Source organism: Nothobranchius furzeri, chromosome 6 (genome assembly GCF_043380555.1).
Source record: "Nothobranchius furzeri strain GRZ-AD chromosome 6, NfurGRZ-RIMD1, whole genome shotgun sequence".
NCBI classification, from domain to species: domain Eukaryota; kingdom Metazoa; phylum Chordata; class Actinopteri; order Cyprinodontiformes; family Nothobranchiidae; genus Nothobranchius; species Nothobranchius furzeri.
Genome location: NC_091746.1, coordinates 74,791,267 through 74,863,355, shown reverse-complemented (window position 1 = coordinate 74,863,355; position 72,089 = coordinate 74,791,267). Strand labels below are relative to the sequence as shown.

Sequence of the window (72,089 nt, the reverse complement as noted above, 5' to 3'; positions counted from 1 at the left end):
ATTTTCTCTCAGCAGCAGGTGATAGCTTGCGTTTTCTTCCTGATCTTGGCAGTGATGAAACAGTGCCATGCACCTTATACTTACAAACAATTGTTTGCACTGTTGCTCTTGGGACCTGCAGCTGCTTTGAAATGGCCCCAAGTGACTTTCCTGACTTGTTCAAGTCAATAATTCGCTTTTTCAGATCCATGCTGAGCTCCTTTGACTTTCCCATTGTAGCGTTTGTGGGCGTTTGTATCCAATGAGCCCTATTTACCTGGCCTAAGAGAAGTCACCAGCTGTAGTCACTCTTAATCACTCACAAGAAGTTAAGAGGCCATGCTATGAAGCTCAGTCCACTGACACATTTCTAAGTCACCAAAATTGCTACATCATGTTGCTGTATGTATATTTGTGACCCAGCAAATGTGATCACTTTTCTCTGTTAACCCATAATAAAGACATTAAAGAACCAAACTTCATGAATGTTTTTTGTGACAAAGAAGTATCTGTTCCAATCACTCTATCAGAGAAAAGTCCGAGTTTTAGAAATAACGGGACACTCAGTAGAGCCATTATATTATATTTTTTACAAGTGTATGTAAACTTCTGGCCAGAACTGTAGGTGAGGGTAGGAACGTAGATCCACCAGTAAATTGAGAGCTTCGCCTTCTGACTCAGCTCTCTCTTCACCACGACAGACCGGTACAACGCCTGCATCACTGCAGATGCAGCACCAATCCGCCTATCGATCTCACGCTCCAGTTTTCCCTCACTCGTGAACAAGACCCCGAGATACTTAAACTCCTCCACAAGATGAAATATTTTAGCTTAAAACTCTTGGTAGATTAGAAATTGTTTGATGGGTATGAGCAATGTTCTAAAGTGACCCTAGAGGCAGCATGTACAGAGACAACAAAAGACAGCCAAGAGTGGAACCCTGAGGGACGCCATAATGTAGAGGTACTTCTTAGGTGTGTTCTTGCTGTGTCTTTGTAAATCCATGCTTTCGTTCTTTTTTAAACACAGAAACAGTTTTGTTTACCTGTTTGTAGCTACGGTTTCGCGACAGCTGCCGGCTTCTTCAGGCTGACGCTGATGGTGGCGCGTCACTTCCTTCTCCGTTTATCTGCGGGCAGCAGAGGACGTTGTCGCCCTCTACTGCCCGCTCTCCCCTCTCCGACGATGCAGTCCCATGCGTGGTCCAGCGTGTAAACTCCGTCGTCCCTGTTCATGGTCCCACATCCACGTCTCCTTATCTCTATTGCTTCCTTGATCCATCTTTTGTATTTTTGTTGTTCAGTGGTTATGATCCGTGTGCTGTCCCAGTCCATTATATGGTTTTCTCTTAAGCAATGTTCTGTTACGGCTGACTTTTTTATTGTACTTTCTGCTTCTTCTTTTGCTGCTCTTGTGTGTTTACGATTTGCCTCTTTCTCACACTCCTTTCTGTGTTCTATTGTCCGTGTATTGAGTTGGCGTCCGGTTTCTCCTATGTATGTTTTATTGCATATTTTGCATGGGATTTCGTAGATGACTCCACATTTTTGTCCAGCTGATATTTTGTCTTTTGGGTGTGCTAATCTGTTTCTAACTGTTGTGTATGGCTTTGTTGGTGTGTTTATGTTGTGTTTTTTCATTGTTGCTCTTATTTTTTCCGTTATGCCTCTGATGTATGGTAGGGTTATCACTGGTTTTGCTTCTTGTCTTTCTGGGTTTCTGGTTCTTTTTTTGGGTTGTTCTTTGCTTTCTGTTTTTGTTTGTTGTTTTCCTTTGTTTATTGCCCATGTCGGGTATCTGCAGGTCTTTAAAGCGTGTTGTATGTGTTTGTCCTCTTGTTTACGGTCTCTCTCTTCTGTTATTATGTTTGCTCGGTGATATAATGTTCTGATTACTGACATTTTGTGTATGGTGGGGTGTTCTGATGTCCATAATAAATATTGGTCTGTGTGTGTTGGTTTCCTGTATGTGTTTATGTTTAGGGTCCCGTCGGTCTGCCTGGTGATTTTCATGTCCATAAATGCTATGCTGCCTTCTGTTTCTAACTCATAAGTGAATTTTATGTTGCCCGTGTCGTCAATATTGTTTAAGTGTTGTGTTAGTGTTTCTGTTTGACCTTTTGGTATGATTTCCAGTATGTCGTCTACGTAGCGTTTCCATAGTTTTATTTTGCAGTTTGGGGGGGCGGTGGCTATGGCTTTTTGTTCCAGGTCTTCCATGAAAAACTCGCACAGGGTGGCTGATAACGGGTTACCCATGGCGAAGCCTTCCAGTTGTTTGTATATTGTGTTGTCGTATGTGAAGTAAGTGGAGTTAGCTACCAGTCCTATCAGTTGTGCTATGTCATCTGCTGTGAGGTTTGTCCTTTTTTGTAAAGTTTTGTCTTGTCTGATTCTGTTAACTACTATGTCTATGGTTTTTTGGGTTGGTGTTTTTGTGAACAGAGATGTGACGTCATGTGAGATGAGTATGTCGTTGTCTTCTATTGTAATTTCCTTTAGTTCTTTTGCCAATTCTATACTATTTTTGCAGTGTTGGTCTGTATTTCCTAATAACGGGCTGATGATTCTGCTGATATCTTTTGCCATGTTGTATGTTGGTGTACCTATGCTGTCAACTATTGGTCTAAGTGGGGTGTTTTGTTTATGTATTTTTGGCGTTCCATATATTCTTGGTGTTATGTTTGCTGTGGGAATCCAGTGTTTGTACATTTTTTCTGTTATTTTGCCTTTTTCGTGCAGTGGCTTCAGTAATTTTTTCATGTTTTTCTTAATGTTTTCTGTTGGATCTTTTTTAAGTATTTCATATGTATTTTTGTCTTCTAGCATCTGTTTCATCTGTTGTTTATATTTTTCTCTGTCCATAACTACTGTGGTTCTTCCTTTATCTGCCGGTAGAATAATTATCTGTTCATTTTTGGATAAAGCTGTCATGGCTGATTGTTCTTCTTTTGTAATATTGCTGTGTTGAATTTGGCTGTTTTTTAATATCCCAACTACGTTATTTCTGAGTTCTGCTTTCTTTCCCTCATCTGTGATCTGTTGACATGCTAGTTCTGTTGCTACAATAAATTCATCATATGGTATTTCTTTTGGTGTGACTGCAAAGTTTAAACCTTTCTTTAATATGCTCTCTTCTGCTTCTGTTAGTTTGTATTGTGAAATGTTACATACCCATGAGTTTGGTGTGGAGTTGCCTTGTATTTCTCCCCTCTTTTTCTTGTTTATGAGTCTGTTTAACTTCTTTATGTGTCTTTCTTTCACTTTTATGAACTCTTGTTCCTGTTTTTCCATCATGTGTCCTTTAATTAGTTCCTCCATTTGTTTATCAAGTTTGTAATTCCTTTTCAAGTCCAGGTGTCCTCTTTCCAGTTCGTCCTCCACACGCCTCTGTTTGGTTATGACGTTCCTTATCCTCTCCTTGAGCAGTGCTCTCTGTGCTCTTTCTATTATATTTTGTGCTGTCTGGGTCCGGATCGATGTTTTCAGCTGTAGGCTTGTGGGTGTGATGTTTTCGTCCCGGCATCTTAAACAGAAGCGAAGGTGGTTTCTTAGACGTGCGCGTTTCTGGTGTAATCGTTCCAAACGGCGGAAGTCCTTCGTTCCTTGTTGTCCGTATTTCTCTTTGAACATCTTAGGTGTGTTCTTGCTGTGTCTTTGTAAATCCATGCTTTCGTTCTTTTTTAAACACAGAAACAGTTTTGTTTACCTGTTTGTAGCTACGGTTTCGCCGACAGCTGCCGGCTTCTTCAGCCGCCGGACAATAGAACACAGAAAGGAGTGCGAGAAAGAGGCAAATCGTAAACACACAAGAGCAGCAAAAGAAGAAGCAGAAAGTACAATAAAAAAGTCAGCCGTAACAGAACATTGCTTAAGAGAAAACCATATAATGGACTGGGACAGCACACGGATCATAACCACTGAACAACAAAAATACAAAAGATGGATCAAGGAAGCAATCGAGATAAGGAGACGTGGATGTGGGACCATGAACAGGGACGACGGAGTTTACACGCTGGACCACGCATGGGACTGCATCGTCGGAGAGGGGAGAGCGGGCAGTAGAGGGCGACAACGTCCTCTGCTGCCCGCAGATAAACGGAGAAGGAAGTGACGCGCCACCATCAGCGTCAGCCTGAAGAAGCCGGCAGCTGTCGGCGAAACCGTAGCTACAAACAGGTAAACAAAACTGTTTCTGTGTTTAAAAAAGAACGAAAGCATGGATTTAGAGGTACTGTTGACGAAGGGTTGACCGAGGTGGACAGAAAAGTTCTGCCACTAGATAAAGCAAGTTTTTATTTTTTTTGTATTGATGAAGAAAGCTTACACATAAATATGGATGCACTTTTCTTTAAATCCAGAATGTTAATGTTGATTAGCTTTCTCAAACTTTCTAAATATCTATTTTGTCCTTCCCCAGTCAAGTCTGCGCAGAGGGAAGAAGCTGGACAGGAAGGAGCGAGTCAGCGAGCAGACCTATCAGCTGTCCCGCTGGACACCGCTGATCAAGGACATTATGGAGGTCTGGCGGTTTTGTCAGCGTTCACTCTACTATCCAGCATTCCTGCAGCCATGCAGGAGACGTCCGTGTATTCTTTCCATTTAAAATAAACTGCTGTTCCACTAGCAGCCTCTTATTTAGCAAAGCTACATGGTTGCTAAGATACGTGACACAACAATGAAGCTTCTAACTAAACATGCACGTGTTTTGTTTCTCTGCAGGATGCGATCGATGACAAGCTGGACACCAAGCACTACCCTTACATCTCCACCCGCTCCTCCGCCTCCTTCAGCACCACTGCTGTCAGGTACACACACACACACACACGTACGCACACACACACACACACACACACACACACACACACACACACACACACACACACACACACACACACACACACACACACACACACACACACACACACACACACACACACACACACACACACACACACACACACACACACACACACACACACACAAACACACACTCGTTTAATACATCTGCAGTGGTCTCTGGTAGGAATGGATGCGTTGTAAGTCTGGGTACAAAAAGCTCTGGTGCGCCTGTTTCAGGATCTAGAATCCAGATCAAAGGAGAGTTTCAGACAGTATTTCCTGATATTTGGACAACTCATCTCTGATTGGCTAACAGCAACACAACTCTACCACTGACTCTGTTTGCGCCGCCACATTGATGTTTTATCTCCACAAATAACACAAGCCTGGAGGAGTTCTGCTGTATGGTGGAGTTGCTAATGCTAACAGTTAGCTTCTACTATCCGAGACGTTCTCTGCTGTTCTGGACGCTAAACCAATAACAACCTTCCTCGACGCAAGTCAAGATGGGTGAGTTCATGAATGTAAGTGACAGTGTGACGTAGATCTGTCAGGAGTTTCTAATCCTAGAGTTTCACCGTCTGTTCTCTATCAGAAGCTACTGCAGGAGACAGGTGTAGGAGACTATTTTCATGTTCAGATTGCATGAAACAGTCGAATTGACACATACGAATCAGAAATAATCATTAACAATGTTTTTTCAGTGTTCCACGCCTTTAACCAAGACAGTGACGGTTCTAACTTTTTTAGTCCAAATATTTGTAAAAAGTTCATGAAATATCTGCAAAAACAATCCTGCAATAATAAAGTAGCAATTGTCAATGCTCTGAATGCAGATTCTCATAATTTCAGCACCATAATTAGCTGAATGTGTCTTGGTTTCAAGCTTGATGTCAGCTTGCTCGATTTTCTTTTTTACACAAATTCAGAAAATCCATATTCTTGCATTTTTAGACGTAATACAGACTTAATGATTTATCTTAACACAGTTTTTTTATTATATCCCAATATTACGTGTCTTAATTTTAATCATGTAAAACACGTTTCTCCCAGAAAGAGCAGATGCTCCAGTTTCTAAAATCTCACCTCCTGCTTTGTTTTTCTGGCTGATAACACAAGAGCATCGAGCAACACCCAGTTTACCAAAAATTCTTGTCAACAGCACAAGATGGTAGACAATTTATCACCTGCTTGATAAAAACTGCGAAGCATCGGGATGTTTTGGAAAACTAGAGTGGCTTTAATTTGTATGCAGCCTGAAAATTTACTTCTCCTCCGTGGCAGTGCTCGTTACGGACACTGGCACAAGAATAAGACACCTGGAGAGTACCGCACCGGTCCACGGGTCATGGTCTTCATCATCGGCGGTGTGTCCTTCAGCGAGATGCGCTGCGCGTACGAAGTCACGCAGGCCAATGGGAAGTGGGAAGCTATCATTGGTGAGTAGCGCAGCATCGGTTCCTACAGTCGTTTGGAAATGTAAAAACGACACCAGCTGGGTGACGAGTTGTTATGAAAAATGTTCGATCAGGGGTCTCCGAACTCTGATCCTGGAGGGTCCCTATCCTGCATGTTTTAGTTGTTTCCCTGCTCCAACACACCTGATTCAAAAGTTGAATCACCTGGTCCTTCTCTGTGGCCTAGCTGCAGAGTCCACCCTGGGACTGTGAAATCGGGGTTCAAATCCCGGTCGGGTCATACCAAGACCTTAACAATGGGACCCAGTGCCTCCCTGATTGAAACTCAGCTATAAAGGGTTGGAATTGGGGCGTTAAACCACCAAATAGTTCCAGACCGCCATCGCAGTTGCTCACCGCTCCCCACGGGGATGGGTCAGAGGCGGAGATGAATTTCACCAGTGTGATGACTAGCGGGACTTAAACTTCAGCTGCTCATGCAGCAGTATGCTAATCACCTTCTGAATAAATTCAGGTGTGCTGAGGCAGATAAACCTCCATAACATGCTGGGAGGAGACATTCTGGACTGGACACCATTGTCTCTGAGAAGTTGTTTTTTATAAAACATCCACGTAAAATGTCTTATTTTCTGGAGAAACCAGTTTGAAAAGAAGTCAGTCTGGCCTGCAGGTTTTCTGAAACGTCTCAACATGAAGGAGGAGAAGTCTACAATAACAAGTGAGCCGAGTGCAAAGCTAGACGTCCAGATTAAGTGTCATACGTTTCTTTGCACACATGTAAGTAATTTAGGTAAAACCCAACTGGTGATTTCTCGTTAATATTCTGTGCTCTAAATGAAATTAGAGGTCAGAACTTAACGGTTTCAGAGTCATTAAACAGAGAACTCCAAATATTTCTACCCCTCAAACCCAACATGGCTGCTCTGCTCGATGTAGTTTCTGCTCTCTTGCAGTATGTTTTCCTACAGAGCCGGTTTTCAAGCATACATGGTTTTGGTTTCTTAACTCATTCACTGCCATTGACGACTTAGCATGTTATTACCATGTGGGCGTCGGACGAGCCCCCACACCGTGAGAACAAACATCTCAGCTCTAAAGCCGATCTTCATCCACATACGTCACTCGTCACGTGATCAGGAAGCAGAACATCCATGTGTTAGGAGATCGTTTTGGGCCGCTGCTGTAAAAAAAGTGAGTCGCGAACCAGAAAAGCTTCTGCCGATCACAATTCAACAACGGATTACGAAAGAACGGATAACGCTCCAAACGCGCGGATTCTTCCTGATGTAAGAGGTGAGTCCCCTCTTTGTTTTGGTTGTTTTGGCGTCAACATCATCCGAGCGCGCAATGTTCTGTCACTCTTAAAAAACAGTAAAAACGGTGAAAGCGAAGGGCTTTAGCGATCAGGAAACGGCTGGCAGTGAATGAGTTAATTACGTTGCTCATTCATTTGAATCACTAAAAAGTCCAACTCAGCCACCTGTTGGTTTAAATCAGAAACTTTAATCTCTTTAAAATGTGAACTCTGAATGTTGATTCCCAACTAATGAGTAAATGTTAAATAACTGGTTTCAAATTGACCAAAAGTCACCCGTTACCAGAGTCTTACTCCACCCGCATTTACTGTTTGAACAACCCACCCCCACCCGGTGCTTCTAATTCAATTCAATTCAGTTCAGTTTTATTTATAAAGCGCCAAATCACGACAAGAGTCGTCTCAAGGACCTTCACAAAGTAAACATTCCAATACAGGTCAGGTCATTAAGCCAATCAGAAAAAAGTTTCCTGTATAAGGAACCCAGCATGTTGCATCGAGTCACTGACTAGTGTCAGAGTCTTTACAGCAATCCTCATACTAAGCAAGCATTTAGCGACAGTGGAGAGGAAAACTCCCTTTTAACAGGAAGAAACCTCCAGCGAATCCTGGCTCAGTATAAGCAGCCATCCTCCACGACTCACTGGGGATGGAGAACTGTCAGGGAACCGAACCGCTAATAAACACGCATGCAAAGGACTAGAGAGAGAAGGGTTGTGTTTTGGAGGGGGTGAGCGGTCCTGAGCCGTATCGTTTCAAACCACTGGCTCGTGAGTTGCCTCGCTATTCCAGCTCCAGCTGTTGATGGGGGAGTAGCCCAGCCCGAGACTTGGCTGCTTTTATACCACACAGTGGCAGTGCAGGTGACATCATATGGCACCAGCAACTCCATAGGGTGCACCTTAGCCAATGGTGATGTCTGATTCAAATTCAATGTAGTGCCGAATTTGAACCTGAAGAGGGCGCCACACTGGCGTTTGTTGGCAGAATAATTAATTTTTAAATTACATTTGAACTAAAATGCTAAAATAATGACAGCACCATTTTACATTCATTTCTACAGTTCATCAGCAAAATAATTATTTTTGGGGTGCTTTGCTCTAATATCTGATTAATTCCAGTTTCAAATTGAAAGTCAACGATTTTATTACTTAAAATATCTCCAAAGATGTTTTCAATGTGGTTTTTAGAATTCATAAGAGACAAATCCGATCTTAAAATCATTTCTGTTGAACAGGGAATTTTTAAATTCTTACTTCTGTAGATTTTACTGACGATTGATCTATTAGTAGTTATTAGTAGCCCCCTATTGGAATTTGTAATGATTAACCCTTTTAAGTCTGAATCTAAATAATCGAGTTTAATATGTCATTATTTAACTAATCTAATGGTAACAGTTAAATAAAACCGGTAGCTCCTCCACTAGAGGACAGTAGACACATACAGGAGAGGCACTAATCCTGATGCTCCATCTGGATGCTGTGAGGTCAGAACTGGCTTGATGGGAGTTTGTTGTAAGGGTTAAAGCCAATAATTAAATTGCTATTACAAAAAAATAATAATGAAATATTTATTAAAAGTTTTTTTGACGAAGTTTCTTTAAATAAACAGTTTCACCCCTCTATCTTTGTAGTGCTTAGATTTATGAACCAGTTTATTTTAAACCACTTCCAATATTTCCTCTTTTTTTAATAGATTCCACAAAATGTCAATGGAAACCTTTAGGATGTAGACGGGCGTTAAGGGCGGAGTTTTACTTCGGGTTTACACTCAGACATCACGATGCAAACACACCAGTACAGACGATCATCCCATCACAGCAGCTGGAGTTGTTCTAACAGTGTGTGTGTGTGTGAACGCCCCTTCATGTCGTGGCCCTCTGTCCCGCTACAGCTTCACCGTTCAGTCTGTGTTATAATTATGACGTGTTTTGTTGATTTTGTTGTGCTCTGCTTCAGCTGTTGTCTTTAAACTGTGTCTGTGCCTTCCAGTTCGACTTTTGTGTGTTTGTGCAGCGAGGTGAGTGTGTGTTTGTGACCGTCTGTGGACGAGTGTGTGCTTGTGACCGTCCGTGGACGAGTGTGTGTTTGTGACTGTCCGTGGACGAGTGTGTGCTTGTGACTGTCCGTGGACGAGTGTGTGTTTGTGACTGTCCGTGGACGAGTGTGTGTTTGTGACTGTCCGTGGACGAGTGTGTGTTTGTGACTGTCCGTGGACGAGTGTGTGTTTGTGACCGTCTGTGGATGAGTGTGTGCTTATGACTGTCCGTGGACGAGTGTGTGTTTGTGACTGTCCGTGGACGAGTGTGTGTTTGTGACTGTCCGTGGACGAGTGTGTGTTTGTGACTGTCCGTGGACGAGTGTGTGTTTGTGACCGTCTGTGGAAGAGTGTGTGCTTGTGACTGTCCGTGGACGAGTGTGTGTTTGTGACTGTCCGTGGACGAGTGTGTGTTTGTGACTGTCCATGGACGAGTGTGTGCTTGTGACTGTCCGTGGAAGAGTGTGTGTTTGTGACTGTCCGTGGACGAGTGTGTGTTTGTGACTGTCCGTGGACGAGTGTGTGTTTGTGACTGTCCGTGGACGAGTGTGTGTTTGTGACTGTCCGTGGACGAGTGTGTGTTTGTGACTGTCCGTGGACGAGTGTGTGCTTGTGACTGTCCGTGGACGAGTGTGTGTTTGTGACTGTCCGTGGACGAGTGTGTGTTTGTGACTGTCCGTGGACGAGTGTGTGTTTGTGACTGTCCGTGGACGAGTGTGTGTTTGTGACTGTCCGTGGACGAGTGTGTGTTTGTGACTGTCCGTGGACGAGTGTGTGCTTGTGACTGTCCGTGGACGAGTGTGTGTTTGTGACTGTCCGTGGACGAGTGTGTGTTTGTGACTGTCCGTGGACGAGTGTGTGTTTGTGACTGTCCGTGGACGAGTGTGTGTTTGTGACTGTCCGTGGACGAGTGTGTGTTTGTGACTGTCCGTGGACGAGTGTGTGCTTGTGACTGTCTGTGGACGAGTGTGTGTTTGTGACTGTCCGTGGACGAGTGTGTGTTTGTGACTGTCCGTGGACGAGTGTGTGTTTGTGACTGTCCGTGGACGAGTGTGTGTTTGTGACTGTCCGTGGACGAGTGTGTGTTTGTGACTGTCCGTGGACGAGTGTGTGTTTGTGACGGTCCGTGGACGAGTGTGTGTTTGTGACTGTCCATGGACGAGTGTGTGCTTGTGACTGTCCGTGGACGAGTGTGTGTTTGTGACTGTCCGTGGACGAGTGTGTGCTTGTGACTGTCCGTGGACGAGTGTGTGTTTGTGACTGTCCGTGGACGAGTGTGTGTTTGTGACCGTCTGTGGACGAGTGTGTGTTTGTGACGGTCCGTGGACGAGTGTGTGTTTGTGACCGTCCGTGGACGAGTGTGTGTTTGTGACCGTCCGTGGACGAGTGTGTGTTTGTGACCGTCCGTGGACGAGTGTGTGTTTGTGACTGTCCGTGGACGAGTGTGTGCTTGTGACTGTCCGTGGACGAGTGTGTGTTTGTGACTGTCCGTGGACGAGTGTGTGCTTGTGACTGTCCGTGGACGAGTGTGTGTTTGTGACTGTCCGTGGACGAGTGTGTGTTTGTGACTGTCCGTGGACGAGTGTGTGTTTGTGACTGTCCGTGGACGAGTGTGTGTTTGTGACTGTCCGTGGACGAGTGTGTGTTTGTGACTGTCCGTGGACGAGTGTGTGTTTGTGACTGTCCGTGGACGAGTGTGTGTTTGTGACTGTCCGTGGACGAGTGTGTGTTTGTGACTGTCCGTGGACGAGTGTGTGCTTGTGACTGTCCGTGGACGAGTGTGTGTTTGTGACTGTCCGTGGACGAGTGTGTGTTTGTGACTGTCCGTGGACGAGTGTGTGTTTGTGACTGTCCGTGGACGAGTGTGTGTTTGTGACTGTCCGTGGACGAGTGTGTGTTTGTGACTGTCCGTGGACGAGTGTGTGCTTGTGACTGTCCGTGGACGAGTGTGTGTTTGTGACTGTCCGTGGACGAGTGTGTGTTTGTGACTGTCCGTGGACGAGTGTGTGTTTGTGACTGTCCGTGGACGAGTGTGTGTTTGTGACTGTCCGTGGACGAGTGTGTGCTTGTGACTGTCCGTGGACGAGTGTGTGTTTGTGACTGTCCGTGGACGAGTGTGTGTTTGTGACTGTCCGTGGACGAGTGTGTGTTTGTGACTGTCCATGGACGAGTGTGTGTTTGCGCGTTGCGTCAGGTTGTTTGACCGTTTGTTTCTTATTTATTTTGTGAACAACTGGGGGGGGGGGGGGGCGAGGGCATGTGCTGTGAGACGAGTGGTGAAGCCGCCTCTGTTCCTCCACAGGTTCCACCCACTTGCTCACTCCAACCAAATTCTTATCGGACCTGCAGCACCCCGACTTCCGAGAGTCTACTAGGGTGTCCTTTGAGGACCCAAATCCCTCGGACGAGTGAGGCAGAGACAGATTGGGAGGGAGGGAGAGAAATCTCACAGGAAAAAGTAAAGGCAGCTGCACGAAGAAGCCCTTTCTGAACATTGACAGGATAAGGGCTTCATCTTGGCTCCTCCCCGCTCTTCTTGAACACTCAGTTCTGTTTTATGTAACCTGACATTCCTCCTCCCTGTGTCCCTCAGGGATGGACACCCCCGATCCTTCCTCACTGCATGGACTGCTCCATCAGGCTCCTCACCTTAACAGTCACCAACTAAACGAAGCCAAAAGCTTAAATCCCTGATTGGTTTCATGCTTTGCAACAATTCGCTCGGTTATTTAGCAGGAAGATCTGGAAACTAAAAGCTGCCGGTGGGAACGTAGTTATTCTGACCATGCCTGAGGAAGTCGTGGCTCCATCCCTGCTGCCTCTTCTCGTCATCTCAACTGGGTGGATTAAATCACACCCACAGGTCCACTGAGACTGTCTCACACTCATTCCAGATTTAATCTACCACCCAACATCGTTCTGTTTTAGCATCTGATTCTTTAGTTCTCTGCTAAGACAATCACAATCATTTGTTGGTTGTTTCTTTCAGAGCAGCTCAGTAAGTTGGTGTTAGCCTTATTAAATACTTTTTTTTCTTGTCTATTACATATTAAGTATTTTGACTGTGTCCTCTCAGTCCGCCATCACATGCTCGCATCTCGTCTGCAGACAGTGGCAAACACTTAATTCCTGACGCGTAATTTGAAATTAAATATACACGAAACTGTCCAAAAATAAGGAATTTACTAAATATTTTGTCCAGATTAAAACCGTCTTCTTGCTGTTAGCAATTATTAAAGAGGCAGTCTATGTGGAACTAAGGCATTTTTCTTATTCATTTTCTCAGTTTTATTTATTTATTTATTTTCGCAGCTTTTATTGGAAATGGGAAAACTGAAAAAAACTACAAAATTTCGGTATCAGTATGCACCAATCAGCCACTTTATTAGGTACACCATAAACCTATTTTATACTTCTCCGTCTGCGTCGGGATGGTCAGGACGGACGCACGCAACGCCATTATCTGTCCTTGCGAGCCTGCTGGAGAGCCCTCGCAAGGACGGATGGAGTTGAGCTCTCTTTCAAGCATCCGTCCATCGAGATGGAGAATGCAAGCTGCTGATTGGTCAGTACGTCGCTGTCATCTACACCGCCGCCATTGCGCCCTCAAAAACAAAAAGAGAGCCGAGGATGACTAGCGGCAGGACCTTCTAGCTACAAGGCAACAGCTCTAACCACTGCGCCACTGCGCAGCCCCAAACTCTGACTCGACAGCTGAAATCCAGACTCATCAAACCAGGAAAGGTTTTCCAGTCTCATCTGGTCTAGTTCTGGTGATCCTGTGGGAATCATAGCCACAGTTTTTTTATTCTTAGCTGACAGGAGAGACACCTGGTGTGGTCTTCTGCTGCTGAAGTCCACCTGGAGCAGCTGGTGGGTCTGTAGACCTTGGTAGGAAGCAGTGCTCCCTTCTGATCCATTCTGGCACTCAGTTGGAATATCAGCAAGTTTCAAGTTGCTTCCATGTGATTGGCTGGTTTGAATTTGACATCGACAAGCAACTGAACACCTATTAAAGTGGCTGGGGAGTGTTCAATATTTACAGCCTTAACCCCACGAGGAAAGTTGACCATTGAGCAGGGATGATGGTTTATCCCTTGGGTCCACGTGGCAGGGGTGAGGAGTGAGCACCACCTCACCCCTGCCACATGGACCTAAAGGGATAAACCATCAATCCTGCTCAATGGTCAACTTTCCTCGTGGGGTCACCCATTAGGACAGTGGGAGGGTTAATACAAAGAGCCAGTAGGTATGAGACCTTAAGAGGTTGCAGAAGTACTCCTACCAAAACAAGGGTGTGTGTTTTACTTCCTGTTTCTGTTTTCTGTCTTGTGGTAGGTGGTCTGGCTGTGTGTGCATGTTAGTGCATGCAAGTCCTAGCAGCAAAATTACACCCAGGTTCTAATCCACTAAATAAGTCAGGAAAAAGTGTCCAGACTCCATTTTGCTTTGGCGTTTCAGAGAAAAACAGCCTACGATTTTTTAAAGTCATACATTAAATCCCTTTTAATATTAGCTCTTTAAAACATGACTCATTATTAACCTGCCGACTAACTTTTGATTTTACGACTCTGGGCTTCTGTTTTCTTTCAACATTACTCAAGGCTGCCATCATACTGTAGGCATTCATAAAAGCTAAAAACACATTTAATTTTAGGAAGTGTTGATTTCCTAACGTACAGATCTAATGCCCTGGTTGTGTGTATGTGTGTGTGTGTGTGTGTGTGTGCGTGCGAACGTGTATGTGTGTGTGTGCGTCTCCAGGATCGACTCACATCTTCACCCCCACCTGCCTGCTGGAGCAGCTCAAGGCCATGAACAAACCAGATGAAGAAGTGACGAGCTAAAATCCTCCAATCACATCATGTTTCTCATACCCACCCCTCCCATCCCAAATCATAATACCTCCACATCTTTCCAAACTAAACTAAATTCATCAACTGTGTATGCGTCTTGCTTGAGGAAAGAAAAAAATCACATCTTAGAGATGATGAAAAAATAAATGTTATATCAAAGAAAATAAAACTACGCTTATGATTTGAAACGGATGCAACTAAATAAACGTATTTAAAGAGAATTAAATAACAGAAGGCCACTTAAAATAGAAATGACCAAAATGTCATGTTATATGCTCTGATGATGAACCCTGCTGCTAGAATGTGTAAAGGTAGACATTTTTTTCCCATTATTGTGCCCTTGGGTTCCCTTCTCGTTGTGGGTTTTACTGTTAGCAGCAGAACGAGGTTGTGCACTCAAAAGAGGTTCAAATTGTAAAAATATATCATGCAATATATATGTAAGCATATATTTCATCAGAGGGCAGCACTATCCACCCATTTGAGATGTTTTGTATTCAGTAGCATGCTTGCACCTGTGTGTTCTGTGTTTTATTGAGTGTGGGTGAGAGGGGCGCAGCAGAGTTAGCTTATTTCTAGGTTGCTTTGGGTGAATGCTACACCAACGGCTTTGTTTTGAGTATTACATGGTTTAAATGCTTTTCTAATAATTATGTTTCCATCACATATTTGGTTTAATAGTTTGAATTAACTACTTTTTTCTAAGTGTAGCCTGACATTAGCAAAATCAGCTAACCAGCTGTTAGCTCAACTAGCCGACACGCTAGCTGTTTTTTAGCCGTATTGTGGTGAAAATGTTACCATTTTTATGATATTAAGCACAAAAAATGAACAAACAAGGAGGATAATGCTTATGAATATAATTTACAGAAATATTTAGAATGTTTTAGTAGTTTTTGTGTTGTTGCCTGATACTCAAAACAAGGTTTTGGTTTAAATATTCACTCAAAATGCTTGATTGAGAAAAGATGGAAAAATTAGAAGAAAAAGAAGAAAATATCATTTCTATAGCGCCTCTCAAGATAAAAATCAAGAGGCGCTTAAAAAGTTATGTTTAAGCTAAAACAATCCCTCCTTTGATTGCCCCTGTTGTAATTTCCTGCACCAACATTTTTCCATATTTAGAAAAGGTGCTTTGTTGTTGAAAAGGCCATTGCTTGCTGATATTTAACGACCATAAAGGTCCAGTTGTATTTCAGTATTGTACCCTGTCAGGTTACGGTCCAATCACTGGTTAGTGATGATGTTTATTGGGCCATGCATTGAGTTGTGTCGTGTAAACGCCATTTGTTGCCGTTTTAGTGTCTTACTGTTGAATGGTGATTTTATTTTTAAATTGTGCAGTAGTGAAACCTTTCCTTTAACATGCTAACGTGAAGCCAGTACGTTTGTGATGCTCTAGCTGTAGTTTTTAGTGGCGAGTTTGAAACAAAAAAAATGATTTCCCTTGTTTTCTTCTTTGGTGCAATTTAACCCCTCCAATGGTGAATGGCTTTGCAAGAAAAAACAAAACAACTACCACTTTCCTTCCCTCGCTGGACTCTTTCCTTGCCAAAAAGTTGTAATTGCACTATTATGCATTTTCTGTGATGCAAACACTTAAGTTTCTTATTTAAAATGATTATAATTTACTGTTGTACAGAGTTTATTCTGCCAAAAATCAACTGATTTACATCAATATTATTTATCAGAGGAAATTAACATCAGTCTGTCCTACAACCGTCTTACATATTGGGATTGTATGTTTGCGAGTGTTGAAGCACAACCAGTACTTCCGTGTGTACCTAATGTGTACTAAGGCCGTCTAATAAATTGGCTTCCATTAAACTGAGTGTTCTTTATTTATTTTTTGCTTAAAAAAGTTCCGTACATAAAAGATATAAGTGTAAAAATTAACAAATGTATTTGATTTAGTCAGCAGTACTGATTTAAACTTATTTCACTGTTGGTGTTGACAGGAAAAAGGTGTATGGTTTTTTTTTTGAGCAAAGAGTTATTAAAAATCATACAGGACAAGAAAAACATTTATACAAAAGCTAAATCTTGCAGTAAATTGGAAACCTCATTCACATCAGTCAGAATGGATGTGGTGCGGTGTCTGTACAGTTTCCACATTGACCAAACATAATTAAGTCCAGTCTGGATGCAAAAGCTCTGGAAAGTTTGCGCATGGAGCTGTTTTTTCTGGATGCTGCATGCAGATTGTCATGAAGTTAAAGAAATATGGAGCAAGTCTCCTCCCCTTCCACAACGGGGTTATAAAAGCTATTTCCGAATAAGCTTAGCTCATGTCCCGAGTCACACATATGTTGTATTTCAATTTAAATGATGAATAATTGTGTGTTTCGAATACGACTGCCGCTGACTAAAGTCGGGCGTAAGGACTCGTTCTACTGTGCTGTGCTCTGTCGTCCACCAGGTCCAAACAGTTTTTATCCTCCGCTGTGAAGCTGTCCAGACTGCTGATTTCTGGTTATTTTAACATCCATGATGGCTTTGATGTGACCTTCATCACCACCCTCTCCTTATTCTGCTCTTTCTACCTACCCAGCCCTATCCCAGGATCCACTGATTTCCCTCTTTCCCATTAATTTTATTTCCCTTTCCTTACATTTTTTTTTCTCTTTTTAACATAATTTTTTTAATAAATAAAATATATATACCGTAAATACTCTAATACAGGCCTGTATTCAATTAACGGCCGGGTCTCATATTTTGGCCGGTGTCTGAGTCGGCGGAGGTGAATAATGGCCGGTCTCTTATTGTGGCCGGGTGGAATGTGGTAACAAGCAAGTACGGGGGGCGGTTGTGTCATCGTCTCACTTTTGATTTGCCAGTGGTAGACCGCGAGGGTAACTTTAACCGTGCGGAGACGAAGAGGAGGCGAAAATTTGATGTCAAGTTCAAAGAGAACGTGCTGATTATGCTGCAGAACACTCTGGGGAGCAGTAGCAGGGGTTGTATGAACTAGTCACTAGTTGACTTCACTATAGTGACTTGTTATGCCTGTCATCGACTAGTCGCTGTCACGTGATAATGACCGGCAAGATGCAGCCCTCGGAAAAGACAGCAGCCTGCTGTCAGCAGGTGACAAGCTCCTGTGCTCGGGGGGGGGGGGGGGGGGGGGGGGGGGCAACGCGCTGTGCCAGAGCGTCAGTACTGACACGCGATCGTTCATGTCGGTTCATTTCCTTTAATGTTTTCTGTCTTTTATTTGCACCTGATGCGTTTCGCTGCTGTGGAGCGGGGCGCATCACCTTGTCCTCCGATGCACCGATCACTGATGCGGCCGCCAAGCAGGGAGCACTCCGCTGTTTTAGCGGTCGGTAGATCTTTTAGAACTGCAGTTCAAAGGTAACTCATAAGGTGAATATATATGAACCCAGGTAGCAGTTTCTCTTTAGGATTGAGAGGAGATGCAGGAAGATAATAAACAGGCAGGACAGAAAAATAGTCAAATAAAAACAAGTTAGTTATTGTACCTGCTGGTTGCAACAAACAGACACCACTGAAGGTAATCAGAAGTGAGGAACAGAAAATGAAATAATTATTTTAATGTTTAGAGCAGCAGGAACTCCGAGAGGCTGCAGGCGCATCAGTGAGTTTGCGGCCGCTGCGCAGGGGGAGGGGGGAGAGGGCTGAAGCAGGGGGAGGGGGGAGAGGGCTGAAGCAGGGGGAGGGGGGAGGGGGGAGAGGGCTGAAGCAGGGGGAGGGGGGAGGGCTGAAGCAGAAACTACCGTTGTTAAAAGAAATGTGTTTAACTTTGAAAATGTGGGCGCAATTTTAATTGTCAAAAACTCCAGCGAACCATTAGTTCATTTTGCTCAAATAGACATTGAGGCCTGCCTCTAATTCTGGTCCTCCTTCCAATAAAGGCCTGGAGCTTGATGAGCTTGAGTCAAATACAGGCCCGGGCCTCTATTAGAGGATTTACGGTATATTATATTTACATTTTTTAGTTCTTTTGAAGAGCCTCGTGATTTATATCTTGAGAGGCGCTATATGAAAGATCACTTTCTTTCTTATTCAGAATGCTGCTGTTGGAGTAAATGGCCTGTATTTGTACAGCACCTTCTAGGGTTCTACAATCCCCCAAGGTGCTTCACAACACAATCGTTCACCCATTCACACGCTGGTGATGATGATCTACACTGTAGCCACAGCCGCCCTGGGGCTCACTGACAGAGGCGAGGCTGCCAAACACAGGCGCCACTGGTCCCTCTGACCACCACCAGCAGGCAAGGTGGGTTAAATGTCTTGCTCAAGGACACAACAGCAGCATTCTGTCAGGAGCTGAACTCGATCCTACAACCCTCCAATTACAGGACAGTCTGCTCTACCTCCTGAACTACTGCTGAGAGTCTTAACAAGAGCCAAGAGAACCAATCACATCACTCCTGTTCGTAAGCCTTTACACTGGTTACCAGTAAACTACAGAATCCATTTCAAAGTACTTCTACTAGTTTATAAATCACTCAGTGGCATGGGGCCAAAATACATGTTGGATCTATATGCCTAGCAGGGCTCTGAGATCCGTAGGAAGTAGTCAGCTGGTGGCCGCAAAGCGAGCGTGTGTCGCGCGGCACCGGTTCTGCTGCACTCGCTGATCTATTCATTTACTTTTTTGTACTGTTGTTGATGTTGGGGACATCTTAAAACCCTCTACAATATTTCACCGCTTGTTTAATTATGAAACTAGTTAAGCTGTCCAGTCCTTGGAAGCAGAGTAACATCACAAACCAGAGGACAGACTGCTACTTCTCTTCGTTCCTCGACTCAATACCTCGGCTGTAATTTGAAACACCCTTCTGGAAGTGAACATTCTCCCAAACAGCTGACATTCTGGCGTCGAGTTCACGTTTTAAATCGTTGAAGGAACCAGCAGCAGGGATGGCTTTTCACCAGTGTTCCTACCCTGCATGCTTATGGAAACTCACTTTAAGAAACAAGACTGGTTTCTTCTTCATTTCTAAATCTTCCTTCAATTTAAACAGCTAATCGGATCATGTCTGCAGCAAAAACTTCTAACAAAGTTTCACGTTCCTCGTTTTCATACATTCACTCGTCCACAGCTGTGTAACCCCCCCCCAAAACAGCCCAAGGAAACAGAGCCCGTGAGCTCCTGAACCGTTGTTTTTATCATTACTGAAGCTGAGGGTCCTGGCTGGGTGTTTTAACAGGGTAAACTACAGAAAAGTTATTTTTTTATTGATATTGATAAAAAAAAAAAGAATCTCACAGTTTTGCTGCTACAAAAATCACAAGAAGGCTGATTATGACATTTCTTTCTGGGAAAGTCTTTCAGATTTAGTCTCAACACTTCCTTTCATTTTTTTGTTGTCTCCAAAAATATGTTCTGCTAAATTTTAAAACCAACCCCTCACTTCCTTTCCCAGGGAAGTTTATTCTAAAAAAAATCTGCTATAATTTTAAGCATCAAATAGAAAAATTAAACTTTTTTAAAACCTTAACCCAGAGTTTTTCTATTTTGACACGACTCCTTCAAAAGGTTGTAGCTTGGAAATGGTTGGAGATAACGGTAAACAGTATACGAGTCAAATCTTCAGTAGGACCCAAAGTTTATGTTGGGAGCAAATTCACTCATCTAATTTGCGCATTATAACATCATCATGCTGCCATATTGTAATGCATCATTTTCCAGATGATCCATCATATTTTTACATATTACTTTGAAATTTCCATTATATTTAGAATATTAAATTTATATGTACTTATAGAAAGCTCATTTTTATTATAACTTATTATTCCATTTTTATGATTATGTGGCACACTTTAACTTCCATATCTAATGCATCTGCTGCTTTTCATGGCCTTTTTTTTACCATCATTTCTACATCCATCATGTTCCAAAGACAGTGAAACAAACGTAAACTCAACGTTTGGAGCTTGGATGTTCCTGATGCTACGCGCTGCGTCAGCGTCAACCTTTCTGGCTGGATGGGTGAATTTCATCATCAGAGTCAATAATCTGCTTCATAATCGGAGTCGGTCATTACCAGACAAAGAGACCGGTCAACAAAGACCAGACCTGCTGGCGATTGTAAGTTTTATCCCTCTAATATTCGCCATCTTTGTGCTGCGCTCACCTCCTCCTCTCCCTGACCGGGGGACTCTCGGCGGGAGGTGGTTTTCAAACTCCAAAAACTCAGAAACGTTCAATATAAACACACCCATGAGTGTTGCTAGGCCTGAAGTGACACATCTCCTCTACCTTCTGGTGTTAAGTAGTAACTGCAGGAGGGATCATATTTGAAGCTGTGGCTTGAAGCGATGACCCTTGTCACAGTATTGTGACTTTGGTGCTTAAAGGGTTAAAATTCCCCAGTAACAATTCAAATACCAGGAGAACCCCACATCCTAAAACTGAACTCAGCAACATGTTATGAGTAACTTTATTGTACAAAATCATGTAAAAAAACTACAATAAGGAAAACTATTTAACCCACATTTTCACAGTGCTGAAACTGAGCGGTGTCCATTAGCTACGCTGCTGAAGGTTTGACCGCGTAAGCAGAAAGACACGGAGATCATCCAGAACAGAACAGAACAGAGAACAAAAGGAACACCAAGCTGAGAGTTTAGAAGTCTTACAGAAGGAACAACAGTAACATTTCTGGTGTCTAATTCAAACTCTGAATAAAACCTATAGGTCAAAGTAAAATAAGTTGTTAATCTTTAAAAAGCACAAAGTTTCCACATTTCATATGAAAAACGTAGAAAAGTTCTGACCCATTGGGACTTGTTGTTGCTGAAAAACACGTTAAAAATGCACCAAAGCAAAACCAACAGCATGAGAGAAACAAATACCTGAAGCTGTTTTCTCTACAGTACTGCTAGGGCTGGGCAATAAATCGGAAATTTATCGTTACCGAAATTTCTGACTCTTATCAAGATAATTTTTCCCATATCAATAAATTTGATAATAAAAAAAATGAAAGGATGTGTAGGTTGGCAGCATTCATGTCCCTTTAGGCCTTTTTCTTTGGGCCCTGGCGCCTCCGTTTGAAGTTTCGCGTCCCAAGTGTCAGTGATGGTTTGCGTTCCCCGAGCACACACGTAAACAAAGCAATGTTTGGTTTCGGATGCATTAAGATAAAATAATAGTTGAACTTTATTTTAGAAGAGCTGCCCTGTGTGAACGTGCTGACAGGATGGAGGTTGTGAGTTCAAATTCCATTTAGGAAATTTAGTCAGTTGTTTTATTTATTCTCAACTACATTTGTTCAAGGTTTTTTTTTCAGCAGACACCAGAGAAGGTCAGATGCTCTTCTAAAATAAAGTTCAAATATCGTTGTATCTTAATTTATTACTATTTAAAATTGCCTTGTTTCCCATCTGGGCTGTCTGGTTGTGGTTTTAGTTGTGTTTGGAGAATGTGGACAGTTGTACACTCCTTAACGAAAATTAACAACTGAGACAGTCCCGTGTGTGTGTGTGTGTGTGTGTGTGTGTGTGTGTGTGTGTGTGTGTGTGAGTGTGTGTGTGTGTGTGTGGCCTGGAGGACAGAGGACAGGAGAACATGCAGCTAATTAATTAAATAATGTGGTTCTGTAGCTTTCTCTTCAGCACAGCCGACAAAGGTTTATGATGGGTCAGTCCTCCTGCATGCTCAGATCATTCCCTTCCCTTGCTTGAAAAATTGTTCCACAATGAAAGTTGAACCCACATCTTTTTTATCTGTGAATTCAATGCCGTTCGGCGAGTCTCAAATAAAAATTTGGGCATCTTACTGTAAAAAAATATACCATTAATGTAAAAAAGAAACTCTAAATGAACTATGTTTACATCCAGAATCAAACCCAGGACTTCAGCATGAGAGTCAGACATCTTACTAGGTGAGCTACACTCTAGTAACATTCACAGTATCTGTAACATTTATATCCTTGATGACAGCTGAAACAACGTTCAAAGAACGGGTCGGAGTGAAAATGGCTATTTTGTTGCTAATTAGCAGGAAATATCTAGAAGAAAGTTCTACAGAAAGTAGCTAAGGGTCCTCAGAAATGTAGCTAGCTTTGTCACTAGGCGTTAGGAACAGCGACAAAGTGGCACTGCCTCTCTCTCTGCTGCTAAAGCTACGGATAGCAAATGCTACGGGCGATGCCTGAGCGTGAACGCGCATGAAGCAGCCTGCTCGACCCGAGCATCTCTCTTTTTCTGTGGTTTTACAGAAAAACAGGAAATCACAGTACAAATGCCAGGGCTCATTCTACAGGACCAGGGCATTGCAGGAGAACGTATGAAGAAGACATTTATTATTTCTATTCATGTTTTGGCTGTCACAATTCCATTATGTCCCTTTAATGTCACGTAAACATGTGACTCAACAACACACGTGACAGCTCCATCTAGTGGACAACTTTTGTTTCTGCGCACACCTGTGGTTATCGTCTACTCATCGAGGTGAAATCCTCAATATATTGTGATATTGATTTTAGGCCATATCGCCCAGCCCCAGCACCTGGTTATAAACCAGTACGGTCTACGGGATTTCACTGAGATGTCTGAACTCCTGGCAGAACTTCTGCTGTAAATATAAAATCTAGTAAAGGAACTAAGTCGCGTTAAATGCACAATAAATTAGAAATGAGCTTTTTATTCGCTGCATGGAAGCACAGGTTGTCTCGCAGCAGGAAGGTTGCAGGTTAGAATCCTGGCTTAGGCGTTTTTATATGGAGTTAGGGTGTGTGCTCCGGTTCCTCCCACAGCCCAGAAACATGCACGTCTGAGTCGCTGAGGCTAAACCAATAAACATCATTTAAAAAGCATTTATTAAAAATCCTTCAAAGTTTTTTCACCTAAATGTAAAAATAACCCTAAAATATTTACAAACATGTTTTTATTTACTTTGGTCTCCATCCCAGTTTATTTAAGCTGGTGCTGCTCCGGTTCTGGCTCTAGGACCAGTGGGCCTGAGCCAGCAGCTGGTGGTGCTGCAGGCCTGAAGCCAGAGAGCGAGCCATGTGTCTGGAGGTGTGTTTCATGTGCCGAGCTGCTCTGACGGCTCTGGCCAGAGAGCTGTCGACGGAGCGATCAACAGAAAGGGAGCGTCTCACCCTCCCCCTTTCCTCCTCCTCCTCCTCCTCCTCCCTGGGGCGTCTGACCCTTGACCTTACATGTGCAACGTTGTCAGGAGACGAGTGAAGAGCTGCTGAGCACAACCTGAGGATGGAGAAAGAGACAGCGCTAGATCTAAGTTAGACAGCATCACAACAGTTAGGCTGTAATCATGTGAATGTTTCCTGTTTAAACTCAGTCACACTGAAATCATCCACTCAGGCGGCCATGTTTGCTCAGAGGCTGAACTCGACGCTTTCAGGCTTCAAACCCAAACGCAACAACAATAAAATCACTCATAAATAAACCACAATGTTCTTCTGGACTAAATTATTGTTCTACTGATGTTAACGTTTAGCTAAACTTCTGATCTGAAGCTAAATGTGAACAGAACATCTGAACTCCGACCATCTATGTGTTTTTTTTTTTGCTGATGGCTAACAGACTTACACACATTTCCTAAAAGGCTCCAGAGTTTGAACAGGTGAGTGTGTTTCATCAGCCGTGAACCCTCATTTCTGTCTAAAACAGACCATAATAATTCAGGAAGAGGTTTCAAACTCACCGTTTCAACTCTGTTGATCAGGACCGACGGCCGGTAGCGTCTGACCCTCCCGGCGTTTTAACTCTGACTCAGTGAGACCACTAGAGGTCTTCGTCTGACTCATCCCACCAGGCAGGGTTAGATTTAGATAGCGGGTTATATCACCATGGCAACAGACTCTCCAGAACTAGAAACCCTGAGTTTGTACTGGTCCCGCCCACCTGAGGCAGCCATCTTTAAATAATCGTACTGAAGCAGAATTCTTTCATGATTTTCCTTCCTGGACGGGATCTGTTGTCATCCCAGAGCATCTTTGAGTTGGAGCATCACACATCAGAGTCCGACTCAACTCTGGGTTCATCAGTTCTTTTACAAATCGGTGACTCCAACAAGTAAAACCCACAGACGACAAGCTGGAGACGGAGCTCTGATCTGGGGAACTTACAGGAGCTGAGGTGGGCCGACTGGCAGCAGATGGAGGATCGGAGCAGACGCTGCAGCACAGAGCCTCCTGTCTGTGGTTCTGTCTGGAGACGGGGCTGGCTGGACGTTGTGGTGTGAGGATGGCTTTTGCGTGTGACGGTCTGTGAACAGAAACCATGTGAGGAGCCGATTAAAGCCATTCAGTATTAAAATGTTATTAATGCATAAATAATCTTGCAGAGCACCTGTTTCAGAGCATTTCTGTGGTTTAAGGCCTCCACAGCGCCAACAGCGGACAGCAGAGGATCTGTCGCCCCCTGGTGGTGCCAAGACAGACAGGGGAGAAGAAGCTGTTTCAGAAATCCAAACAAAAACGCGTTTAGAGTCGGGCTTCTCTTACGTTCAGCTCTGACATTCATCACACACTGGGGACAAAGACCTCTCTGATCGCTGCTGTGCTGTCCTGAGACACAAACACAGAAATATCACACAGAAGACTAAATACGTGGCGTTGTTTAGACGATGAGCTCTACCGGTCTGAGTTTTCCTGCTGTGTGACTCTGCAGATGTTTGAGTGCATCTGGAAACTCCAGGCGTGGAGGTGGACGGCTCCAGGTCTGAAAAATAAGAATAACACATCAGAAATAAACCAGTGAGTTTATTTAGATGACTGTATTTATATTTCATTATAAACAACTCCTAATGGGAGTGTGATCCCTGGTACAAAATCTACCGTATTTTCCGGAGTATAAGTCACACCAGCCATAAAATGTATGACGAAGAAGAAAAAAACATGTAAGTCGCATTTTGGGGAGAAATTTTATTATTTTTCTTACAAAATCGGAGACCAAGCGTTTCACATTGCAGGTAGGGATGCAACGATACTCCTTTTTCCAAACCGATACTTGGATCTGAGTACTCGCCGGTTACCGATACTTCTACCACACAAAAAAATGCAAAGATTTGGGATACAGATTTTATTTTCTTCTCTGCTTTCAACAGGAAAAGACTGAGGTAGATAAAAGTAAAATATATGAATAAAAATCATCACAAAACTAAAATATTAGGTGAACAGAAATGACAAGTTACAGTGAAGCCATTGTCAAGCAACTGCATTGGTATCGGTTCACGTTTACAGATACCGATACTGGTATCGGTATCGGTGCATCCCTAATTGCAAGACAAGTACCGGTAACAATAACAGGATAAACACTCAGGGCGCAGCAGCACGCCACGGTCTCCAGCAGAGGATGGCGGTGTCTCAAACCCTCCCAGCGGGACAGAAGAGCTCATTCCTGGGTCGGAGCTGCCTCGCCCGCAGCAGCTCGCCACAGGCTGCAGCAGGTAATGGTGGGGCAGAGGAGCTGAGACCTGGGTCGGAGCCGCCTGGCCCGCAGCAGCTCGCCACAGGCTGCAGCAGGTAATGGTGGGGCAGAGGAGCTGAGACCTGGGTCGGAGCCGCCTGGCCCGCAGCAGCTCGGTATAGCCTACATAACTTGGTATACAAGTCACAGGACCAGCCAGACTGAAAAAAGTGCGACTTACAGTCCGGAAAAGACGGTACTTGGTACCGAGGGTATTTCAGATGCTTTATGTAAAAACCCAACTTTAACAGCTGCTTTTATTTAAATCAACTCGGTAAAAACTTTTGAATCAGTCACAAGGAAAACCTAAATGAATCTGCTGATAAAATAAAGCAATTTTAGACGAGCCGAGTTTAGAGTTCAGCTTTAATAAACTCACAGACGTCCTGCTGAGGTTTCTGTGCAGAAGCAGAAGTCATCCATCTAAATGCAGCGTTTCCTTCCACCTCGTGTGTTTCCACCCTTCCCAAACTGTTGCTGTCGCTCCTAGGAGACCCAAGACCATGAAAGGTGAGATAAAACAGAAGCTGCGGCTTTTACGGAAGCTGAAGCGACAGGCTCACACCAACCTGATGTGACGAGAGCGGCTCCTCCGAGCCGAAGGAGCAGCTGAGCTGGGAGGCGTCACGCTTCTCAGAAAGCTTTCACGTTTCTTCGGTTTGTCGACTTCGGCCTGATGTGTCACTAAAGCGTCTCTGCAGAGAGAAACAAGCGTGCAGACGCTCAGAGAGCAACCCTCTCCACATCAGAGTGTCAGTTCCAGCGATGCGACTACAGACGTAAACAGATGCATTATGGGAACAGAAGCGTTTGTTAGGTCATGCTTTCGCTCCGAAACAGAACACGACACCACTCCGTGCAGCGACACAACACACGATACCTGCTGTAGGAAACCTCAGGCAAAAGCAGCCGTTTCTAGAACAACACAAACAAAACGTGACTTCAGGAGCTGGAACCGCTAACGGGTCTTCTCTAATAACTGACCCTCGCTAGAAATAAAACATTTAGATGCTTCTAATCAGAACTCACTCAGAAGTTCTTCTCTCTCCCCAGAAGAGAACAATCACACACATCAGGGCCACAAAAAGTTTCTCTGAGATTAACGTCAGATTATTTTCTCCTCTTCGGTAAATCTCTGATCTCTAGAGCAGGGATGTCAAACTCATTTTAGCTCAGGGGCCACATTGAGGGAAATCTAGTCCCAAGTGGGCCGGACCGGTAATTAAAAAATAACTTCAGATTGTTTTCTTTGTTTTAATACAATCAATATAAAACAAGGCTGGAGCCTGAGGACAGCGTAGTACAAGTACAACACCTGAAGTGTACTTGAAAATTTGAAAAAAAAAAAAATAAAAAATATTCCTTAGTGATTCAAAGAGTTTACAGATCACATGGCTAGATCAGTTTCATGCAGCACTTAAAGTATATTTGACTCATTTTACTTTACATCTTTTAGCTTTCACCAGCACATCAACATCAGAAGTCACATCCTGAGTGGCGGCCAACGTCAGGATGGGATTCAAGTTCTTGTGTGAGCCTTGAGCGCAGCTTTGTTTTATTTATACTCGTTACAGAGGAATCTTGCTCACAAAGACAAGTTTATTTTCACTCTACATTGTAAAGTATGAAAATAAAGTTCACACAACCATCTCGCGGGCCGGAATTAACTCGCTTGCGGGCCGGATTCGGCCCGCGGGCCGCATGTTTGACACCCCTGCTCTAGACAGAACCCTAACCCTATCACTTAGAGGGTCTGCTGTTCTTTTTATTGTGAGGATTCAGAATTTATTTTATTTTATTGGTGTTTTTACTTCTAAACGATAACTTCTAACAATCTGCTCAAAGACTTGCTGGGTGAGAAAAAGAGAACTCACAGCTGGAAACAGGAAGTTACAACTCTGTTCTGTCTGTGGACACACACACTCTGCCCTGTTTGCACACTCATCGCCATGGCAGCTGCTGCTACACACACTCACTTGTGAAGGGAGCCCAGCGCTCTCAGAGAGTCGCCATGGAGACAGCAGGCAGCTGGCGGGGAGTCGGAGTGAGCGCTGTAGGGAGCAGAGTCAACGGATCCAGAGTGCTGGTCACTCTGTCCTGATTCAGACCCAGAGAGGGCTGCAGGAATAAATAAATCAAATGAATAAAATAAACAAACACACAAACATAAATACAGCTTATTAAAGCTGGTGTTGTTTAGAAAGGAGACAGGCTCACTCTGGATCCAGCTCTCACCGGTTCTGCTACCAGCTCTGCTCTGGTGTCTGTGGCTGACGCAGACGTGAGATGAGAGGGAGAACGCGCGCCTTCTCTGACCCTGCTGGGTTCTCCTCGGCTGGTTTGGATCCAGCTGGGAATCACCGGTGGATTCCTGAGCTGTGTGACTGAGTGATGAAGAGGAAGGAGATGCTGGCTGGGAACCTCTGGAGTTCACACCCTGAGGAACTGAAGCGCTGATGAGGAAAAAAAAACACAAAACAGATAAAACACAAAAGGTCAGCGACTGAAAACAAATACGTGAAGAATAAGAAACATATGGATGTGTTTTAGAGGGCTGAGGATAAAGGTTACGGTGCAGTAAGTTAAAAACAGGTCATTCAGGACTCCTCACCTCTCTGCCACCCCCTGGTGGAGGGTAATAGGAGCTACAGCCGGAGCTAGATGGCTGCTGTCAGAACCAACAAAGCCACTATCAGTCTCTGGAGAGATGACCCCGTCCTGATGGGCACAGAAAACACACGCCAGCATGCCAGCTTAATGAAGGAAGAGAGATTTACAGCAGCGAATCACAAACAGCTAAGCATTGGGCTGCATGGTGGCGCAGCGGTTAGCACCGTTGCCTCGCAGCACGAAGGCTGCCGTCAGTAGGAACTAAAGTGCGGTGCCCGTTTCACACAGCCGTCGTCACACACCTGAACACTGAATTAGTAGAAAAGCAGCAGCGTTAGCTTCAGTTGTTTATTTGTAAACAGACATGCTGCTGGTCTCGTTTACTCAGGCTGTTTAAATCAGACAAACACCAGAGCGTTCCGTCTGCAGAGCCGGTGCTTATTGTATTTATCACCGCTGGGGCCTTTTTTAAAATCAGAATAGTTTATTTTTATTGTTGCATTGCATGTCGTATTTCATCTGTGGAGAAATTCTGAGATAGTTTTAATTCAACACGTCAGAGGGATTTGTTTCTGTTCAAGCGTGACCGTTACAGTTAAAATGTAAACACTGTCAATCAAACTTTATTATTAAATAATACAAATAAAATTAATCCAGAGAAGGGTTTGATTTGCTCTAAATCATGAATGCAGCACAACAACCAAGACAAAGATCTGCTTTTGTCCTGAACCAGTTTCCCATCAGCCAATCAAACGGAGGCAGCAGCTGACCTGAGACAGAACCCTCCTGGTTCCTGTTGGAGCCTTGAAGCTCCTCTTTTCTGGCGCGGTGTCTGGTAAGCTGCTCAGGCTGCTGCTGGGACTTCTGCTCATCACTAATCGTCTTCTACTGCGAACAGGAAGAGCAGGAGTCCCGGAGGAGGGGCTGGACCTGGAGCATCCGTGTCGTCTGCTGCCGACCCGAGAGTCCTGGTCTGACTCAAGTCTCCTGAGACAAAACGTTTAATGGACAGGTAAAAAAAAGAGCACTTCTGGTGCCTCCAAGGTCAGATCCAGCTGGATTTTTAGAGTTTTTCTGCATTTCTGTGAACAGAGGCTGATCAGGAAGCGTTGTAAGACGGTGACTAGTGCAACCTAAGTGTGATCTGAGCAGGTTTCAGCCCACAGACTGATCTCAGAGCAGATCATTGAGAAACACAATGACTTTTCTCTGAAGACTAACCTCGCCAGACCTTCACCGTTTCCAGCTCTGTGACTCTTCTGCTCCTCTTCCTCACTCCCAGTGTTTAAAGCAGAACAGGGAGGGGGCTGTCTGGGACGCTCCTCTGAGATTTGGTTACTGGGAAACATTCAGCATAAAAAAATAAATCATCTCACATTTATGAAGATGGATAAAGAAGCATCTGATTTCAAAATGAGTCCAAATCAAAGTTTTAGACCACAGAAAACTCACGGATCCACTGCTGGGGTCGAGTCCGGGTGAAGGCAGGTACGTTTACAGATCTGAGGCCTCTGGTAGGGAACCCGGAGAACATCCTCCTCCTCCTCATCACCCATCTCCACCCCTGCTGCATCACCTGGACCGGCCAGCAGAGGCTCAGGTGAACTCTGTACGGACGTGAAGTTTGAAAACAATTATTTAAGGGAAGAAAATGGCCATTGTTTATTTCTTTATTAAAACCTCCAACGTTTCTAAGACTAGAACTGATGTTCTGATGAGATCTGAGACATGAAACATGTAAACACAGAGCGGAGAGGTCTCAACCTGAGCATGAGTCAGTGTTTTCTCCTCCTCAGAAGATGGAGAACGATCACAGATCTGCTCCTTCAGCTCCTCTAGATGAAGCCCACACTGAAAGATCAGACCCTCCAGCTCCCTGGCAAACAAACACAATAAACACCCTAACTGCAACAAAACATGTTTTATCTGTAACGTCTCCTACCGCTGGGGGTCGAAGCTGCAGGTTTCTGCTCCTCCCTGCAGCAGGAGTTTGTGTTCATCTCTGATCAGAAGGTATCTCCTCTCTAAAGACGCCAGATTCTCACAAAGCTGAGCGAGACGCTGAAAAAAATCAGCTGGTGTAATAAAAGAAATCAGTTGTTAGGACGATGAAGCTCTGGTTCTTCTTACCTCCTTCTTCTGAAGAACTGAGAGATTTTCACTCTTAAGGAGATCCTCAAAACTCTGAAGCTGATAAAAAAAATCAAAAGCTTACTTTGCTCATTTTGCTCATAAACAACGACCAAAGTTTAAGATAAGATCAGTTTTTATTTCCTGTCACCTGCTGGAGGAGCGTCTCAGTCTGGCCGAGGAGAGCAGTGGCGGGCTGACGTCCCAGCGGGGGATTTGAAGGACAAGCGTCTAACTTTTCTAATCAACAGACATGGAGGTCAGAGGGAACCAATGTGACCGAGCAGCATGAAAACAGAGTAAAGCTCTACCCAGCTGGGCGCTGCATGCGTCTGAGCTAAGCTCCGCCCTCTGAGCCTGAGAGAAATCCAGCATCGGGAACTCTGAAGCTTTAAGGTTTAGTCCTGAACTTACGGAGAGTTTAGCCTTCGGAGGGTCAGAGTTCAGATTCACCTGAGGGAAACAGGAAATGTCAGAAAATATGATTAACCTTTAACACGCCATCTTACTTTCAGGTGTCGGATCAGCTGTTTTTATTACTCTAGAAAAGTGATCAGAACAAAACAACACAGCGATACCACAGCTCACTCACTCACTACTGACTCACTCACTCACTACTGACTCACTCACTACTGACCGACTCACTCACTCACTAGTTACTGACTCACTCACTCACTCACTCACTCACTCACTCACTACTGACCCACTCACTCACTCACTACTGACTGACTGACTCACTACTAGATCACTCACTCACTCACTCACTCACTCACTCACTCACTCACAAACTCACTCACTCACTACTGACTGACTGACTCACTACTAGATCACTCACTCGCTCACTACTGACTGACTCACTAACTACTAGATCACTCACTCACCACTGACTGACTCACTCACTACTAACTCGCTCACTCACTACTGACTGACTGACTTACTACGAGATCACTCACTACTCAATCGCTCACTACTAACTCACTCACTCACTACTAGATCACTCACTACTGACTGACTCACTCACTCCTGACTGACTGACTCACTCACTACTAACTCACTCACTCACTACTGACTGAATGACTTACTACTAGATCACTCACTACTCACTCGCTCACTACTAACTCACTCACTCACTACTAGATCACTCACTCACTACTGACTCACTCACTCACTCCTGACTGACTGACTCACTCACTACTGACTGACTCACACACTCACTACTGACTGACTCACTCACTACTAGATAACTCACTCACTCCTAGATCACTCACTCACTACTGACCGACTCACGCACTCACTACTGACTGACTCACTCTCACTACTGACTGACTCACACACTCACTACTGACTCACTCACTATTGACTGACTCACTCACTACTGACACTCACTCTCACTACTGACTGACTCACGCACTCACTACTGACACTCACTCTCACTACTGACCGACTCACGCACTCACTCCTGACTGACTGACTCACTCACTACTGACTGACTCACTCATTCACTACTGACTGACTCACTCACTACTAGATAACTCACTCACTCCTAGATCACTCACTCACTACTGACCGACTCACGCACTCACTACTGACTGACTCACTCTCACTACTGACTGACTCACACACTCACTACTGACTGACTGACTCACTCACTCACTACTAGATCACTCACTACTGACTGACTCACACACTCACTACTGACTCACTCACTATTGACTGACTCACTCACTACTGACACTCACTCTCACTACTGACTGACTCACGCACTCACTACTGACTTACTCACTCACTGCTAGATCACTCACTCACTCACTAACTGACTGACTCACTCACTCCTGACTGACTCACTACTGACTGACTCACGCACTCACTACTGACTCACTCACTCACTCACTACTGACTCACTCACTCACTCACTCACTCACTCACTCACTACTCACTCACTCTCACTACTGACTGACTGACTCACTACTAGATCACTCACTCACTCACTATTCACTCACTCACTACTGACTGACTCACGCGCTCACCACTGACTGACTGACTGACTGACTCACTCACTACTGACTCACTCACTACTGACTGGCCCACTCACTACTAGATCACTCACTCACTACTGACTGACTGACGCACTACTGACTGACTCACGCACTCACTACTAGATCACTCACTCACTACTGACTGACTCACGCACTCACTACTGACTCACTCACTCACTCACTACTGACTGACTGACTCACTCACTACTGACTGACTCACTCACTACTATATCACTCACTCACTACTGACTGACTCACTCATTCACTACTGACTGACTCACGCACTCACTACTGACTCACTCACTCACTACTGACTCACTCACTACTGACTGACTCACTCACTCACTACTGACTGACTCACACACTCACTACTGACTCACTCACTCACTACTAGATCACTCACTACTGAGTGACTCACTCACTCCTGACTAACTCACTACTGACTGACTCAAGCACTCACTACTGACTCACTCACTCACTACTCACTCACTCTCACTACTGACTGACTGACTCACTACTAGATCACTCACTATTCACTCGCTCACTACTGACTCACTCACTCACTACTCACTCACTCACTCTGTTTATGTTTATATCGCAGACACTTTTATCCAAAGTGACATACAATTGTTAACCTACAGGGCATGTTGTGATCTGTAGGGGAAACTGGAGTGCCCGGAGGAAACCCACGCATGCATGGGGAGAACGTGCAGCTCCACATAGAAAGACTGCAGCCGGGTTTCGTTGAACCTGCAACCTTCTTGCTGCGAGGCAACAGTGCTAACAACTGAGCCACCATGCAGCACTATACACTCACTCACTCACTACTCAGCCACTACTCCCAGGGTATTGAGTCCTGGGCCTGCAGGGCTGGTATTCAACACGTTTTGTTTCTAAAACCTCTCCAACACACCTGATTTCAATCAGCAGGTGATTAAAAGGCTTCTGCAGAGCCTGATGAGCTGCTGCAGGTGATTCAATCACTGAATCAAGTGTGTTGGAGCACAGAAACCACTAAAACGTGCTGGCTACCGGCCCTCCAGGCCTAGAATTAAATAGACCCTGCACTGCTCACTTTTCACTCAACCACACCTAGAGGATTTTTGTAAAATAATCATTCTTAAAACAGTTACATTTGTTTTATTATCCAGTTTACCAGAAAAACACATGGTAGCTAATAAACCTTGTGTTTTCCTAGAAAAACAAAACCAACAACATGGAACAGAAACCTGGGATGGGGGAACGTTGAGTTGAATTGATTTAATTTAGTAATCTGTAGCTTGGTTGGAGAGAAGAAAAAATAGAATGAATAAAATTCCTCATCCTGTAAAACCTACACCATTATCTAGGTTGAATAGAAATGGTGATTTTGAAGCTTTCAATTACCTGGGAAATGTTTTGGTAACTTAAAGTGAGATCAGTAATAAATCTGTTGGAAGTGTTTTTAGGTCCTGCCCCACAGAAGAACATTAGAAGGTGAAGAATTATGTTTAGATCTTTAGATGAACTACCCTGGCTTCCAGACGCAGACGATCAATGGTGTTCTCTGCCTCCGCATACTTAGTCAGCAGGTTGTTGTAGTCCTCCTGCAGTAAGGGGAAAATAAGAAAACAAGATGGAGTATGGGACACAAAGTGAGTTTACCACATACCCTTTTTGTTCCTGTGGGGTAAAACCTAACGCTATAGTTCATAATTTGAAAAGTAAAGAATGATTGTTGTTTGAAAACAACAATGTTCTGTAACAGTCTAAATAAGATCAATATCACTTCACTTGTCTAACCAAAGGAAATGTGTCAAATTCCAGCTCTCTCCATTGAAGGCAGATCTAACACACCCACAACCCAGAAGGTCATAAAACCTTGCTCGCTCAGTTTCCCTGGCAACCAACATTTTGCTATCTCACCCTACAGATCAAAGTTGGGAGTCAACCTTGGGTCCATCTGGTTCTGGTCTTATCTAGCCTAATGCCACTTAAGCCTCTTTTATTAGACAGACCATCGCGCCATTACAGAGTGATAAATCCCAATTTGCGGGTCTCGTAAATGCTGAAAGAGCAAAGGGGAATGGTGATAAAACTCGATTCTGATGCGCTTAGCCTCGTAGTGATATTGCCACATGAGCCCCTCGCCTCTGACGGCTAAATGCGTCTCAGCCCCGCTAATCCCTCTGGAGCGACTGTGGGAGCCCCCCCCACCCCACCCCCCCCGCAAAAGAGGGTGATCGCGTTAGTGATGTGTACTGCGCGCCGAGTGCCGGCTGGATGCGATATAAACACAGATAAACATGGCCTCTCACTAGTATCTTTCAACCACCTACAACATGGCAAACTGGACGGACGCGGAGACCATGGAGCTTTTGGCCGTGCGAGCGGACAAACAGATTAGTTGCCTTTTTACGAAGACGGTGAGAGACAGCCAGCTGTTCGACAGAGTGGTGAAAACACCGGCTGAGCGGGGCGTCAAGTGGGACAAAAAGCAGGTCACATCAAAGCTAAAGGTCCTGAAAAAGAAATTTCATCCGTCTGACGTGTCTTCCGTCGGACGCTGAATGCGCGACCCTGTACGTCACATGCGGGGGGGGGGGGGGGGCACCCAGCGACCTCCCTTTATCCTGTCTTGGTTGGAGAGGTGCCTGATGGCAGTTCATTCTAGCTTCAGCTTTGCTACTATAAACGCCAAAACCCTCCCCAGGGAGCCGCGGCAAATCCCGTTTTGCAAACGCTCTGGTCCTGTAAAAACAGCCTTACACTCCAGGCAGACTTGTGGGTGCACGCGGGAATATGAACACTCCCAACCTGGTACGGCGGGGCGGAGCCAATGCTAGTGTGAAAGTTCCTGCAGTGACACAGCCTCCCTCTTTGGACAACTCAAGTTTCAGCTTTTCTTATCTCCGGCCCTGGCCTTCACATGACATGTGACTCCTCATGAGCTTAGATGAAACTCAAACCAACACAAGGAGGCATAAATCCTATACAGGTGAAAATCAATATAAAAGTACACAGATCATAAATCCCTCTAAATGGATGTTAGGATTAGAATATAAGATTGACTAGATCTATGTTTTAGGATTACATGTGTGATTAAACAGATTACTTTCCCTTCAGCAGTCCCAAGCCAAGGTGGGCGGGGCCATGAATACCATTTTCCCTGTGGTGGCTTTTCTGTCTAAGCAGGTGATGGGGGTCGGAGAACATCTTCACACGCAGCATTCTCATGTTGCACGTTTTATCCGTGAACAAGACCTGTGATGTTTCCTGGAGTTTGACTTGTCCAGACTAAAACCTGACCACCTCCTCGGTCAGTAACGTTTACGTTTGCACTAAAGTCCACCCTTCTCAGGCTGCTCCTCTGGAGAGGAGATACTTTCACACAAGAGTTCATAAAAGTTTAAATGCATGGACTAAAAACTGAAATAGGATTTCCTGCCTCTGTTTTTGATGTAAAACCCACGTGTTTTCAGTGTGTGTGACCTTACTGGAGAGGATTGTGCATAATCTATAAACATAATAAATGTTAGAAATGTTTCTGGAGCTGAAGGGATTTTATAAAAGCTCTGTCAGCAGGTCGTTTCCAGAAGAAATCTACATTTTAAGCCAGAAAGTATCTTGGCACAGCAGCATGATGAAATCGATACTATCAAGCCCTTAAAACATTGGCTAAAACACACAAAGGTAGAATAACAAATGTTTATTCAACCCAAAGGACAGAAACCTGAGTCTGACTGTTTATTACCACGGCTGGTTACATCTTCCATTTCATTTTAGGGTTTTGTCAAAACACTTCTTAATATTTTAAATATTACTTTTAAAACTTTTGTTTTTGCTTCCAGAAGAGCGTCACAAGCATTAAAGGGACATTATGGAAGTTTGGCAGCCAAAACATGTATAGAAATAATAAATGTCTTCTTCATACGTTCTCCTGCAATGCCCTGGTCCTGTAGAATGAGCCCTGGCATTTTTACTGTGATTGCCTGTTTTTCTGTAAAATCACAGAAAAAGAGAGATGCTCGGGTCGAGCAGGCTGCTTCATGCGCGTTCACGCTCAGGCATCGCCCGTAGCATTTGCTATCCGTAGCTTTAGCAGCAGAGAGAGAGGCAGTGCCACTTTGTCGCTGTTCCTAACGCCTAGTGACAAAGCTAGCTACATTTCTGAGGACCCTTAGCTACTTTCTGTAGAACTTTCTTCTAGATATTTCCTGCAAATTAGCAACAAAATAGCCATTTTCACTCCGAACCGTTCTTTGGTTTGACGTTGTTTCAGCTGTCATCAAGGATATAAATGTTACAGATACTATGAATGCTACTAGAGTGTAGCTCACCTAGTAAGATGTCTGACTCTCATGCAGAAGACCTGGGTTTGATTCTGGATGTGAACATAGTTTATTTAAAGTTTCTTTTTTACATTAATGGTATATTTTTTACAGTAAGATGCCCAAATTTTTATTTGAGACTCGCCGAACGGCATTGAATTCACAGATAAAAAAGATGTGGGTTCAACTTTCATTTTGGAACAATTTTTCAAGCAAGGGAAGGGAATGATCTGAGCATGCAGGAGGACTGACCCATCATAAACCTTTGTCGGCTGTGCTGAAGAGAAAGCTACAGAACCACATTATTTAATTAGCTGTGCGTTCTCCTGTCCTCTGTCCCCCCCCCCCACACACACACGACTGTCTCAGCTGTTATTTTCATTAAGGAGTGTGCACGTACAGTATGTGTGCCTCGTGCACGAGCCTACTATTGAAGCTGCCATTACGCTTTTGGCCTGAGGGGGCGATCGCGAGCATAAAAATTCAAAAGTCCGTAAAGTCCCTTTAATCAGAGGATTTGGGAGTAGAGCTAATACCATGATACCATGACGAGTTAGAGAAGCAAACACACACAATTTGGGAAGGAAACACTTCAAATTAGTGCTCATGAGACACTTTTCCACGGTCACATAGGGCAGTAATAAGAAAACCGCAGCAGCCATGCAGAGTTACACACCACAGTTCAGTCACAAACTGTTTTATTTAAGACTACATTTGTTTGTAAATGTGTCCTTCCTCACTTGCTGCTGCCGGTCACATTTTCTGGTTCAGAGGAACTAAACTGAAGAGTGTTCCAGACGTGCAATCAAGCACTTGGAGTGCCCAGAGAAACGCTATACAAACACAATCCATTATTATTATTAATAATTCTGAGACCACTTTGAGAGGAAGTTAAATGTGGAAGTTAATTCTGAGCTTCAAAAAATTAAAGGGGTTCTAGAACAACCTTTATTTTTTTACAGTAGGAAACTGTTCTATATTAGTGATGCACCGATGTGAAATTTTTGGGCCAATACCGATATTCGATATTAAAATCCCTGTTATGGCTGATAACTGATATACTGACATCAAGGCTTCTAAAATCAGCAGATTTTGAACAGAATGAAAATTATTAAGGCTGAATTTACATTATTATGTACACACACCACACACACACACACACACACACACACACACACACACACACACACACACACACACACACACACACACATTTATGCTTCTGAGATGTTTATGTTTATTTATTTAGCAGACGCTTTTATCCAAAGCGACTTACAGTTTATAACCTATAGGGCATGTTGTGATCTGTGGGGGAAACCGGAGTACCCGGAGGAAACCCACGCGTGCACGGGGAGAACACGCAACTCCACGCAGAAAGGCTGCAGTCGAGTTTCGAACCTGCAACCTTCTTGCTGCGAGGCAACAGTGCTAACCGCTGCGCCACCATGCAGCCCATGATTTCATTCATTGTTCACATGACTAAACAATTACACATCAGAGTCGATTCCAAGAACTGAAATATGTGTTATGTTACAGGTCTGAGACGCACTTATTTGATCTTTGTTAGGAGAGTCTGTACTCCGTTTACTTTTGTGCTCCCATAAGTTGAGATGATTTATGTTTGAATCTGCTGATAAGAGGGCGCTTGAACGTAATTTTATACATACTCATTAATTTGAGATTCTCATATTTATTAAGTTGATAAATGAGTACTCAGGATTACTCATGTAACTTGTTTCTACACATACTTGAAAAGTATTTGACCGTATTACTTTCAAAGCTGCTGTTAGGTAAGTACAGATTTGTTATGTTTTACAAGGTAAGAAAAAATAAATGTTGCCTTTTGGTCAAAAGATTGTTTCTGTTTACAGTTTTAGAATCACTTTATTTTACCTTGTAAATTTGCATCTTTGGAGCATGACCAGTTTAAAGTCAAATAAAAATGTCCCGTAGCTTTAACTAACTTGTACAACAACGTAGTTCATCCTGGAGCTGACGCTCTTTGTTAATACTGATTGTGAATCGATCTAAATCGAGAATCGATTCTGAATCGAATCGGCACCCCGAGAATCGGAATCGAATCAAATTGTGAGTTGCTCCAAGATTCACATCCCTAGTATATATATATATATATATATATATATATATATATATATATATATATATATATATATATATATATATATATATATAAGCACGGCACCATAACGGTTACACCCCCCCACCCCCCCAACCCCACCCCTCTGCGCGCACCACAGCTGGAAAATGTTCTAGGGGAAAATCTGTACTACAGTAGCTTGGGCTAGCCAACATTTATATATGACTGACGCTGAAGTGGGCTGAGACATGCAGATTTAGGGTGGTGTGTCTAAGCTTATGATGACGAGTTAACACTCTGTCTCTGTGATCCTTACAACTTTACTAATTTAAATAAGAAAGCTGGTCAGAGATGACCCAAACGTTACGGGTCACACACGCCAACATATTCAACAACAAGGGTAATGTGGTTTTGAATTCTAGGACCTGAATGAAATACATTATCAATCAGGGAACCTGCAGGTTTAAGGGAGCCAAACTTAAGACTTTGTAAGGCCTTTTTTAAGGCCACTTTGAACAAATTTAAGGTATTTAAGCAGGGCAGCAGTAGCTCAACAGGTTGAGCCGGTTGTCCAGTAATCTGAAGGTTGCAGGTTCGATCTCAGCTCCTTGGGCAAGACACTTAACCCACGTTGCCTGCTGGTGGTGGTCGGAGGGACCGGTGGCGCCAGTGCTCGGCAGCCTCACCTCTGTCAGTGCGCCCCAGGGCAGCTGTGGCTACATCGTAGCTCATCCCCACCAGTGTGAGAATGTGTGTGTGTGTGTGTGTGTGTGTGTGTGTGTGTGAATGGATGAATGATACACTGTAGTGTAAAGCGCTCTGGAGTCCTTACTCTGACAGGTGCTGTACAAGTGCAGGTCATTTATCATTTAAAAATTTTTAATTTAAAGAGCAAGTCACTCCAAATCACCATTTTTTTTGCTGATAAACTACATAAATGAGTGTCCAATTGTGCTGTAGACAAATGTAGTCAATAATTCGGCCCTTTAGTGCATCTTAGTTCAAATTTAAATATTCTGCCTAAGACTGTCAGCAATGCACCATCAGGTAAAAACTCAGCACTGCATTTGAATTTAAATCTGCCATCGCTACTGGCTAAGAGGTACACTATGATGTTAGATGGTACATTATGATGTCACAATGTCGTGAGTGTGTGTATTTGTTAGTGGCTCCTCTCGGTTTGCTAGGCAACAGCATTTGTTGCATTTTTTAAACAGGAAGTGGGAGTTGAGTAAGAATCTGGCAGGGGGTGACTTGCTCTTTAAGCTATAATTTCCAGCTACTGCCTGGAACCGGTGCTAACCACGCCGCGAACGTGGGATTAGCCATCCAGTTACCATTAAACTTGCACTTCCCCATGGCGCAAGCTCCCACTAGCTTAACCAGCTAATGTGCTCATCTAAAAACAGCCCCCTTTCACAACCAACTGAACGTGTACGGTACCGCTTACGGCAACATCGTACACAAAAAACGCTGAACTAACTAGAAATTCACGAAAATTTTCATAGAAATATAAGAATCTTGTTTATTGGGTCTTTGGTCATTTAAGACCTCTGGAAACTGTATTTAAGGATTATTTGTAATTTTTAAGGATTTTTAAGGCCTTAAATTTGGAAAAGCTAATTTAAGACTGTTTAGGGACCCGCAGATACCCTGGTCAGTTGAATAAAGGAGCGGTTCAGAAAAGCTACAAAGATGTTTAAACAATCTGAATATGCTTCTGGAGACTTCTAATTTCTTTGTTCAAGTTTGTGAACATAAAAGTGTCAGAACCACAGTGCTCGTGTCTCTGGAGCTCTGAGGAGATACCTGAAGCTGTTGGAGCAGCGTGGAGGCCTGATGTCTGCATCTGAAGTCTGGAGGCACGGTGAACTTAGCAGCATTGGTCGGCGTGCTGCTAGAACCCGATGATGAATATCCATCCAGAGTTTTTAATAAAACTTCTTTCACAATATCAGCCGGGGATTTGAAGGCCATCGGGGGCTCGGGAGGCAGGCTTGTTCCTGTTGGTGACCGCTTGCTTTTGGGGGGTTTATACCCACTTTTAGGGAAATGAACTCTTGGTTCCACCTTCGAGAAGTCTGGTGTTTGATGACTCAAAGACCTTTTGATGAAAAATGGTAAAATTACAGAAGAAAAGAGAACAACACTGAATGCAAGCGGGTGCATGTTAATAACAGTCTCACCTGAACTCATCTACCTGAGCAGCATCTTCAGTCACTCTTCTGGGAATCTTTGAACTTTTCCTCTGTTGCTTGGATTCAAAGGGGTGTGTTTTGACTCTGGTAAGGAAACGAGTCCTTGAAGTTTCTGCCTTTTCTGGTGACGGATGAGGCTTATCGTGCTTTTCTGATGGTTCTGGATCATTACTGAACACGCTGTAAAGGTTTGATGAGAACAGTTCAGTGGATGAAGCTGCTGGTTGAGGAAAAGCCCCGAGACTGGACTCTGGACTGGACTTCATACTAGTGGGGCTGCAGCGTGACTCTGGGGGACTTTCTGAGACGTCTGGTAAGGTTTCTGCTTCTATGTCCGGAGCTGCAGCTAGTTCCTCTGCAGTGAGATGAAAAAGATGAGGCAGAAAGGAGGCTGTGATGTGTGGGGCAGGCTGGAATCCTAAACCAGGATAGGCAGAGATCTCATCCGGTCCAACATCCAGGACATCAACTCTACGAGTCAAACCAGCCGCAGCTCCACGTTCACCTTCCTCTACATCAGGATGGTTTCTGGTCCTCTGCTTGTCAGTTTTCTGTCTCAACATCTCATCCTCCATCAAAGTTTTGAACCAAGCTTCCATGTTAAAGACAAGAAGTTAGAAGCAGTTAGCAGCAGCCTGTGATGGACACAACACCGATGACTATTTTATACTGATCACCAGGGATAAGTGGCATAACATCAGGTGGGACAACTTGAACGTGTTCCTGCTTTTCTCTGGATTTTAATGCATTGCTGATGTATCGGATTAGGACTCGGGTGTCTGCAGATACTCCAACTCAAATGACTCAGATTAGGACATCCTTACATCTAACCAACACTCACGGCTTAGTGGAGCTCGCTGGTCTCTGCCTGAGGACTGAGGGTGGAGCCGACGCTCTCTCAGCTCTTCGGTCGGTGTTTCCTTCATGGATCTACTGGGTTCTTCTGGACTGGCAGGTTCAGGTGGCTTACGAGTCTCTTCCAGTTCCACTTCTTCCAGCGCCTCTGACAGCCCAATGACGCCGTTCTCATCCATCTGACTGAAAAAAACATCCTGGTGCTCCCAGGGATTCTCCGTGGGGGAGCTCTGAACTGGAGCAGGGGTCCATGTGAGAACCCCTGGTCTGGTCTTCCTTCTAGTTTCCATTCTCTTCTAAACCAAACCTTTGGATCTCAATCACCTTCTTATCCAGGAACGGTCACTTCCTGCATCTTCTTCATCTCCTCAGGCTTTGAAATAAGGCTCACTTTGAAAATATGGCGGGGGAGCGAAGTGGATTATCATCTAAATCTGAAATCACAAGAGAAGAAGGCGGTAGTCTATAGTTAATTTCACTTCCTGAGACGAGAACGAAGGCATCTCCTGTGTTATGCTAGATTCTTCATTTGTGACATCACAAATGTGGAGTTTTTGAAACGGTCTATTTTAGGCATAGTTCCTAAAACTGCAGCTGGACTGAATCAGTCAGCGCTGTCTAGACTCCAAATGGTCCAAAACGCTGCAGCAAGACTCATCTTTGGGCTGCAGAAGTGGGATCACATAACACCAGCTCAGCATGCACTGACACGGCTACCTGTGAAGCAGCGCGTCAAATTTTAAATTCTGGTTCTAGTTTTCCAGTCGCTCGCAGGTACAGCTCCTCCTTACCTCTGAGTGCTTCTTAGGAGACATGTTCCACCTAGATCGCTGCTATTTGCCGACGCTGAAGCCCAGAAACGGAGATTTTAGCCGCTCAGTAATGTGTTCACGACCGAAAGAGAAAGTTTTCCAGCTAACGTCCAGACAGAGCTGATATAACTCCAGCGAGCAGCGACACGCTCAAACTAGCACGACTCTGTGGTTGTGTTTCCTCCCCGACACACAACAACGCGGTCAAGCTGCTCAGACATGTTCATCAGCACAAACCTATGTGAGCACCTGTTGTCATCTAATGTTGTCATTATTATGATGAAGATGAACAAAACAACAGGAGTGTCCTCCTCAGCTCAGATCAACCCCATGATGCAGGTATCTGGCTGGAACAGGTGAGCATCACAGTAAACCAGTGGAGCAAACTGAGCTTTAAATATGTTGGTTTTATGCTCTTTTTCTGCTCCAAAACATGAAAGTTAACAGGTGAGATGTTGCATTTTCATTTAAGGTAAAATTATATTTTTATTTTGTTGTTGGCCCGTGAGAAAAGATTTAACCTACAGTAAACAGGAAGTGGAAAGGCTGCAGATAGATGAATAGAATAGAAAATCCCTTTATTGTTACTCAGTGGGGAAAGCTAGACGTCACAGCAGCGATGACACGTATTACAGGAGAAAAAAAGGAGAATAAAAAATAAGAAAAATGAATAAACAAGAAAACATAAATCCTGAATAGATTTTAAAAATAAATGAATGAATGATAAATGACCCGCACGTGTATAGTGCCTCTCAGAGTAAGGACTCCAAAGAGCTTTACACTACAGTGTATCATTCACCCATTCACAGGCGCCACTGGTCCCTCCAGCACCAGCACTTAACCCACCAGCAGGCAAGGGGGGTTAAGTGTCTTGCCCAAGGACACAACAGCAGAGTTCTCTGTCCGGAGCCGGGATCGAACCTGCAACCTTCCGATTACTGGCCAACCTGCTCAACCTGTTGAGCTACTGCTGCCCCATATACTGATTATACCACAAGTAATCAATACCACTGATGCGTTTATTTAAAACGGACTTGCTCGTGTGTCATTTGGTTATTCCACATTCAGTGTTAATGCAGAAATATGTTTGTTTCCACATTAAAAGGTTCAAATTTGCATATATGTTGATAAGAAAATGTGTAAATTTGCCGTCACTTTTAAAAAAATATTAAGTTTGGCCCTCGACTCCGTCCCAGAGTTTCATTTCGGCCCCGTGTGAGTTTGAGTTTGACACCTCTGGTCTAGAGGTTTACAAGTGTTGCTTGGCTTCAGAGACACGGGGATAGTTATATCCTGAGACACCAGCTCCCAGTTGCTCGGTGCACCGGTGAGCACCGTTATTATTACAATCTAGATGCAGAGAAAACACAACGGAGGAGTGGAGAAGGGTGAAAAGCTGCTGCAAAAGGAAGTTCTGGTAATGCACAAACGTGACGGAGAGTCTGTGAGAAGGAGGCGGTGTAGGAGGTCTGAGCTGTTCTACAACAGAATGGTTTGGATCACCACACCAAACATCACTTTATTTACACATCAAATCTGTTTGGGCCATTTTAACTAGGGATGCACCGATATGAATTTTTGGGCTGATACCTATATCCAATATTAATCACTGTTATGGCTGATAACCGATATTTGCCGATACCGACTTATGCTTCTAAAATCAACTAATTCTGTACAGACTGAAATGATGCTAGCTGAATGTTTTAATGTTTTGCTTTATGTCTATAAAGGGGAATTTGCAATATATTACTGTATTATATACACACACACCACACTTATTTATGCTTCTGAGATGATTACCATCACCGTCACCGTCTCATCTTCACCCCCCATACCCAATGGAACAGATAAACAAACCGAAATAAGACATATCGTACCCTAACCGATGCCGATATGTTCAAAAATAACTAAGATCGGCTGATACCGATCTTGATGCCGATATAACGGGCATCCCTAGTTTGGAGCTGAATTTCAGAGATTTTCTGTCAGCCTAATGAAGAGAAATGATTATTTTTATAGAACGCTGACAGAAAATCCAGAAGATTAAAGAGGTTCAGCAGAAAGAGTCGTTCCCGTCGTCAAAACCCTGATAATTCCTCTCTCTGGAGAGGAAAACAGAAAAGTGTCGTGTTCAGAGTCTACAAGAATCTAAACAATAAAACATGATTCAGAACAAATACATTAATAAACTCTAATCATTTAAGAAGACGATAAATCGTGCTTTAACAGAAACCTTCTGAGCCAGAAGCCTTGAAGCCTTTGGATAAATGAGTGATAGATGACCCGCTCTTGTGTAGCGCCTTTCAGAGTCAAAGGACTCCAAAGCGCTTTACACTACAGCGTATCATTCATCCATTCACACACACATTCACACACTGGTGGTGATGAGCTATGATGTAGCCACAGCTGCCCTGGGGCGCACTGACAGAGGCGAATCCTCATGTAAGCACACAAAAGCATATAATCTCATAAGGACTGCTCCACACATACTGATGCTAACCAATACATTAAATGTTTAAACGACATTTTTCATTTAAAAACGAATCATTTAAATAATCTCTGAACTGTACAAAACTGGAAAAACCCGATCCAGTCATTGTGAACGTCCCGTTCTTACTGACTGGATCCTGACCCATCCATCCAACCACCAAGGCTTCTTTTCAGAGAGCAAACCTGCCAGCCAAAACATAAACAACCTGTAAACAGCACATTATGTAAACTAACCATTTGTGCTGAATTTAAGGTATTAGTTAGCCTAACAAGCCCTCCTATATATGTGTGTGAATATATAGTCTGGACACGAACCAGTGGTGGGGCAGGATCTACGACTGTCATTTAATCTAACCGCACATGTTATTGGATAATGAACACCATGACGTACTCCCCGCCACAGATGTCAGCCAGCGAGGCAGTCCACCATACAGAAGACTCAGATGCATCCTCTTTCTACATAAACTTAAGTACGTCTAGCTGCTCTTGACTCAAATAAAAGCCCAAATCAAAATGGGCCAACGTTGAAGCCAAAGCCATTCCAAACAATCACCATCTTTGTTTTTACAGAAACATCCAGCCTACCGAGTGTCGTGATTGGCTAACCAAGCCAGTAGCGAGCACTGTTGGGGCAGCAGTAGCTCAACAGGTAGAGGTCCAGCAATCGGAAGGTTGCAGGTTCGATCCCGGCTCCAGACAGAGAATGCTGCTGTGTGTCCTTGAGCAAGACGCTTCACCTACCTTGCCTGCTGGTGGTGGTCGGAGGGACCGGTGGCGCCTGTGCTCGGCAGCCTCGCCTCTGTCAGTGCGCCCCAGGGCAGCTGTGGCTACGTCGTCCTGTGGTGTAAAGCGCTTTGGAGTCCTTACTCTGAGAGGTGCTGTACAAGTGCGGGTCATTTATCATTTAGAGCGCTATGATTAGACCGTTACAGTGCAGTGGCCATCTTGGATTGCAGAAACATCACGCCCACCTGGCTGATAGAGCGCTGTGATTGGACCGCTACGTATGTTAGTAAACGGGGCAGTCTGCCATTCCATAGCAGAACAGCTACATAAAACATAAAACAATACATAGTTTTTCTAAATAAACGCGATGTGATTGGTCAGCCACAATCCTGGCTGGGCTTGTGAAGGTTCTAATAGAGCGTGCCTAGACCCAAATGTAAAGCAAAACTATTTTGCTTCAGCTAATGACGGCCTGGGTTCCAGTCTAGCTACTACACGATGGGATGAAGCGTGACTTTTTAGTCAAATTTGAGACCCTAACTGGTATTTTTTCCTACTTAAAATAAAAACAATGCCGAGGTAATCTACACGTGATGCTGCAGCCCTGCCACCCTTTTGTTTCTACTTCCCACCATAAATCAGAGACTCACAAACACGTTGCTACTCGTTAGAAACAGGCCTAAAGCAGCAGCAGTAGCTTTCTTCTGAGTCCCAATTTCAACCGTTTCATTCAGCTGGGAGCACAAAAAACAACAACTCACCTGTTGACTTGTTTGCGCTCCCTGCTCATTCCTGGGAGAACGAAAGCTTTATCTCAGCTGGCAGATGGGGGGTAAGCTCTTCCAAATCTCTGATGAGGGGGGCTTCGTTGACTGAAAACAGGCAACAACCATCAGTATGCATCAGCCATTAGAGAGGAGCTCAGCTGACAAACACTCAGGTAAAAACCAGGATGAAAGTAAAGACGAGTCTGACTAAAACCATCAAAACGTTGAGAGTTTCAGGCAAACATCAGCTGTGATGTTGAGCAAACAAAGAGGTGGAAGGATCTGTTCAGGGTGACCCAGTGACTAAGATGTCTCTAATAATCTCCTTAAGAGTCACCAGGAGAGCCGAGGACACAGCAGACTTCCTACAGAGAGAAGAAGAACTATTCTCATCAATGCATTTCTACAAGTTTAGGCTGCACACAGCTTGGTGGAATAAAATAACCATATAAAGGTTCTTATTTGCTTTTTCTGCTGGCATGCACCATGAAAGGACACTCCAACCTTTCAAAAACAAAACAAACATTAACAGAAATAAAAGTAAAATCGCAGAGGAAATGGTTTGAATGTGAGATGCGTTCCTGACTGAGCAGCATCATCCAGAAAAGATGTTTTACATCTAAAAATCTGAGTGATTCGTGTGAATCCGGCTGCTTTATGACCGGTGCACGTCTCAGTTTTATCAGCAGAATGAGAATAAAACAAATTCAATTTATTCTATAAAGGCACACGGAAATAAAGAACATTAACTTACCTCATACTGCGTGCATCTGCTGAGAGATGAGTTCAAGGAGTGAGGTGAGACGCCTGGGTCGCACTTTCCAGCAGCAGGGTCCGTTACCTTGGAACCGCTATACTCAGACCCACCCCGGTCACCATGGCACCGACACCACAACAAACCACCCGCCGCCAAGAGTTTACTAATAACGCCTTTAAAACGGTTTAAAGGGGGAATAACCTTCACCACGTGCCGTGTGTCCACTGTTAACCACGTAAACTCGTTAGTAACTGTTAACTGTGACCTAGCTTAGTAGCAACAAGTTATTAGACCAGAACTCGTCCCTAACTTAGATTTTAAAAGCTACACATCACGTTGAGTCTAACTTCTGCCTGAAACACGCACTTACCTTGTTTTAAAAGCTGTAACTTGACATTTTCTCGCTAAATGATGACGGTATCGTTGATATTTGGGAGGCTAATTATCAGTCTTGAGGAGTGTGGAACTGATTTAACGCGCAGATTTGTTACTTCCGAGCATGGGATAAACTTGACCTGAGTTTAGTATTAAAGGCTCACCTTTATACGTTATTCATCAGCTTACGGTCGTTCATCTTTATGAAGGAGTAATTCATTGTAATTAATTAAAGTTAGCATTTTCTAACATTTCAACTGACAATGGAGGTGATTTGAGGATTTGTTGAGCGTGCTGATACCTGACAGTCTTAACTCGGGAGTTAATTAGCACACTTTCTAGACGCCTGAGTCAGATTCTGAGTGGTGATTGGTTAGTGGGCCAAGGCAGAACGTGACTTGGGGTAGTAAAAGCATGCGGTACAATAATATACCACAAGGGGGCGTCACGTCACAAGATGTTTCCCAGAAGAACTCTGAATGAAATGTGGTAATTATTAAAAAAACAAACTCATAAACAAAAATACAAGCTGGTTGAACAGTTAAATAGAAGATTGAGTTGTTTGTAAATCAACAAATAAATAATACAAAACAAGCTTTCAAAACAGTGATACTTTCTTTTTTCTTTTCTCTTCCTTTACGTGCTGTCTTATTTCCATTCCCTTTTTACCTGATCATTATTATGTGTTACTGTTGCTGCTGATGGAAAACAGAATTTTCCAGAAGGATTGTCAAAGTTCATCTGATTCTGAATTGAATCTGTTATTAATGATTAATGATTATTCCCAGCAGCCAGAACATCTTAAAATAACAATAAATTGAATTTATCATCCAGATTGAAACCTTTTATTTGTTCAGGCCATGTCCTTTCCTTTCAAACCCTCAAAAGCCAAGTGGAAAAGGCTACTCACAATATTCTTTCATTAAAGGGGCATTATGGAAGTATGACAGCCAAAACATGTATAGAAATAATAAATGTCTTCTTCATACATTCTCCTGCAATGCCCTGGTCCTGTAGAATGAGCCCTGGGATTTTAACTGTGATAGCCTGTTTTTCTGTAAAATCACAGAAAAGGAGAGATGCTCGGGTCGAGCAGGCTGCTTAATACGAGTTCACGCTCAGGCAGGGGCGGCGTTAGGCCCGGCGACTTGGGCTGAAGCCCCGGATCTTTCATGATAAGCCCCGGATCTAAATCGCGGAAGTAACATGCAGTACCAAAGTCCAACAGAGAGAGCGCAGCTGGCAGTAGTTTGTAAAGTCCCATTTAGTCTCCGCATTTGACCCATCCCCTGGGGGAGCGGTGAGTAGCAGACACGCCGCGCTCGGGAACTATTTGGTGGTTTAACCCCCCAATCCAACCCCTTAATGCTGGGTCCCATTTTTCTCAAGATCTTTGGTATGACCCGACCAGTAGTCGAACCCCTGATCCCCCGATCTCAGGGCGGACACTCTACCACTAGGCCACTCAGTCGGTATACAGCCTGCCTGAGCCTCCACCAGTGAAGAAAAGCCCTTCAGCAGCAGGCTTCTTCTACAGTCTCTGTCTGAAACGCATGAGTGAAGATGGACATAAGGACGTTTTTTTAGACCAAAAGTACAACGACAGAACCCCAGCTCTGATGAGACTGGTGTTGACTCAGGTTTGTGAGTCTTATTTGCCTAAAGTTAGCTTACTATCAGGTAAAGTTGTTGGAGAAAGAAGGGAATATTTACTATCATCTCACACTAAACACTAACAGGAACAATACTCTGCCCTGAATATGCTGAATATGTAGCTTCAGATTAAACATTATGTGGTACAAGATATATATATATATATATATGATGTTGACTAGTGCGTGTCACGTGTGTGCGCGCATGCGCGTTTGTGTTAAGCCCCGGATCTTCTTCAGTCCTAAATCCGCCCCTGCGCTCAGGCATCGCCCTCCGACCTGTTCTTTGAATGTTGTTTCAGCTGTCATCAAGAATATAAATGTTACAGATACAGAAGACATCACTGGTGGTTTAGCTCGTCTAATAAGACTGCGGGACTTCGTGCAGAAACCCCGGGTTTGATTCTGGATTTGACATAGTTGTTTTAGAGTTTCTTTTTTACATTAATGGTATATTTTTTTACAGTAAGATGCCCAAATTTTTATTTGAGACTCGCCGAACGGCATTGAATTCACAGATAAAAAAGATGTGGGTTCAACTTTCATTTTGGAACAATTTTTCAAGCAAGGCAAGGGAATGATCTGAGCATGCAGGAGGACTGACCCATCATAAACCTTTGTCGGCTGTGCTGAAGAGAAAGCTACAGAACCAAATTATTTAATTAATTAGCTGCGTGTTCTCCTGTCCTCTGGACCACACACACACACACACACACACACACACACACACACACACACACACACACACACACACACACACACACACAGGGCTGTCTCAGCTGTTATTTTCGTTAAGGAGTGTGCACGTACAGCATACGCACCTCGTGCACGAGCCTCCTATTGAAGCTGCCGTTACGCATTTGGCCTGTGGGGGCGATCACGAGCATAAAAATTCAAAACTCCGTAAAGTCCCTTTAAGAATGACACAGTTTAGCTGACTTTTCTAGCTACGTCTTTATCTTTGCCTTAGAGCTGAAAAAAGAAATATATGGGTTTCTTTTCACTGAAAGGAGTCAATGGAGAGGTTAATAGAAAGTGTTACAAGCAACAACTGAAAAGTGTCTAAAGATGCATAAGAAATAATTAGCTTGGAAACTGGGGGTCAAAGTGAAATATTAGACCAACAAACACCAGCAGATGTAATAAACATCAGACTTACTACAGGTTGGTGAAATGGCAGACTAAAGAACTTCTGGTCCCTGGATGAAGCCAAAATAAAAAAAATGAACTGAAACACATTTTGATTTACTTATCTTGAAACCCATCATTTATGTCTTATCAGTTAGACATACAGTTTGTTTCCTCCTTGAACCGTCACCTTATCGTGGTGGAGGAGTTTGAGTGCCCTAATGATCCTAGGAGCTATGTTGTCTGGGGCACTTAGTGCCCCTGGTAGGGTCTCCCATGACAAATTGGTCTTAGGTGAAGGGTGAGACAAAGAACGGTTCGAAGGATCTTTCATGGCGGTGAAAACGAAGAGTCGGAGTACCCGGCCCGGAGGGTTACCGGGGTCCCACCCTGGAGCCAGGCCTGGGGTTGGGGCCCGTGAGCGAGCGCCTGGTGGCCGGGCTTTCGCCCATGGGGCCCGGCCGGGCCCAGCCCGAACCGGATACATGGGCTCGTCCAACTGTGGACCCACCACCCGCAGGAGGAACATGAAGGGTCCGGTGCAGTGTGGATCGGGTGGCAGACCAAGGCGGGAACCTTGGCGGTCCAATCCCCGGACAAGGAAACTAGTTTTTGGGACATGGAACGTCACCTCGCTGGCAGGGAAGGAGCCGGAGCTTGTGGCAGAGGTTGAGCGGTACCGGCTTGATATAGTCGGACTCACCTCGACACATTGCATTGGCTCTGGAACCCGAGACCTGGAGAGGGGTTGGACACTCTACTTTGCTGGAGTTGCTCCGGGTGAGAGGCGGAGGGCTGGGGTTGGCTTTTTGTTAGCCCCGAGACTCTCTGCCTGTGTGTTGGGGTTTACCCCGGGGGACAAGAGGGTAGCTTCCTTGCGCCTTCGGGTCGGGGAACGGGTCCTGACTGTTGTTTGTGCTTATGGGCCAAATATCAGTTCAGAGTACCCACCCTTTTTGGAGTCCCTGGGACGAGTGCTAGATAGTACTCCATCAGGGGACTCCATTGTCCTGCTGGGGGACTTCAATGCTCACGTGGGCAATGACAGCTTGACCTGGAGGGGTGTGATTGGGAGGAACGGCCCACCTGATCAGAACTCGAGCGGTGTTTTGTTATTGGACTTCTGTGCAAGCCGCAGTTTGGCCATAACGAACACCATGTTCGAACATAAGGATGCCCACCGGTACACTTGGTACCAGGGCAGCCTAGGTCACAGGTCGATGATAGATTTTGTAGTCGTATCATCTGACCTGCGACCGTATGTTTTGGACACCCGAGTGAAGAGAGGGGCGGAGCTGTCAACTGATCACCACCTGGTGGTGAGTTGGATCAGATGGCAGGGGAAGATGCCGCGTAGACCTGGCAGACCCAAACGCATAGTGAGGGTCTGCTGGGAACGCCTGGCAGAAGAACCTGTCAAAATGGTCTTCAACTCCCACCTCCGGCAGAGCTTTGACCACGTCCCGAGAGCAGTGGGGGACATTGAGTCCGAGTGGGCCTTGTTCCACTCTGCGATTGTCGAGGCGGCTGTTGCTAGCTGTGGCCGTAAGGTGGCCGGTGCCAGTCGTGGTGGCAACCCCCGTACCCGCTGGTGGACACCAGAGGTTCGGGGAGCCGTCAGGCTGAAGAAGGAGGCCTACAGGGCGTGGCTGGTCTGTGGGTCTCCGGAGGCAGCAGACAGGTACCGGATAGCCAAGCGGGGTGCAGCAGTGGCAGTTGCCGAGGCAAAATCTCGGGCGTGGGAGGAGTTTGGTGAGGCCATGGAGAAAGACTATCGATCGGCTCCAAAGAGGTTCTGGCAAACTGTCCGGCGCCTCAGGAGAGGAAGGCAGCAACTCGCTCACACTGTTTACAGTGGGGATGGGGAGCTGCTGACGTCAACTGAGGCTATAGTCGGACGGTGGAAGGAATACTTTGAGGAGCTCCTCAATCCCACCAATGCGCATTCCGAGGAGGAACCAAAGCTGGGAGGCCTGGGGATGGACTGTCCGATCTCGGGGGCAGAAGTTGCTGAGGTAGTCAAACAACTACACAGCGGCGGAGCCCCGGGGGCGGATGAGGTTCGTCCTGGGTATCTCAAGGCTATGGATGTTGTAGGGCTGTCATGGTTGACACGTCTCTACAACATTGCGTGGTCATCGGGGGCAGTTCCTAGGGAGTGGCAGACCGGGGTGGTGGTCCCCATCTTTAAGAAGGGTGACCTGAGGGTGTGTTCCAACTATAGGGGGATCACACTCCTCAGCCTCCCTGGAAAGGTCTACTCCAAGGTACTGGAGAGGAGGGTCCGATCGATAGTTGAATCTCAGATAGAGGAGGAGCAATGTGGTTTTCGTCCTGGCCGTGGAACTGTGGACCAGCTCTATACCCTTGCAAGGGTGATGGAGGGGGCATGGGAGTTTGCCCAACCAATACACATGTGCTTTGTGGATTTGGAGAAGGCTTATGACCGTGTCCCCAGGGGCACCCTGTGGGGGACGCTCCAGGAGTATGGGGTGGGTGGCTTTCTGTTAAGGGCCATTCAGTCCCTTTACCAGAGGAGCGTGAGTTTGGTCCGCATAGCCGGTAGTAAGTCGAACCTGTTCCCAGTGAGGGTTGGACTCCGCCAGGGCTGCCCTTTGTCACCGGTTCTGTTCATCACTTTTATGGACAGAATTTCTAGACGCAGCCGTGGTGTGGAGTGTGTCGAGTTTGGTGGCAGGAGAATCTCGTCTCTGCTTTTTGCGGATGATGTGGTCCTCCTAGCTTCATCCAGCTCTGACCTTCAGCTCTTGCTGGGTAGGTTCGCGGCCGAATGTGAAGCGGCTGGGATGAGGATCAGCACCTCCAAATCTGAGACCATGGTTCTCGACCGGAAAAGGGTGGCTTGCCACCTCCGGGTCGGGGGAGAGGTCCTACCTCAAGTGGAGGAGTTTAAGTATCTCGGGGTCTTGTTCACGAGTGAGGGTAGGAGGGATCGGGAGATCGACAGGCGGATTGGTTCGGCATCTGCAGTGATGCGGACGCTGAGCCGATCTGTCGTGGGGAAGAGGGAGCTGAGCCAGAAAGCCAGGCTCTCGATTTACCGGTCGATCTACGTCCCAATCCTCACCTATGGTCATGAGCTTTGGGTAATGACCGAAAGAACGAGATCGCGGATACAAGCGGCCGAAATGAGTTTCCTCCGTAGGGTGGCCGGGCTCAGCCTTAGAGATAGGGTGAGGAGCTCGGACATTCGGGAGGGACTCGGAGTAGAACCGCTGCTCCTCCGGATCGAAAGGAGCCAGTTGAGGTGGTTTGGGCATCTGGTCAGGATGCCTCCTGGACGCCTCCCTGGGGAGGTGTTTCGGGCATGTCCTGCCGGCAGAAGGCCCCCGGGTCGACCCAGGACACGTTGGAGAAGTTACATCTCCAATCTGGTCCGGGAACGCCTTGGGGTCCTGCCGGAGGAGCTGGTGGACAAGGCCGGGGCGAGGACGGCCTGGAGCTCCCTAGTTGGGATGCTGCCCCCGCGACCCGGACCCGGATAAGCGGAGGAAGACGAGACGAGACGAGACAGTTAGACATAAATGTTGTTTGTGTTCCTCTTTCATGTTGAACGTCTGCCATTTTTGTTTCTCCAGTTAAAATTCATGCTAACAGTAAAACCGTCAAGTTTAAGACATGAATTTAGTTATTTCCTTGTTTAAAGTAATAATTTTTGATGCCTTGTACGTGTAATCTTGGTAAATGTTGATGCCTCAGTTTGAAAAGGATGAGTTTATTTGAAAGAGCCACAGTGCCACCCAGTGGTTAATAAGTGAAATACATGTGGGCGTGCCCAAGAAAGGTTATAAAAACCAGAGTTCAAACCTCGTGGCGGCAGAGCAAAGAACAAAAGGACGCCTTAAGCAAATCCCTGCTTGGCTTTTCCATCTCGCCTAGCAACGCCGTTGCTATCAAAGTTTTAAGTCATTAGCTCTCAAAAGTTACGGTAGAAATTAGCAGCAAAAAGCCTAAATTATACTTCTCCGTCTGCGTCAGTGTGGAAACACGCAATGCCATTATTCGTCCTTGCGAGCCTGCTGGAGAGCCCGCGCAAGGACAGACGGAGTCGAGCTCTCTTTTCTAAACGTTGAGACAGAGAACGCAAGCTTGTGATTGGTCAGGACGCCGCTGTTGTCTACACCGCCGCCATTGCACCCTCAAAAACATAAAGAGAGCCAAGGATAACTAGCGGCTGACACGGAGCAGCTTGAAGAATACCTCGTGAAAAAAACTCTAAAAATATGAACGTTTAATTCCCCGTGACTGGAGGAGTGAAAGGGTTTTGTTTGTGGACGGAAATGACAGGAAACGTGGGTTTAGAGGCGGCGAGCGCATGAAGAGGTGGAGGAGGATGAGAGACAAATATGTCTGTGTTAAAAAGTCTTATATACAAAAAAACACACCATCTTGGACCGATACATGACAGGATACCACAGAACAGCGCTACGCCCTCTGTTGTCCTGGCGGGGGAATTGCTTTGCAACGCTCTCCAGGAGATGAAGAAGTATGAGAGCAAAACGTCTCCGTCCGTGCGTGTCTGTCCCTGTTGGAGCTGACGGAGAAGCATAATCCAGGCTTTAGACCTTCTACGTCAAACCAGACGTCGGTTTGGTCCGGTAAAGTTTTCACAATAAGAGTTAAACTAACTTGGAGCAGTTTATCGGATTGGACATCGGTTCTGATCATTAGGACCCATGCTCTGAATTCCACGTTTCGCTCAAGTGAAGGAACCTTAAAGTCAAGCCATTCCCGGGAACTTGGTTCTCCTGAATTACACAGAGACCGTCGACCAACTTGGGGCCAAATTCCTATAGTCCCAGAAGCCCATTCACACAAGGGAGGACTTCTCAGCTGACTCAGCCTTGGCCACCCCCTGGTGACGAGGAAAAGGGTCTGTGTTTCATTTCCTTTGGCTGACTTAAGCCTGATTAGTGAAATCAGATTATAAAAGTTCATGGCGTTTCATTTTGATCCAAACCCACCATAACTATTAGGACTTCTCATTTCTCTGCTGCCACTAACTCTCATTTGTGTACACACACACACACACACACACACACACACACACACACACACACACACACACACACACACACACACACACACACACACACACACACACACCCTTTATAATCTTTTGTGTCATTAACTGTTTATTACAGATAAGTTATTCCACATTACTGCCATACAGCTTTGGGTTTGTCCACGCATGAAACTATAAATTATGTTTGGTTCATTTGTCATCTGTATGAACTGATGGTTGTAATAAACTCACAAAACGTAAATAACGCCTGATCATTTCTAGCGACCTCGAGAATAGTCGGCGCATTCTGGCAAAAAAATTCATCCTTTAGATTAATTTGTGGTGTTAAATTTGAGACCGATTACATTCAACAAATCTGAATATCATCTTCAAGTGTTCCAAGTTAAGTCTAACAAAAACTCGGTGGTGCTCCGATTAACTAACTTAAGATTATAAACAACTAAACAAGCTGAATCTACGCTACATTTGATTTATAGAATAACAAAATCTATATTAATCACTACAAAAGTCTGATCCTTTCAAAATGCCAACTGTAATTCGTTCTTGTTTGAGAAGTGATTTTTTTGGTAACACTTCGTTTTACAGTCCTCTAATTACTAAGTACTTACATTACATAGTAAGTTAGTGTGTTATTGTTTCTGACTTCTTAAACAGTTATTACCATGTAACTCAGGTTCAACTCTAGTTTTTATTTTTATTAATAATTTCCAGTAAATACTGCTTTACACAATAATTACACTTTATTACAATTGTACACATTAGTTACACAATAATACACTTGAACTTACCATGTAATACCATGTAAGTACAAAGTAATTAGGGGACTGTAAAAGGAAGCGTTACCATGTTTTTAACACTTTGTGTGCAAACCCCTGGTGGAAGCTGGACAGAAAGCACGAGGGTGCATCTAAAGATCATCACAGGAGCAGAACAAACAGAATCAGCAGCCAACAAAGCAGACGCTGCTTTTGCTGAAACGGACAAACATCACGGATGAAGTCAACAGGTGGCAGCTGTGGCTTTATGAGGCTGGCATTCGCAGAGAGGCTGGGTTCACGCTGGAGGAGCAAAAGGCTGCACGGAGCTTCAGGAGCAGCAGCAGCTCTCCTTCTGGGGACAACGTCTCTGATTAATGAGACTGTCAGCAGACGCCATCATTTCCCTGCATCGTCCCCCTCCTGGACGGGCCTTTAAAATCAGACAGAAGAGATGGCCGGCATGTCCAGATGTGCTGTCCCCTTAATATGACATCACAACAAGCAGCGGTGATGAAGAATGATTCTGTACATCTGACTTTTTTTCATTTTTTCGGTGAAACAAAGTCAATAAAACTTTAAAAGGCCACAGTTTTACTCATAAAAGTATGGCAGACTGTTATAGCATACAATGACACCACTATGTAAAATTTATTTTTACTATTAAATCTTCTCTAAAGATATCAAATAATTTGTTTTAAGGCAGATTGTGAATCTAACTTATGCAAAAATCTGTAAAAGTTTGTTTATTTGGAAACATTGAAGCTGAACTTCACATGGATTACAGATAATTATAATTAAAGCCCTTTAGATCTTTTTCCTGTTTACACTCAACCTTTCAAACACACCAAATCATGTTTTTCTTCATGTGGAAGACGATGAGCTGAACTATGGCTAACTGCTGTAAGGAAATGACTATTATATGAATCATTTGCATGCCATAACAATTAATCATAAGCAAACGCTAAATTAATCAATCCCACGCTTTCTGCAGCACATTAAAGTGACCATTTAGACTGGTTGACTGAAATATGAAGTGATTTTAATGATTCTGCTAAGAAACTTGGTGTTTAGTGGATCAGACCTGACAATCTGGAAAAGTCCGACGGGTCACCTTTACGAGGGAAGACCTGTGAGGATCCTTCATCAAAGGAACGAGCTACAGAGCCAAATGTGTCGGTCACATTTAATAATCAGCATTATTTTCTTGTGCTTCTATAACATGAGTTAATAAGTATAAATGGTAAATGGCTTGTATTTGTGATTTCTCTCAAAGCCACATTGTCAGAAAAGATCAGAGGTCTGCCTTCCTGAGGATAGGACTCATCTCTATTAGCTGTGTTGTAATCATATTTTCCTTTTTTCACACATTAAATCCACACATCCTGACAGAAAACACTCAGATTAATTACCTCAATTACTTCCCATTTCAACCCACAGCTTAAATCTCTGGAGTGAGACACAAAGGGCGTCTGCAGAGCTGAACATAAATCACATCTTTATTTTCTTTTACTTACCCTCCACTGCTCTGCCCATCTCCTCATTGTTTTTCTACCAGTGGACACGCGTAAGTCTGCATGCACGTGCGTGAATTTACATTTTTAAATAAAATGTGGCAACGTCGCTCCCTAAATGTCTCATTACTTCCTTCTCGGGTGTAATTGCTGCACCGAGTGAAGCCACAGAAAGACCCACGGGGTGAATGCAGTTAAAATGAGTTACAAAGCAGAACCATCACTTATTATTCAGCTCCAGACAGCGGCAGAGGAAACCCTGAGCAGAAGGATGAGGAAAAGGACCTGAAATCTAAAAAAAACCTCTTTGATTCTACATTCAACACGTTTAAGAGGGAACCAATCAAAACAAGATTTCCTGCTGTTTGAGTTCGGTCCGCAAGGACAAGACATTCAGTTTTCACAAAGTTTGCTATTTCAGGGCTTTGGGATATTATTTTGTCTAATGTTTCCATGGTGACCAAAGGAGATTACAAGAATTTGACCCATTTTAAAAGCTTTTATTGACAAATATAATTTATGCCAAAGGAAAGGCTTGCAGTTGTGGCCCTTTTTACTTTTTATATCCAGTTTCACTGCTTTGCGGATGACACCCAGCTCTGCATTTCCAGTAAGCCCAATACAACTCTCCCACCATCCTCCCTTACACTCTGCCTCTCTGAAATCAAATCATGGTTCACCTCTAATTTCCTCAAACTCAACAGCAATAAAACTGAACTTCTAGTTGGCACTAACTCCACCCTCTCAACATCTGACAGCTTCTCTTTAACAATTGACAGCGCCATAGTCTCCCCCTCACCTCACGTCAAGAGTCTGGGTGTCATTCTCGACAGCTCACTTTCTTTTCAGGCTCACATTAATAACTTAATTCGGTCAGCATACTTCCATCTACGTTCCATAAACCGTCTCCGTCCCTCACTGACCCCTCACACTGCCGCCATTCTCGTCCACAGCCTCGTCACCTCCCGTATCGACTATTGCAATTCACTTCTTTATGGTCTCCCCAACAAACTCCTTCATAAACTGCAAATGGTCCAGAATTCAGCAGCCCATATTATCACCAGAACCCCTTCCTTTCACCACATCACGCCGGTTCTCCAGCAGCTTCACTGGCTCCCAGTTAAATTCAGGTCCATCTTCAAAATTCTCCTTCATACCTTCAAAGCAATCCACAACCTCTCTCCTCCATATATCTCAGACCTTATAAGTATTCACACCCAATCCCGTTCACTCAGATCTTCTTCTTCCAACCATCTTGCAGTTCCTTCTGCCCGTCTCGCTACCATGGGGAGCAGAGCTTTCAGCCGCTCTGCTCCTCGACTCTGGAACTCACTTCCCCCAGACATCAGGAACGTCGACAGTTTTACCCTTTTCAAAACAAAACTCAAAACACATATGTTTAAATCTGCCTACAACCTCTGATTTTATTGAACTGTTTCTCTCTGTTTTTTCTTCTTTGGGTTTTATTATTGTTTTATTGTATTTCATTACGTGTTTTGTGTAAAGTGACCTTGGGTGTCCTGAAAGGCGCTTTTAAATAAAATGTATTATTATTATTATTATTATTAGACCTCAGCAGTTCAGCCTGACAATCTGCTTCAGGTCCTAATCCCAAAGGTTATTCAGCCCTTTATTGAACATCAGCGTTTTTTAGAATTTGTGGGATTTTTTGCTGTTGTTGTTGTTTACTTGCAACTTTAAAGGAGCAATATGTAAGAATTCTACTGTGAAATAATCGCAAGCAGTCTGATGTTGCAGTCATGTTAAAGAGCGACAGTCGCTGTTTACATCAGTGAGACAATGGGCTTGCCGTGCCTTAGATGAGCTAACGCAGCCAAACATCTTCAGTTCAGACAGGAAACAGGAGCGACCTAGAAGTTATTTCTTGTACCCCCAAAAATCCACAACATTTTTTTGTTTTACTCTGGTGAAGCAGGCCAGAGGCTAACGTTGAGCTAACAATGCTAATGATGATTTAGAAGCAAAAAGTTGGCGCTAAAAATATCTCAAGCTACTTTTTCAATGAGCAACAACTTGGTACAACAGTAAAATGTATGTGTGAAGTGAATAATCAGTAATTCATGGTGTTTTACTGCCTTGCAGAACACTGAAGAAACATTTCTAAGTTATTTGTGATTATAATCTGTCACTTTGAGTTGCAGAGCAAGTGGAGTCAGTGGTAGAGTCACGCCGCTGTAGCCAATCTGACACGAGATGTCAGAATATCAGGAAACAAGACTCCGTCGTCTGAAGCTACTTTCCCCAGCTGACTTGTGCTTCCTGATTCAGGTGCATCTGAAAGATAGGCGCTTCTGCATCTTTCATCAGAATCTGACCCCATAACTTGCGGGATCCCACAGGGGTCTGTTTTGGGCCCCATTTTTGTGGCAAAAGCAGCTTTCTAATCCGCTTGGCTTTACGGCCTGAATCACGCGTATGTTGTACTCCAACTTAAATGAAAAGTAATGACGTGAGTTTTGACTGTGTCTGTCACATATTTACTGCACCATACATACCATCTTTATTTCTATAGCACAATTTAAGACACAGCGTGAGAACTGACCAAAGTGCTGAACAGGCAGGATCAATAAAAAAATAAAAATAAAAATAAAAAAACAATAAAAGATAAAACACAACAATAAAAACTATAAAATCATAATATGATAACATGAATCACTGTCTAAAAGCCAAGTCATAAAAGTAGGTTTTTAAACGAGATTTAAAAACAGGCAGAGAGGATGCCAGCCTGACTCTAATGGGCAGTGAGTTCCAGAGCATGGGGGCAGCGTGGACAAATGCACGTTCACCTCGTGGTTCGAAGGACGTCTGGGGAGTGCAAAGCAGGAGACGGTCAGCTGACCTCCACATACGAGTAGGTACATATGGGAGTCGGCAGGTCGGACGGATAAGGAAGATCTAGGTCGTGTAGGGCTTTAAAAACAAACATCAATGTCTTAAAACGCACACGAAATGAGATGGGGAGCCAGTGAAGATCTTCCAGGACCGGTGTAATATGGCTTTGATGGCTTGTGTTTATTAAAAACCTAGCAGCGGGATTTTGGACAACCTGCAACCGGTTCAGGGCAGAGACAGGAGTTCCGACTAATAATGCATTAGCGTAGTCCTAGTCCTAGTATTTAGAGATGTGTTAGCTTGTAAAGAAGGTACTTACCACATGGTCAGGTTGTTTGATTTGGTTTTCTCCACGTTTGTTGCTCCTTCTGTTGTCCTGGAAGAAAGCTCGCTAAACAAGCGGCCATTTTCTGCTCCATGTCTGGTCCGATAACGTCAACACGGTGAGATGAACATTTGTAGTTCTACAAGTCTTTTCACACAAAACCTAAATCCCATTTTGCCACAGTTTGAAAGTAAACACATGAAAACGTGTCTTTAAAATTCACAGACATCCACGGCACATAACAAACGGGATAGGAAAATAGCTTTTAAAGCCCCATTGACTTGCATTCATTTTGTCTTATTCCCGGAGACCCGTGGTCCAGAAGTAGATGGGCCATAATCAGATTATTTTTTAGAATATTTTGGAATTTAATCTCAAAGCCCATAAGTCTCTTTTACGAACTCCCCAATCATTCCTCCAATCAGCTTCTTCTACTTTTGCACTTTTGTTGCACTGAAGCACCGTTTCTCAAGTATCTGAGAGAACCTGAAGAAGCTCCTAAATGACACATTTTAAATAATAACAGATACTGAGGAGGCGGCACGTCACTGGGTTTTTCTAGTTTTATTCATATAGGAGAACTTTTATATGTGCAGCATATATCCATCTGTATCTACATTTGTTCAGTTTTTACATACGTACAGTACAAATCCAAACTTGTAAAGTCAAGCATCGACCAGTTTCAGCCGTAGTTTCCTCTCAGACTGAAGCGAATAAAGATACATAAAGGGGGCGGTGCTATGAGAGGAGCCGCTAGAGTCCAAACGGCCGCACGTTTTCACACTGAGAGGAGAACTAAAAGGAAAAGATTCACTATTTTCTATCGTAGTGCATAAAGGTCTCACAGTGGGAGGTAACACGTTGGAGAGATTCCTGCAGGAAGTTCGGGGTGAAAGTAATGCCTTGGGTATCAGAGACTCGTGTTTAAAGGTCAGTTTGTGAACGAGAAGAAGGGCTCAGAGATCAGGTCTGACACTTGTGCCTTTAAATCAGTCGTTTCTCTGGGTGTTAGCACAGCCCACACTCCTCCAGCTCACAGCTATAGAGCCACGTTAAACTCAGTCACCAGGAAGTCCACGTGGTCTCTTTCTTTGGTCTTGAAGGCCTCGGCGATCAGACGGGCGGCATCCCTGTGCTCGCGACCCCTCAGGGAGACCCCGTTCACCTCCAGGATGATCTGACCCACCTTCAGCTGGCCGCAGTTATGAGCCGAGCCCCCCCTCTGAGAGACAGAAACAGGACAACGTTCAGGTAAAAGCTCTAAATGGATCCAACGTGCAGTAAGTGTTTGATGTTCAGATTGGTGAGGTCAGACTGAGGCAAACATGCTTTAATTGAAAGCTGATAAATATCTCATCAGAAATAATAACGATGACCACAACGTTTGATCTGTATCAATAGCTGCTCACTACGCTTCAGTCTGAGTGACCCTACAGACCCATCCTAGAGGGAAAACTTCCAACAACAAATAAAAACGATCGGTGCCAAAGACAGACGCTGCACCTGAAAAGCCTTCCTGTTTTTAATGTTAATCCAAAACTCGGTCTTCAACAAACCAAAAACGTCCAGTTGCCTTGATTTGAACCCTGTGGATTATCATGACCTGGATGACTGAGAACCTTCACCAGCATTTTTATCTTCCTAAAGGACTTACATGCCATTAGATTACTTTAACTGGAACCAGTTCCTCACTGGGCAACAACTGTAAACTGTGCTTGAAGAGAAGAGACGTGTCCTGAAACCAAGTTCTCAATTTCTTCCTGGGACTCGTAGGATCCGACTTAGTTTAGTTTTTGTGAGAACAGAAACTTTGAGCGGAGTTAGTGTACACACACACACACACACACACACGCATGTAGGGTTGAGTGCTTTAAGAGCTATATATATATATATATATATATATATATATATAACCTCTACTTATGACCAATAAGCTGCAATACTCTATCTAAATCTAGAATATCACCCAGCCTGGTCTTTATTGTGCTTTAATCAGAAGATTCTAGGAGTCTTTATTTATTAGGGGATGTACACACTTCCTTTAGATTCAGGAAACAGTCAGGTTTATAAAAGTAAGAATTTATTTTACCAACAATTAAAACATGACAGGTTAACTAACATTTACTGTGATGGATGGAACTAGATGTGAATGTGATGTTAGTCAGAACTTCTGGATCCAGGAGAGCCGAGTTCTGGATGTAACAGAATTTGGTTTGTGTTAAGCTATGAAGTTGATTATTATCAAAAACACATCAGACGCTATCTGTGTGTCCACATGACTCGTTTTTGGAGACCCTCTTGGTGGGTCCTAAGGTCAGAGAGGTCAGATGACCTCTGGCACCGGTGGGCTGTAGAATACCGTGGCACCGATCCTTCAGTCCAGAGAATTCTCGGGTCACGACAAGACGGATGGAACCGCACGTCTCTGGTGGACTCTTGAGGAGTCTAAACAACATCAGCTTGTTCTGCAGGAACTGTGTTGCTGTGTCAGCTTCGCAGGTGCAAAAAGATTTTGACGACGTTTCAAAAGCTTTGATGGTTAAAGAGGTGTTGCTCCAGGTGGCCGGTCTGAAGCTTTCTCTAGAACCGAGGAAGAACCAGAGTAATCTGGTTTTAATGTTCTCATGTTATGACTGTGTAGCCAACCAGAGGTTGACAAGTTTGAGGGATATTACCAAGAATCTCAGAAACACGCCTTCTTTGATCGGAGGCTCTGATCTGGGGTAAAGGCTATTTATGTGTCATGGGCTTAACTTTACCTTACTGTTCTTGTGTGAGTGCAAATGTTATGACCTGGTCAAGTAAACATGCTGAAACTTATATCATTGAGCACAGGTTAATGACACATATATCCGTATTTTATAATTATTATAAGTATAATAAACAACATTTATTTGATGATTTTAAAATCTTATTTTCTTCTGTGAGCAAAGAGACTTAGACAAGAGGGTGCTCTGTGAGGGACCTTGAGGAGTGAATGTTGTTATGATTTCGTTATTTCTGTCAGACCAGCAGGCTCTGAGCTCCAGCTGGTGGGATGCAGGCAGGCCGATTTAAAGGGAACACTGCAGTCTCGGGTCTCCTTTTCGACCAGATGTTGAACGGTCAAACTGTACCTAAAACCTGGCCATTGCTGGATGTTACACACCCACACACAAACATGCATGCACACACACCCACACTCACATGCTCGCACACACGCATGCATGTTTGCATGCAAGCGTGTGTGCTTTTGCATGCACACACACTTGCATACAAAAGCACACACGTACACATACACATACACTCACACAAACACACACGTGCATGCACACCTGTATGCACACACACAGACACTCACACGCATGCACTCACACACGTGCATGCACACACAGACGCTCACATGCACACTCACACACAAAAACACACAAATGCATGCACTGCATGCACACACACTCACACATGTGCATGCACACACACATGCACAAGCAGACGCGCGCGCGCACACACACACACACACACACACACACACAAATCATTTAAACGATAAAATGCGTCGTCGCTGAGCTCGCCTACAGGGAGGTTTGAAGCAGCACTTTTTGCAGTACAACACAACGTAAAAAACAACAAAGCTGTAAAATGTAACATTTATTGTGAAAAACATAATAGAAAAAATTAAAAACTAACAGTAATAAATTACATAGAGAGTGGGGGTCATGCCAGGTCAACTGCAGCAACTGCAAAACCAAACTGACTGCAGAGGGAACGTATGCACGTGTTGTCAGTTCCATCCCCGCACACCTCTCCAGTAAGATCCCACATCAGGACACAACACCAACACAATAAAAACCACTGATTTCTGACGGCAGGACTTGAAGCGCTTCTTTTCCCTCTGGCAATTCTTTTTTTGAAGTAAATCTTTTCAGGAATTATGAAAACCGAAACAGCAAAAGCATTTTTTAAACTTCTCTTTGCTTAAAGAGCTTTGTTTAAAATTCAAGTAGATAAATAAAACGGTTTAAGGCTCTGCGTTTGTTATTCCTGCTCAAACGGCTGGGATTGGCGGGTTTTCTGTGATACCTGCCTCCACCCAGCTCTTTATGACGACTATTGTTGAAGGACAGTAGGACAACGTTGTGAAACTAAATAAATCTAAAATGCTAAATGGGTCATTATGTCAGATTAGAAAGTCACACACTCAAGAATTTGGAAGTCTGCAGGACATAAAGCTGCTCTTCAGGTGAGCTTTTCATGGACTGAAACACAGGACAAATTTTTTGAGGATTTTGTATTTCATATAAAAAATCACTTTTATTTTTCATGTTCTTCAATAATTTTAGGCCTGAAGGAAGCAGCATCCCTAAAAGCCTGATAAACAGCCATAAAGGCAGCTGTTCCTTTATGTTTTTCTTCTGTCTGAGGTGGAAATCACAGCCCAGCTTTACATTAGTCAAGACTTTTCACACCGGTTTTATTGTGATTATACCTTACCTTTGGATATTTTCTGCCATCCATAATTTATGTCAATTACCAGCAGAGGAAGGAGGAGGGCATTTTGCAGAGAGGGGAAATGTAACGGCTGTCTGGGTGCCGGTTATAACCGATGGCAGAGTCCGGTCCGCTGCAGCAGAATCTCACAGAACCTGAGGCAGGATCAGGGTCTGCAGACGTGTGATTGGCTGAACTCGACACATTACAAAGGGGAAGATCAGAGAGGAAGGTGCAGAGACTGAAACCAAACGTGAACCGATATGCTGATTTATAACCAGACAGAAAACATTTGAAAGTTTTAGCTGAGTGTGTCTTTATGATGTGAATAAATACCAAAGTTATCGGTCTCTCGCATTACTGGGATTTTCGTTCCTGCTAAGAAAAATAAAGAAAAAATAACAGAGTGCCTTTCCACAGTAACAGTCTTATATACAAATACATCTATATGTCAAACGTCTGCTAAGCTAAAACGTTGAGCATCCTGAAACCAACCAGAAAAGGAGATATAGCTTCCTGCTACCGTCCCTCGTGATAATGGACCACAAGGGTCAGTACTAGGCCCAAAACTATTTATTATTTATATGAATGATATTGTCTCTACATCTATCTTATTTGCTGATGACACAACTTTTTATTATTCAGGAGACGATATAGATCAAATGATAGAAGTGATACAGAGTTGGAAAAAATCAAATTATGGTTCGATGGGAATAAGCTTTCATTGAACACAGATAAATCACATTTTATGATATTCAGCAATAGAAAGTTGAATATTAAAACATTAATAAAATTAGACAAAATCTGTATTAAAAGAGTAAAGGAAGTAAAATTTTTGGGAGTCATCATTGATGAGAATTTATCTTGGAAACTACATATAAACAATATCAAACCTAAACTAGCTAAATCAATTGCAATATTACTAGGGATGGGTAACTTAGACATCTGAATCGATTCGGAACTAATTCCCGGTACCTACGAATCGATACCGGTACTTAACGGTACCAATTTTAGATACTTTTGAGTTTAATATTTTAATTCTCTTTTATAATTAAATATATATTTTTCTCAATATATAACCATATTTGATAAATATCACGAAAAATAACACACAACTGTTTGTATTTTAACATCGTCCTTGTAGTTTTATAAGCTGATAATTAAACTGAAGCAAACATCTTTACTGTGAACTAAATTTACTGTGTATCTTCATTCCTTTTGCCGTCCTTTTTCATTTGATTTTTCCTACTGGGAAGTTAGAATTTCCGAGGAGAAAGCGAACGCACCATTAGCTGATAACAACGGTGGCAATGGAAGCTAACATATCAAGCTAATGTTATCTTAAACAGTTTATTTAGCTGCTGGAGCAGATTAAAACGATGATGCCTCACACTTAGATCGTTGTCGCTGGTTTCATCTTCACCCAATCACCCGTCGCATTTAGTAAAGTGAAGCCAAACTTTAGAGCGCGCTCATGTTCTTCTAGTCGAAAATTCGGAGTTCCGAGGAGAAAGCGAACGCACCATTAGCGAAACTGTCCACTGATTGTAGCAGCAGAGAGCCTGTGTGTTATTCTACGTGAGTGTGACGTGATCTTAGCATCCAGTAAATAAAGTCCCATATCAGCTAAAATGCAGCGTGACAAAGTGCGTCAACACAGTGGATTTAATACGAGTTTTAAAGAACAATCTTAATTGTGTATTACAATTATGTATTCTTCTAGTGGTGTTTTAATGAGCTGTATTATTTTTTAAAACAACTTTTTAACAGAAAAAAAAATAAGCAAGCAGCATTCCTTGTGTGTGTGTGTGTTTGTGCGCGTGCTTGCTCGCTTGTCTCTCCGTCGGCCGTGACAGGTGTGTGTGTGTGTGTGTGTGTGTGCGACTACAGACAAATGCATGAGAGTTGGCAACCTTGAAACAGCTTGATGAACTACTCTCCCCACGTTTTAAAAATGCTAATATGACGTTTCTGCCACGCTATAATGATTTCTCTGTAGAACTACAAAGTCTGACTGGGAGTAGGTCTGCACTGTGGAGGGGGGCGGAGTTTGCAGCTCCTTCTCCAGATTTAAAGAGACAGTACCCAAAAACAGCTCATTCTCAGACTCTCCTCAGAGCAGGGGTAGATGAGTGTCTGTAGAGCAACAATAATGAGAAAATCAGACCAAAGAACTGCAGCTCGACTGTATTTAGACCCCAACTGAATGACTTAGATGCAAAAAGGAATAACTTAAAAGCATGTTATGTCTCCTTTAATAAACATATCAGAAATGAAATGCTTAGCTAATATGATGCTGAGATAGACGTATTTATGAAGTAGAGAGAATGAAAGGGAAAACACACATTGTATGTTCTACTTTGTTTCTGTTTAGCTATTATTTCTTTGTGTTTTATTTTGCATTATTTGTTTTCTCCTTTCATTAAAAATAAGAAGAGAAAAATGTATTTGTGTAAACCAGGTCAGACATTTTTTACTATGATAACTTTGTTGTCATTTGCATTTATTTTGGTTAAGGGGAACAGATAACAAAAGTTTTGCTTCTTTCTGTTCTTTTTTCATTTTTTTGTTTTTGCAAACCTGTTTTGTTTTTATTTGTGAATACATGAAAATAAACTTAGGGGAAAAAATGCATCAGTTCACACCCGTACACCTGTCATCCCATTGGTTCTGGTACGTTGGTGTCTCCCTTATACGTACAATGTTAGCTTTAAATGATTTGGTTTGTGTCTCTGGGCCTTTTTTTAAACTCAGATCTAGAATTAAAACCCACGCTGACCTTGTTGTTGTTAGATAATTAGCTTAATCCCAGAATGCTGACCCAGGTCACTCCCCTTCAGCCTCCTTTCACAACATTAGGACAATCTGTTCTGTCTTATTAGGTCGAATGTTTTTGTTTGCCCACGTTAGATTGGCTCAAAAACCTGATAACAATCAGACTTTCATGTAGAAGAAGACATGGCAACAGTCTTTTGCTCGGACCACTTATCCAACGACGGTTCACTGACGGGGTGTGGCCTGGCGTAGGGTACAACAGATGACTGACGCAGAAGCTGCCATACTTGTGGCTTTTCAAAGGGTCCTGGACTGTTTGTCCGGCAGCATTTCTCTTGTACTGGGAACACTGAATCATAGATGTTAGAACTGTTTCATAGTTAAAGTATGAACCGAATGACCATCCCTCCAAAGGCCAGGAGTGATGGGAAACCCAGAGGCCAGAGAACTGGTATTCTGCAGAGAGGCTGCATTGTTCAGTGAGCTGGTTTTGATGTGGAGCCCTCAGCCGCCCCACCAGATGAGCTGCTCAACAGAAAGCCCCTCAAAGCACAAACAAAAGAAACCTTTTCCTTCCCTGTTCATTATCGCCCACCCCAAAAGGTGAAGGGTAGGTGAGAATGTCATGTGGACATTTCCTCACACTGGAGATGGTTTTCTGATAATGATGGGCTGGATCCCATCGTGCAGCTGTGGGGAGGGGTCTGTCTCGGCATCTCTTCCCTGCTTGTTGGAGATTATTTGGTTCATGTTCAAGTTTCGGTCCTGCAGTGTGTGGTGTGTAGCAACGTGGCATATAAGCAACCCGCTACACACGAACATTTCCCAGTCAGATGGGAAGGATCACAGAACCTCTCGGGATCGAGCGTGACAAACACGGCATGAAAGGAGCATGCTTCTGTCACTTCGCTTTCTGACTGGATGATACGCTTTACATGGTTCATCCTCAAACCCGGACCAAGACAATCCAACATGTCTGACGTCCTTCCCAGCAGACCAAAGAGCTCGTAACACACCACACACAGCGGGGTTTACATCAAGTGTTATCGTTCTGAGGTATCAGATCACATTTACGTGTGAACGGTTTTAGAACGGCCGTAGCATCGAATCACCGCTGGTTTTCATCTGAGACTGACTGAACATTTATCTATCAGGGATGCAGAAGTCGTCTCTTCCCTCTTACTCATATTTAATCTATGTTGCACTTCAGTAAGCTCCAAATCTGGTGGATAATAAATAGTTGCACAAACAAGGAGAAGCAGAGGTTCACCCTGAAACCAACAGGATGAGTTTTTGCGTTGTTTCAACGGGAAGCTCCAACGAGCTTTGTGCTTTTGAACGCATCTGCAGTAAAAAGCCCCGTGTTCCTGTCCTGCTCCATCACCCACGTTCACGAGGAGCAGATTCATTTTCATCAGCCTGCTGAAGGTACTGACCATTTCATTATCAGGGGGTAAAGATTAGCTAATCCAAAATTTGCTAGTCTAATTCACTCGTTTCCTTAGAAACTGGAGCCTCAAAATGCTCAGAAAAAGCTTCTGATGCATAAAAGAAACAAGGTCCACGATTACATCACAACTCGCTGCAACGTTGGTTTCTGATGTTTATTTTCATGTTTTCTCAGATTACAAGAATATTTTAGACAAAATGGTCCAACGCGAGTGACACTCAGATCTACAAACCGACCCTCCAGCCACCTACACATTTAGCCAAACAATGGCTCCACCCACCCCACCGACCCTCCACTTCCTCCTCCGCCCAAACCTCCCGGCCCTATTATCACAGCTCTCACATTCTGCATCCTTTATGCTCTTGCTCTCCATTCCTCCAGCAGCCCATTTCATCCTGAATGTGCTGATTTTCAAACCTTTTATCCGTCTCTTGGCAATCAGCCACCCTTTTTTATTCCAGTCACCATCTGTGTGGAGCGGGAGACTGATCACGGCTCTGGACGGGATGTGGACTGATCACGGCTCTCATCCGTACGCTCCCAGGTCCTCCGTGAATGAAACTGATCTGATAATCCAGTGCAGCTCTGTTGCCATGAAAACTACCAGGAACAGATATAAACACAGCCTCAGCAGCATCTGAGATTACTAATCTGTCTTTTCTGATTCCAACCTCATCTAGGGATTTAAATCTGACAACTCAGGTCTGAATTCACCACAGGCGAGCTGCTTAGCTGCAGAGTTTCCATCCATCCATCCAACCATCCATCCATTCATCCATCCATCCATCCGTCCATTCATCCATCCATCCATCCATCCATCCAACTGTCTGTCCATCCATCCATCCATTTGTCCGTCTGCCCGTCCATCAATCATTCATCCATCCATCCAACTGTCCATCCATCCATCCATTCATCCATTCATCCATCCGTCCGTCCGTCCATCAATCATCCATCAATCTAACTGTGTGTCCATCCATCCATCCATCCATCCATTCGTCCGTCTGCCCGTCCATCATCTATCCATCCATCCAACTGTCCATCCATCCATCCATCCAACTGTCCGTCCATCCATCCATTCATCCATCCGTCCGTCCGTCCATCAATCATCCATCAATCTAACTGTGTGTCCATCCATCCATCCATCCATTCGTCCGTCCATCAATCATCCATCCATCCATCCAACTGTCCGTCCATCCATCCATTCATCCATTCGTCCGTCCGCCCATCCATCAATCATCCATCCATCCATCCAACTGTCCATCCATCCATCCATTCATCCATCCGTCCGTCCGTCCATCAATCATCCATCAATCTAACTGTGTGTCCATCCATCCATCCATTCGTCCGTCTGCCCGTCCATCATCTATCCATCCATCCATCCAACTGTCCATCCATCCATCCATCCATCCATCCATCCAACTGTCCGTCCATCCATCCATTCATCCATCCGTCCGTCCGTCCATCAATCATCCATCAATCTAACTGTGTGTCCATCCATCCATCCATCCATTCGTCCGTCCGCCCGTCCATCAATCATCCATCCATCCATCCAACTGTCCATCCATCCATCCAACTGTCCGTCCATCCATCCATTCATCCAGCCGTCCGTCCGCCCATCCATCAATCATCCATCCATCCAACTGTCCATCCATCCATCATTCCAACTGTCCATCCATCCATCCATCCATCAACTGTCTGTCCATCAATCCATCCATCCATCCATCCATCAATCATCCATCCATCCAACTGTCCGTCCATCCAACTGTCTGTCCATCCATCCATCAATCATCCATCCATCCATCCATCCAACTGTGTGTCCATCCATTCATCCATCCATCCGTCCATCAATCATCCATCCATCCAACTGTGTGTCCATCCATTCATTCATCCATCCATCCGTCCATCAATCATCCATCCATCCAACTGTGTGTCCATCCATCCATCCATCCATCCATCCATCCATCCATCCATCCATCCATCCAACTGTCTGTCCACCCACCCACCCACCCGACCGACCGTCTGTCCGTCCGTCCGTCCGTCCGTCCGTCCGTCCATCCATCCATCCATCCATCCATCCATCCAACTGTCTGTCCATCCATCCATC

At 44.1% G+C, this 72,089-nt stretch overlaps 3 protein-coding genes across 14 annotated transcripts in view; 1 reads left to right on the top strand and 2 right to left on the bottom strand.

The window, feature by feature from the left end:
• stxbp1a (syntaxin binding protein 1a) overlaps nt 1–14,486 on the top strand; it is a 46,547-nt gene extending 32,061 nt beyond the window's left edge. For 2 of the 3 annotated variants that reach the window (XM_054744713.2, XM_070552559.1), the window contains exons 16-20: nt 4,399–4,500; nt 4,701–4,786; nt 6,105–6,259; nt 11,893–12,048; nt 14,355–14,486. In XM_054744713.2, coding sequence (XP_054600688.1) covers nt 4,399–4,500; nt 4,701–4,786; nt 6,105–6,259; nt 11,893–12,002 — 453 coding nt within the window. In that variant the 3' untranslated portion in view covers nt 12,003–12,048; nt 14,355–14,486. The remainder of the gene's footprint in view (nt 1–4,398; nt 4,501–4,700; nt 4,787–6,104; nt 6,260–11,892; nt 12,049–14,354) is intronic. The other variant, XM_054744714.2, reaches the window with a different exon arrangement.
• A 6,359-nt stretch (nt 14,487–20,845) lies between these two features.
• Nucleotides 20,846–48,292, bottom strand: akna (AT-hook transcription factor). Of its 8 annotated transcripts, none has more exons than XM_054744705.2 (25): nt 48,015–48,291; nt 47,642–47,868; nt 46,882–46,992; nt 42,079–42,526; nt 41,226–41,829; nt 40,849–41,143; nt 34,143–34,217; nt 30,907–31,048; nt 30,747–30,835; nt 30,596–30,655; nt 30,408–30,526; nt 30,230–30,341; nt 29,918–30,072; nt 29,687–29,803; nt 29,236–29,452; nt 28,467–28,573; nt 28,073–28,308; nt 27,832–27,973; nt 26,425–26,550; nt 26,235–26,341; nt 25,025–25,108; nt 24,892–24,954; nt 24,737–24,808; nt 24,514–24,652; nt 20,846–23,653 (listed from the first exon to the last, which is right to left on the bottom strand). In XM_054744705.2, the coding sequence occupies exons 4-25, from the start codon at nt 42,380–42,382 to the stop codon at nt 23,365–23,367; spliced, it is 3,654 nt and encodes a 1,217-aa protein (XP_054600680.2). In that variant the 5' UTR covers nt 42,383–42,526; nt 46,882–46,992; nt 47,642–47,868; nt 48,015–48,291; the 3' UTR covers nt 20,846–23,364. The 8 variants fall into 8 exon arrangements, with proteins under 8 accessions (XP_054600680.2, XP_054600681.2, XP_054600682.2 ...); XM_054744706.2 differs by having other exon boundaries at nt 47,642–47,817; XM_054744707.2 differs by having other exon boundaries at nt 47,642–47,738.
• A 13,546-nt stretch (nt 48,293–61,838) lies between these two features.
• The window catches only part of whrna (whirlin a), a 267,355-nt gene continuing 257,104 nt past the window's right edge, over nt 61,839–72,089 (bottom strand). For all 3 annotated transcript variants that reach the window (XM_054744704.2, XM_054744702.2, XM_054744703.2), the window contains one exon: nt 61,839–62,515. In XM_054744704.2, the coding sequence (XP_054600679.2) occupies nt 62,333–62,515 (183 nt within the window). In that variant the 3' untranslated portion in view covers nt 61,839–62,332. The remainder of the gene's footprint in view (nt 62,516–72,089) is intronic.

What these genes read in the sequence shown, in the direction of transcription:
- akna (XM_054744705.2), bottom strand. Translation starts at nt 42,382, where the DNA reads ATGGAAACTAGAAGGAAGACCAGACCAGGGGTTCTCACATGGACCCCT. An exon ending in AAACACTGACTCATGCTCAG is followed by an intron (nt 30,073 to 30,229) that starts GTTGAGACCTCT and finishes ACGTCCGTACAG; the next exon opens with AGTTCACCTGAGCCTCTGCT. An exon ending in AGCCGCTCTCGTCACATCAG is followed by an intron (nt 26,342 to 26,424) that starts GTTGGTGTGAGC and finishes TGGGTCTCCTAG; the next exon opens with GAGCGACAGCAACAGTTTGG.